The following is a 72,089-nucleotide window of genomic DNA, read 5'->3' as shown; positions in this document are numbered from 1 at the left end:
GGCATCGGCCATCGTAGGAGGGAGTGCGATAGAGGCACAGAATTTTATGTAAGCACAGTGGTGCTGTGAACCAGTGGAGCAGACCAAAGGCCTAAGGTGTCCTTTTATGAAACAGATCAGTGGTGATCCTGAGGATTGTTGCTAATCTCAGGTCATTAGTGGTTTAGGAAACAGAGATGATCAGCGGAGAACATGTGTGGGCTCAATAAACTACGGACACGCTGATTACGTGATGTGGTAAAAGGCCAATCACAGCGGCCTTTTACCACGTGATCAGCTGTGTCCAATAACACAGCAGATCACCGATAAATAGAGTTGCCATTTATCGGCTGTACTTTCCTGCCTGGGCAGGAAGGGGGTATAAGTGCCCGATAGGCAAGTGGTCAAACTGCTTCTATCTTTTTGATATAAATGTATTTTTTTTAAGTATAGCTACACATATAAAAATGTAAAACTATCACTGCAGCTACTCATTTGATACTCTGGGGTGGTGCATCTATTTTCTCTATGGGCACCATTATAAATCCTACAAGGTACATTGATTATGTATTAGTTATTGAAAGGTCAGGAATTATGATTAGAGTTTACACTGATTTTTTTAGTATTGTAAGGGGGAATTTACAATTCGGGTCCCCTGGCTAGGCAATTTTCCCCACGTTGATAGGGACAGGGATCTCATCCTGGTTTGGTAAATATCAAAATAAATACATAAAAATGAAATAAACATATAAACACCATAGAAAAAGCATTTTAGCAAAAAAAAAGAAAACCCACAATGTAATTCAAATGTCAGTTATGTTGTTCAGCAAAGTATATCCATTATCAGTCATGATGAGTGATGCTCCAGTGCCCAGTGACACAACTATGATGACCCATACTGATGGTCCTCTCCCACTAGACTCTTGCCCCAAATGACATCTCCCAGGCCAGCAGCTGAATGTCAGAAAACTGGCTGGCTGTCTGACAGGCAGAGCAGGGATGTCACTTTTGCTGAAGTACATCCTACAGGTGCACCACTTCTTGTTCAAGTTTAATGCATCCCCCTAAGCCTGTTATTTAAAGGAGTTGCATATTTTTAATCTTTTATTAAAAGCCTGATCTCCGCCGAACAGCATTTTTTAAACATTTGTTTTCTATGAGTACATGTCTCATAGTAGGACTTAGCTTATCCATGCCATTATGCCATTTTTACCAAAAATTAGTCAATTGGTCATGAAAAAGGCCAAAAACAAAATTTTACAAAATGTGACTTTCATAGACCTCAGTGGGATTAGGGCGCTATGTTCAAGATTTGCAAATATTTTAAATTGTTCAGCAAACACCCAGTGAACTGAACTTTACTTGCATCAAAACCAAGCAACGTTTTGCACTATTCCACACACAGATCATGTTGAGAAGCAGACAAAGGTTTGTCATAATCACAAATCTGACAGAAAACTATTGATGGACCAGTTACCAACATGCAAAACAATTATCGATGACAACGGCTGTAACCAAAACCATATTTGGTGTTGTTTTAATTAAATATACCTTACAAATATGAATTGAAAGAAATTGATCACTGCCTTAAAATTCATACAGAGCTATAAAAATACTACACTTAGCACAGAACAGCTTCATTTTTAAATTTATTGTCCGCAAGCTACTGGCTTGCTGACATTAGAGTTATGATTTTTTGCACATTCCATTTGGAGTTTTAAACATCTTAAATAACTAAAACTGTCTTCTCTGCTTTAAAAAAAAGTTTTTTTGATTAAATGATTACTTGGGAAAATAGAAGGATCTACAGTATGTTTCTAATATGAAAATGTAACAAGTGATACATGTATAGTTTGAATTCAATGTATGACATGGTGAACAGTAAATTAATTTTCAAATAAAATAGAATCTCTAGTAAAATAAATCTCTAAATTGATAAAGATTAGACTTTGAAGGCTCACAAATTCACAGTAAACAAATGCTTAAACAACACATTTACCAATAATAAAGGTAATATAAAAAAAGCCAATATCCTTGTTTAGCATGAGGCAATCTCTGAAACAGCATATGAGAAGATGAAAGTATATTTTAAAGAATATTGCTAAATCTTGAAATATCTGTGTCATCGAGGATTTTTCTTAGGGGTCAAGTTTGTGATCTTTAGCCTGCATTTAAGATGCATTTCTTCTCCATACATATGAATAAAAATACAAAGGTAATTTAATGCAGCTAAAATCAAAAGTTCTACTTTCATGTTTAAAGTAAAATCCCACACTATCATACATAGACTTACATGCCAAAGGATCTGTCATATTTTTCAGACAATCAAGATAGGCCCAGAACTAAAGAAAAGAGAACAAAATATGTTTGGGGCCTACATGACAGGGCGAGAGGGGTTATTGGGTAATTGAAAGAATCAATAGATAACAAGTAACAATAATTATCACTTACCTGATTTATATTTGTGTCTGGCTTGAAGTGTTCCCAAGTGTGGTCCAGTTGATGATTCAGAGCATCAAAGAGTGGTTTGGGGATTTTTGAAGGCAGTCAGTTTGATTGTAATGTTAAATAGTCAAGGGATCCATCTTTGGCATGGAATCCTCTATTCAGAGTGTTCAATTTGTAGTGATCAGGTATTCTATGAAGCAGGATATGTCTGTGGGTAACTTTATTTTAGGGCCTATATTTGAGGGCCTAACATATCTAATTGGTTCTGCAGACACAGGTATTGCATTTTGTGACTTAAGTGCCTCAAAATACCTACAACCCTATACTATTTTAGTGTTTTATTGGTATAAAAATATTTTTTGCAGTTATTTATAATAAAAGGCTGTTATAGCCATGTATTCCCACTCAAATGTCCTAATTTCTGGGGAGTTTTACTGGGTAGAAATGAGTATTGGCCAAGCAGATTAACCTAGTTATCTCTGAACTACTTTAGTAAAGTGATTCACATATTTGCCACACTGCCAATACAGTCTAGCATCCAACACACTTGTTTTTTTCTGATTCAACTTTGTATTTTAAAAATGTCATATGCATCAGCATCATCACCTCTGACCAATGGCAGGAAGGTGAACCAGAAAGCAGTAGAGTGAATGTCCTTGGTGTGTAGTGCTGTAAGGCTGTGGGAATTGAAAGAGTAGCTGAGCAGAAATTACAATTCTTTGGCAGGTAAAACAGAAATTCTGATTTTTTTCTAAAGTTCCAGTATAACCAATGACCTTGATTTAAGAGTGCATGGGGTAAAAGACAAACATTGCTATTTCATACATAAATTAATTTTAAGTGTACAGTTAGTAACATCAGATGGCTCTGGCGATAAAAGGAGATCAAATGATATAAGAAAAATGTGGAAACCGCTTTAAGGTAGTATTAATATAGATTTGAATCCAGGGTTTTGATTAAGAGCTTGACTACTACCAATCAAAAGATATGGTTTACAGGCAGCTGTAGCTTTAGCAGCACCATATTGTGACCCACAAGAGTTACCATCTGTGGAATGACGGGAACCTCTTTGGTCATTGCTAGGGCAGGTCAGCATGGGAGCTTCTAAAAATCTCCATGAGACAGGCATGTTTTGAACACATTTCTGTTTGTGTTTTCTTGCCCTCATGAACTAGACAGGGTTAAACTGTATCACATTAGAGATGTTTATCATCCCAGCAAATTCCTTGGGGTTTGGCTGCTATCCCGAGGCTGTTCCTCTTGGACGGAGAGGAGTCCTGCAAGCCATTGGACAATAATGTTTGTTAGGAAACACAAGAGTATCTCAAGACAGCAGCATAACCCTTTCTTTTTATAAACATTTTTTTTAAGAAATTGATATCAGTACACAAATGTATACATAAGAAATGTATTTTTAAAAGGATGTGTGGACTAAGGAGAAGGTAAAAACAGAACAAATTAAAACAAATTAAAGGAATCTAGATGTATAAAGCTGTAGGACGCATTTTCCTAATGCATAACACAGCCCCATATTGCTTTTACCAGCATATTCAAAGTTTTTCTGCCCTTTGTAAAACTTTGTACACTTTGAAATGTGACTAATTGTTTAGGCTAACACTTAACAAAACATAAAAAACACATGCTAAAGAAGCATTATTAGCTTTCATTATCCCTTTCATTAGTGACTTACTTACAAAGAAAAAACCCCCCAAAAACAATGATTGATCTAAGGCAACAAGATTACATTTTAAAATTAATTTGTATTTAAAATAAATGTTTGTAAATGGAAATAAAAATAAAGATAAAATACTTAAAAAAGAAAAAAAAAAGATTAAATTTTAAAAGGGTAAGGCAAGCCATAAATGATTACATTTTCTTCTTCAACCATGCATTGCAGGAAAGAAAACTGCTTCAGTGTTGATGGGGGTAATCCCTCCCACAGTGCTATTGTGTTCCTGGCCAGCAGAACACAATAATTACTGCAAACGGCTATAGACTCTGGTAGTAATCGCATGTACAAAAATCCTACAGGCTGGTTGTACCCAAGTCGATTGATGGATCGACTTGGGTTCAGCCAGCCTGCCCATGGATTAATCAAATCTCAGCCAGTCCTGCTGAACTGGCTGAGATTCAACGGTCTATGGCCAGCTTAAGCCATCCACAGTGTTGTATCATTTATGGGTGGAAGGAGAAAAAAATAAAAAAAAATAAAACACCTTTCTTTTAAAAAATTATTCCATCGCCCCCAGGAGCCATTGATTCACTAAAATATAAAATAGAAGGCTCTCAATTTCACTCATCCCTAATAATATTAAATAAAATATAACTTTCATCAGGAAATTGTAATTGATGTAGTGGGTATGTATACCTGAAAAGACAGGCATCGAATCCCGGCAGATATAAATGCAACGTAAATCTAAGGTATGTGCTAAAACCTGCAATATCAGTTTGTGGTGGGCTTGGACATGCCTTGGACAGGCATAGGACTAAAGTTGGCCTTATACTGTATGACTTTTTGCTGGTTCCTGAGGAAACAGATGAAAACTTGCTTTGTGGGTGGCCTGTCAACATCTCTCAATTAAAATATTGAAGAAGGAGTATGGTGAAAAATTGTTAACTGAACTGCTCAGGTAGTTTGACAGCCAGTGGGGGCGGTTGTCAAAATGCAATAGATGCAGTGGTAGATTACTCCATCCATGCTGTATAGCATCAATGGAGGAACCAGTACCTTTTTTTGTTCAGCCTGCAGGCTGAACGAAGAAAGTGTATATGTGTATGGCCAACTAATTTTGACAATTGAAAAACAACATCTTAGAGGTTTCAGTATATACCAATAAATACATCAGATGAAGAGAAGTAAATTACTTGAATTATGTAAAGAATATCTATATATATCTTATATTGTAAAGCGCTGAGCAAACTGTTGGTGCTATATAAATCTTGCTTAATAATAATAATAATAATAATAATACATAATCATTCAGACTTGCTTGTTGAAAACTGAATAGCATATATCAAACTCATCATTCATTGGCAAACAGTTTTTGTTTTGCACTCTCTACAGTGTTTTGAAGTAGCCAAACATTGGAAGCTTTATAATACAAACACATCAACACTAGAGATAAGTTTAAAGTATATGTGAAACCTTACCTTATAAAACAACCCATTCAGCTAAAAACAGAAATGAAAGGAAATCTCTCTCTCTCCCTCTCCATCTGACTTTTAACAAAAGTACATGGTACAGCAGACAGATGTCAGGAATATGAAATGTTGGGGTAAAATATTCTTTACAGACGTAAACATTTTATCCCTATCTTGAGTGTACCACACAGTCAAAGAGACCATCAGGAATCCAACAGCAAGAAGGATGCAAGCTTCTAGTCAGGGCCTGGACTGAGCAAAGCTAAAAGGGAGGGCCAGCATGGTGTTCCCTGTCACAAGATGGGGCTTCGGCTACTGGGAGTTCTTCTGCCTCCCACCAAGCCCAGCGAGGGAGCTCTGCGGTGATGGCTGACCTCCTCTCTGTGAGCCGCCCGGATTCAGGAGCTGCTGCGGGGGTGGCCCACCGGGTGGTTACGGTAGCTGTGCCACAGTTCTCTGGAGGCTCTTCTGCCATTAGGTCGGCAGTGGGTGGTTCTTCCAGTGCTGCCTCTGAGGCTATGGGGGGGGGGGGGTGCCGCTGTTGATGGTCCTGGGGCCGACGGTGGGGAAAAGGAAGTGCTGGGGTTTGATGGGGTGAGTTTGGCAGACGCGGCCAAATGCAAAGTTTATGTGTACTTTGAGGGGCCCTTGGGGGCTCACCTGAAGCCGGAGGTGAAGGAGCGCATTTGGAAGGGTGAATATGTGGAGATATTTTCTTTGTTGCTGTTGGAGAAATTCAACTTGGACAAAGTTCGGCCAGACGAGAGTAAGAGGGAGGAGGAGGAAAAACGGCAGTTAATTGGCTTCAGGCGTTTGCCATTCTGGCGAGCGTTATTGGAGAGAGGATGCCGGAACATTGTCCGCCCCTCTTTTTTTACTTGGATGCTATCGGCGAAACTCAGAGGGTTTATGGGGGCATCGCGTAGGTACATTATGACGAGCAGCTTAGTTGACGTATGGCGGTTCGGCCAACTTTGCGGTGGGACCACAAGGAAATTGGGTTGTGGATGAAGCTGATGAAGCCAGTGCGGACCAGAGCTCATCCCTTTCCGGGGGGGGGGGGGGGGCGGAGGTGCAGCCAGTTGCACTTAGAAAAGGATACTGCTGGCAATTCAACAAGGGATCGTGCAAGTTTGGATCTGGCTGCCGATTCCGTCACAAGTGTTCGGGTTGTGGGGGATCCCATCCATTGTCCCGGTGTTTTAAACAGGGAAGGGGGAGAGGTGGTGACGCTGGAAAAAGGGATGACGCTGGTGAGAGTAGGAGGGATGTTGCCGTTTTTAAAGCGGTACCCTGATCAGGCGGTAGCTTGCCTGTTGCGGCAGGGTTTTGCGGAGGGTGTTTTGATCCCATGTGCGTTGGCAGTTGTTCCTCCTGCAGCGGATAATTTAGAATCACTGTGGCTGCATCCGGAAGTTGTCCTTGCTAAATTTGACAAGGAGGTGTCTTTGGGTCACATGGCTGGCCCGTTTGTTGACCTGCTAATGCCTGATCTGATAATTTCGCCGTTGGGTGTTGTTCCTAAAAAAGAGCCCAATAAAAAAAAAAATCTTGCGATGTGGGTGAGGCGGTATGGTTGGGGTTCCTTGTTAGCAAAAACGTATATTGAGGCGGCGTTTCGCCTCTTGCCGGTTCATCCTAGTTGTCACCGTCTGCTTGGTTGCAAATGGGACGGGCGCATTTTTGTCGATCGTTGTTTGCCTATGGATTGCGCCATTTCTTGTTCCCTATTTGAGACATTTAGTTCTTTTCTGGAATGGGCGGTTAGGGATGTTTCTGGGATCGCATTATTTGGATGATTTCTTGCCCCCTTAGGAAGTTCCATCTGTGCGTCGCTACTAAGCACGGTGGAGAATGTGTTCGAGTATTTTGGCGTTCCCTTGGCTCCTGATAATACGGTGGGTCCGCACACAGAATTGTGTTTTTTGGGCATTGTTATCGATACGGAGGCCATGAAATGTCGTTTGCCTATGGATAAATTGGAGGAACTTCAGGGGTTGGTGACTGCGGTGGGTCAGTGCAGAAAAATTTGACTTTGTGAATTACAGTTGTTATTAGGTAAGTTGAATTTTGCTTGTCACATGATGCCCATGGGCGGCCCCGCATCACAGGGCTCAGCCGACTAGTGAGCTACGGGACAACTTGGGGGTGTGGAGGACGTTTCTCGATTCCTACAATGGCAGATCACTTTGGCTGGATGGGGCCATGTCTAACTTTTATCTGGAACTGTTTACGGATGCGGTGGGCTCTGCCGGTTTTAGGGCCTATTTTCGGGGTCAGTGGTGCTCGGGTCCGTGGCTATTGCAATGGAGGGAGGTGGGTTTGTTGTGCAATCTGACCTTATTGGGGCTTTTTCCTATCGTTTTGTCCATTTCTTTGTGGGGTGCCATTTTTCGGAATAAACAAATTAGTTTTCGTTGTGACAATCTGAGTGTGGTCCATGCCATCAACAGTGTTTCGGCCTCCTCTAGGCTGGTGGTTCGTTTGCTTCAGCGTTTGGTTCTAGACTGTTTACGTCTTAACCAGGGGCGGACTGACAACTCATGGGGCCGGGCAATAGGGGATCATGGGACCCCTGTGTCCTTGTCCAAACTCAAAAAAGCCTATGAAAAAGGTACCAGGGGCATCTCATGGGGCCACCTACTGACCCCGGGCCCTCGGGCAGTGCCCAAATTTCCAAATGGTCAGTCCGCCCCTGGTCTTAACTGTTTTGTTTCAGCTGTTCATGTTCCGGGTGTGGATAACTCAGTTGCTGATGCTCTGTCTTGTTTTCAGTGGGACAGATTCCGTCAGCTGGTGCCGGACGCAGAGCAGCGCGGTCTCTCTTGCCCGGATCATTTGTGGAGCATCGCCTTGCCTCTTCTGTGGTCTTGATTCAAACATCGGTTTGTGCATCCACTTCAGCCTTCTATGAAAAGGTTTGGCGGGAATGGCTGGAGCTGGTGAGTGAGGTAGGGGGCGGGTTCGGGGTGGATGATGCCCTATGCCTCCTGCTTTATTTCATCGGTAGGAATTTTGAAACTGGTGTTTTAGCAACTTTGATGTCCCGGAAGCTGGTGGGGTTGGCTTTCCGCTTGAAATTGGCGGGGCACTGTGATGTGACAAAACATTTCCTTGTTCGGCAGGCTATGCAGGGATACCAAAAAGGCAGATCAATTCCCGATTCTAGGCAGCCAGTTTCTTTTGAGGTTCTCCATGCGGTGGTGGGCCAGTTGGCTGGTCTTTGTTCCTCGTTGTATGAGGCGACTTTGTTCCGGGCGGCATTTGTGCTAGCATTTTTTTGGTGCTTATCGAGTTGGGGAGTTGGAGTCAGAACAAGTGGGGTGAGAGTGGTTTGGCAGTGGATGAGGTGGTCTTGTGGAGTAGTGGGTTGCATATTTTTCTGCGCATGTCGAAAACGGATCGTTTTGGTCGGGGCACTTGGGTAGAGCTGTCCGAGATTCCAATGTCCCTGATTTGTCCTGTTCAGGCTGTTGGGGATTTTCTTGAGTTGAGACCCGATCTTCCTGGGGTTTTCCTGTGATTGACCCGGATTGTCCCTGACTACGCTGCCTTCTCCTGTGATTGACCCGGATTGTCCCTGACTACGCTGCCTTCTCCTGTGATTGACCCGGATTGTCCCTGACTACACTGCCTTCTCCTGTCCCGACCCCCGGCTTGTTTGACCATTCCGCGGACTGACTCCGGTAACTGACCCTGCGTGTGACCTGACCACTCTCTGCCTGCCATCTCGGTACCACGCCATTTCCCACGGTGACAACCGCCTGTTTATCCTGCCAGGTCCTGCCGGCCTCCTCACATCTGGCTCTATTCTGTCCTACTCTTATCCCTGGAGGCTCCCTCTGCCACGGGTGGTATTGCTCGGAGGTCGTGACCTGGTCCTGGTTCTGCTCCAAGTCCATCCCCACCATCAGGGGCCCTGGTGAAAACGCAGACCGGGACTTAGACTCCACGCTCCGGGTGATTCCGCCTAGTGGGCTGCCAGAGGTGCCACCTGGCGGATCCGTAACAGGGGCAGAGCACTACTCGTCCCATTCTTTTTGCATTGGGGCAGCTACGGAGGCCGCCCGGTGGGGTTTGGGTGATCACGTCGTGCGACGTATTGGGCGTTGGGATTCGGCTAGGTTCCGATTATACGTGCGTCCTCAGCTCTTGTGAAGGGTAGGTGATCTTTTGGTGGTGTTGGCCTTGTCTACATGGTACCTGTCACTTTCCATTCTTGTGTTTTGTTTTGTGTTGTGGGGGCGTTGTTCAGAGTGTTCTACCTCCTCCCTCCCTTCTTTGTTTTTCTTTGCAGCTTCTGATGTCTGTTTGGTGTGGATGCTGGGCCATTCTTATGTCTTTTTGGGGGCTAAGCGGGCAGATGTTCGGCCAGAGGGTCGGCAATTGGGTTTTGATAGGGGGGAAGCCAGGATTCATTGGCTTGGTGTGCCGGGGATGTTGTGGTCCAGGGTAGAACCTGAGATTCATTGTTATTCCCGCTTAGACCAGCCTCCGGACGTTTTGGTGTTGCATGTGGGTGGCAATGATCTTGGGTTGCGCTTTATGCGGGAGGTGATCCGAGACATTAAATTAGATTTTTTGCGCCTTCTGTCCTTTTTCCCACAGACTGTTATGGTCTGGTCTGACATGGTGGCCTGTGCTTCTTGGCACCTGGCCCGTTCGGTCAACAAACTTAACTGGGCTCGGATAAAGGTGAATAAGAAGGTGCCACGTTTTTTTGTGCGGAATGGTGGCCTAGTAGTCCGTCATCGTAAGTTGGAGGAGGAGTCCTGGTGGTATTTGCGTGCCGATGGCGTGCATCTCAATGCTGTTGGCATTGACTTGTGGTCATTGGGCCTCCAGGATGGTATACAGCGGGCATTACGGGTTTGGCGGGCTACAAGAATATAAAGGTTCACACTCGTGTGCTGTGGCAGGGGTCGATGGGTCTTTGAAGGCGGTGATGGAGTGACAATTTGGTGGATTATGGGTTGGGCCTATCGTAGGTATGGGTTGTTCCTTCCCAATTATAAGGTCACGTTGGTAATGTGGGAGTTCATTGGCTGTATCAGGGACTACGTAACTGTAGTATTGTCCCCGAGGCGGAGTAGTAGAGGCTGGGGGCCTTTTCATTGGGTGTCAGATACAGCCGTGTTTTGGATGTGATTAACGGTGCCTTCGAAGACCTTGGACCCAGTTCAGATTATTACTGTCAGTTATTATTTGAGTGTACTGTAAGAAGTGTTATGTTAGAGTTATGTTAAATAAATGGCTGCTATGGCCGGTTTTACACCAAAAGAGAGTCGCGTGTTTATTTAGGTGGGGAAGGCAGAAGGGGGTGGTGGTTTTTATAGATTAGGGGTAAGTATTAGCCTCGATATTCTGCATGTCCAACAATCATGTATCTCAGTTAAGGTAGCTTGTACCCCTCTGGGTGGAATGACCTCTGGTCACCTGGCTAGATACAGTAGTTAATATCACTGTGGTTAGGATGGATTTATGAAGTTGTACAAAAATTTGTTTATATGTAACGCCTGTTGCCATTTAGCTGAGCAGCAAATTGATTTGTTGAAAAAGGGCAAGTTTTGCTTTATCCATAAGAAGCTTAAAGTGATCCTAAAGCAGTCTATTCATTAACCACTTGCCTACCAGGCACTTATACCCCCTTATTTACCAGGCCAATTTTCAGCTTTCAGCGCTGCTGCACTTTGATTGACAATTGCGCGGTCATGCAACATTGTACCCATATGAAATTTTGATCATTTTTTTCTCACAAATAGAGCTTTCTTTTGGTGGTATTTAATTGCCACTGGGCGCTTTACTTTTTGCGCTATAAATAAAAAATTGCCAAAAATTTGAAAAAAAAAAAAGTTTCTTTGTTTCTATTATAAAATTTTTCAAACAGGTAATTTTTCTCCTTCACTGATGTGCGTTGATGAGGCGGCACTGATGGACACTGATAGGCGGCACTGATGGGCACTGATAGGCAGCACTAAAGGGCACTGATAGACAGTACTAATGAGGTGGCATGGATAGGCGGCACTGATAGACAGCACTAATGAGGTGTCACGGATAGGCAGCACTAATATGCAGCACTGATAGGCGGCACTGATAGGTGACACTGATGATGGGTACTGATAGACGGCACTGACTGGCATCACTGCTGGGCACTGACTGGCGACACTGACTGGCACAACCGCTGGGCACTGACTGGTGGCACTGACTGGCAGCACTGCTGGGCTGCACTGGTGGGTGGCACTGGTGGGCAGCACTGGTGGGTGGGCACAGGTGGGTGGGCACAGGTGGGTGGGCACAGGTGGGTGGCACTGCTGGGCACAGGTAGGTGGCACTTCTGGGCACAGGTGTGTGACATTGCAGAGTGGCACAGGTGGGTGCACTGATGGGCACAGGTGGGTGCACTGCTGGGCACAGGTGGGTGATCTGCTGGGCACAGGTGGGCGGAGCTAGTGGGCGCACTGCTGGGCACAGGTGGGCGGAACTTGCGGGTGGCACTGCTGGGCACCGATCATCAGGGCACTGATCATCAGTGCCCTGATGATCGGTGCCGATCCCCACTCTGACAACTGCCGGTTCTCAGCAGTACTTTCCTCACGATCTGACAGTGTGAGGAAAGTGCAGCCGAGAACCGGCACTTGCATTTCCCTCTGATCAGCGTGTCATTGGACACCGCTGATCAGGTGGTAAAAGGCCGCTGTGATTGGCCTTTTACCACATCACGTGATCAGCTGTGTCCGTAGGACACAGCGATCACGGAGATCGCCGGGTGCGCGCCCCCTGGGGCGCGCAGGAGAGCGCGTTCTGGGGGGACGTTATATGACGTCCACTCAGAACTGGCCAGCCGCAGTGCAGACGTCATTCGGCTATCTGCGGTCGGCAACAAGTTAAGGTAAAAAAAACATCTAGGTGCACCCCCCCAGCCTACCTTAGGCCCCATTCACACCTGAGCATTTTGTAGAGCGAAGCTTGAAGCACCAAAATGCTCAGGGAGAAAAAAAAATCAATATTACTCTATGGAGATGGTTCACAACTCCACTCCAAGTCACCTGAAGCTCAAAAATGTTTGAGCTACTTTTGTAGCTCCATTCAGGCAGATTGATGCGTTTTTGGCACTTTTTTTCCCATAGAATTACATGGAAATTCTCAAAATGCGTGTTGCATAGTAAGTTCATGAGTTTTGTCATAGACTTCTATGAAGGATTTAAAGATGCTTTGAAGCAACAAGCTTACCGTTATATTTAGTGACAGGTGCTTTGATTGGCATTTAAAAAAGTGTGTCCAATGCCACATTTTTAAGCAAGTGCAAACGAGCCCTAAGAGTGCCTCCACTCTGGATGAAGGAGCACAGGTGGTAGATTTGGACAGCAGCATTGTCAGTCTGGGGGAGGGGAGTGTTAGATGTACTAGCAGATTTAAATACACTAACATCTTGAAGCCACACTCCGGCTATTACTTTATTATCTTTATAATCAGTACTTTATAATCAGTTACTGCAAACAGTGTTTTTTTTTCCTTTTGGAAAAAAGTTTTACATAAATAAATAAAAACTGATCATTGTAAGCACCCTGGTCAGTGTTAACTGGTTTGTCTAATCTCTGTAACTGCAAGAGAGCTTTTCTTTTGACAAACAACAGACTTACTGACTGGATCATCAGATGAAAATAGAAATAGAAAAGATAGAAATAGAAAGAAAACGAAAAAGAGAAACTAATACAGACATCACATCCAAGAATTGGTAAACAGCAATATAATACATGTTTGCTTTTACGTGTAATACTGCTTTAAAGTCCACTACAAAGGTACAATAAAATTCCAAAGTGCAACACTTTTGATATCAAAAGAGAAAGAGTATGGTTACGGAAAATGTGTTCATCTGAGTTAAAGGCTGAGAAAATGCTAATTTCTTCCTCACGAACCCAAAAGTTTGCATCTGTTGTTCTGGATGCACAGCAGAACACAAACAAAAACACTAAAAGGACACTAAAAAATGAACCGTTTTCATGTCTAAACTTGCTATCCTAATACTCTTAGCATTAAGATGCCATTAAAATGAAATCAGTATACATTTTAATAATAATTTAATATAACATTCAGAGGCATATTGTGACATTCACTCAATTATTTACTGCAGGTGAATCACCTAAAACACATACACCAGGAATATTTACCTGCAGTGAATGACTGATGCCACATTCACTGCTTTAGAACATTGAACATTGTGGCACTAAGGTAAATAAGAGTCTGCAAATAGAAATAAACCACAATAACATGGCCATCAATACCAGAAAGATTGTTAGATGCCTTTCTAAAGTTTATAAAGAGTGTACAGCAAAATAAATGTACCATATAAAATATCAAGAAAAATGTGTCAGTTTAAAAAAAATTTAATAAAAATGAATATAAGATAATAATGATGTAAAGTACAGAACTGAAAGACTCTGGTGAAGCATCACACCAAATGCTGGAGTGATTTTCAAAAACAATCATTTTTATTCATATAGGACCAGACAAACCTGATCAAAACCATCAAGCTGCATTAAGTGGACTTACCTTGGCAGGTTCAACTTGTATTTGTGGGACTTTGCCTGGGGAACTAAAGAAAAGCTGCAAGTGCAGATGCAATTATAATTAAAGTGATGCTAAAGGACATCCTTATTCTCCTAAAGAAATTCATACACATCTACTACCAAATAGCCCTGTAATCCGTTTTTTCATGAAATTGTTTTTTTTAATTTTTGTAATGTGTCCTTGTGTCCTTTGTGAGCTCCTGAACCTCTCCTTTCCCCCTCTCACTTCTGTTTGGAACAAGCAGTGCACAATACTTGCAATCATAGAAACTTCTCTATGTACACTATATATCCCATAGTCCTTATGCAGACCATACATGGGTCGAATTCCAAACAAGTTTTCATACGAAAATTGAAAACGTTGTTCGCTTGGTAATCCGATGGTGCCATCAATGATTTCGAAAATCGGTCATCCAAGTCATAAAGTTCACCCCATACAACAGGTAAAACTTCTGTTCCTTCCAGGTCACGGCTCATGCGCATATTCTTTTCGGAAAAACGATTGTATGATTTGACCATCATTGAGTCGAAAATCAGTAGTTTTTCACAAATTTTCCAACATGCCCAATCACCGAAAAGGGGAGGAAGCACAAAAATTGGCTGGTGCCATTAACCCACTAACAGAGGGAAAATCGATTATTCTTACCGTATTTGTCGGCGTATAAGACGACTTTTCAACCCGTGAAAATCTTTTGAAAAGTCGGGGGTCGTCTTATACGCCGGATACGGCGAGCCGGTGTCAGGGCGGCACTTTTTCGAGGGGTGGCGCCGCCCCCCTCCTCCTCCAACGGACACCAAGTACAGGGGTGGGCAGAGGGGCTGCTGTACCTTACCTGGCTCCGGTCCCGGTCCCACGACGATCCGGTCCAGGAAGCGCGGCTGCTCCTTCTTTCAGTTCGGCCGCTCGATGGTCCCGCCGCCCGCTCGGCTCCGTCTCCTCACCGGTGATTGGGCGCCAGCACTGGAAAGGCACACAGGCGACCAATCACCGGCGAGGAGGCGGAGCCAAACCGCCCCGCGAAAATCAAGCGGCCGAACTGAAAGAAGGAGCAGCCGCTCCTCTCCCTCACTGACACTAACGATGGGGCACTATTCCTCCTCCACACTGACACCAACGATGAGGTACTGTTCCTCCCCCACTGACACCAACGATGGGGCACTATTCCTCCCCCACTGACACCAACGATGGGGCACTATTCCTCTCCCACTGACACCAACGATGGGGCACTATTCCTCCTCCCCACTGACACCAATGATGGGGCACTTTTCTCCCCACTGATACCAATGATGGGGCACTATTCCTCCCCCACTGACACCAATGATGGGGCCCTATTCCTCCTCCCCACTGACACCAACGATGGGGCACTATTCCTCCCCCACTGACACCAATGATGGGGCACTTTTCTCCCCACTGACACCAATGATGGGGCACTATTCCTCCCCCACTGACACCAACGATGGGGCACTATTCCTCCTCCCCACTGACACCAACGATGGGGCACTATTCCTCCTCCCCACTGACACCAATGATGGGGCACTATTCCTCCTCCCCACTGACACCAATGATGGGGCGTGTTGGAAGAGGGGTAGTCTTATACGGCGAGTATAGCTCAAACTCTATATTTTAACAGGAAAAGTAGGGGGTCGTCTTATACGCCCAGTCGTCTTATACGCCGGCAAATACGGTAGGTCCGATTTTTGGACAAAAAATTTCGACCCTTGTTTGGCCAGCATTAGTCTCTATTCCATCTTGGGAGGTAGTGAGAGAGTGGTTACCTTCCTATATACAGCAGGACCATGGAGAATGAATGTAGCTAGCCTCCAAAAGGAAGTAGGATCACAGCTGAAAAAAAGCAATTTGAAGATGCCTGAGAACAACACAAGGCACTTTTTTGAGTTAGGAATACATACTTGAATAGACTTCTCTTTTTTTTAATCCAGAGATTAATGTCACTTTAAGTACTACAGTTCATACTGTTTTTTAACAAGGAGATAGTTCTACTTTGGGTTCAGTCTTGTATATCATTCTATGACTATACACTGTGATTCATGACAGCTTTGCTTCCTTTACCAGTGAGCTCTAGGTAGCCCACAGCTATCACATGGTACCTGGGCTAATCACAGCACCCTATGCCATGTTATGAGCTGTAGCCAATCACATATCACTAGTATTCACAGATGTCATGAACTTAACCCATTCATAACAGTTCAAAGCATTGCTGGTACAATGATCTTCAATGTATCAGCAAAGTGTAAATAAAATAAATAAAAAATAATATTAAAAAGAAAAATATTTAAAATATTGAATAAAAAAAAAATGACCATGCTGTCACTAGTCAATGTCCCTGATCAAAGCCACACCAGTCATATCATGACACTGTACTGCGCTGGTGACGGTATGTAAAAAAATAAAAATATGAAAAAAATGTTTATTTCATTTCTTCATTTTCCAAAAAAAGGGACCAAAAAAATTACAATGTGAAAAAAAAACATTCCTGCATTCCTCTTATTAAATACCTCAGACTGTCTACTTTCCAAAAAGAGCTCAGTTGTGGGAAATTTGTACTATCCTTGTATTTTAATGGACTCAAGAAATGAGACAGGCCATCAATACATCAGAATTGATCAATATTCAAATATACTATATATCCCATAGTTTGTAGACTCTATAACTTTCCTACAGACTAAATAATATACACTTAATGGGATTTTTTAACAAAGACATGTGGCAGAATACATTTTGGCCTAAATTTATGAAGAAATTAGATTTTTTTTTTGGATATGTTTTATAGCAGAAAATAGAAAATATTGTTTTTATTCAAAATTTTAAGTCTTTTTTTCAATTACATAATAAAAAACCCAGTGGTAAAGCACTGTGCAAACTGTTGACGCTATATAAATCCTGTTTAATAATAATAAAAATAGAAAATAATAATAATCAAATATCACCAAAAGAAAGCTTTATTTTTGTGAAACAATTATATAACTTTCATTTGTATACAGCTTAGCATGACCGTGCATTTGCCAGTTAAAGTAGTGCTGTGCTGAATAGCAAAAAAATGTCCTGGTTGTGAAGGGAGTAAAATCTTCTGCAGCTGAAGTGGTTAAGGTGGCATATTTATAAAGAGTTCAATCTGACATTCACCAAACATTATATATACTCTATCTTTTATACAGCGCTATTGGTTTTTGATTAAACATGTGCAATAAACAAGCATATTCTCTGCAATTCTCATATACTCAAATAACAATTAAACAAGATTCAATAAAGTGTCCTCTGTGCTTCAATAAAGTTACATAGTTACATAGTTAGTCTGGCTGAAAAAAGACAAAAGTCCATCCAGTTCAACCGTAAAAAAAAAAGGTTATACATTCTACACCCGCAGTTGATACAGAGGAAGGCAAAAAAAACAGCAAAGCATGATCCAAATTGCTGCTGCAGGGAAAAAATTCCTTCCTGATCCCCTGAGAGGATATTCCCTGGAACAACGTTACCTATAAATGTTAGTAACCAGTTATATTCTGTGTATCCAAAGAATCCAGACCTTTTTTAAAGCAATCCACTGACCTGGCCAGAGCCAACTCTTCAGGGAGTCTATTCTGCGTTTTCACAGCTCTTACATTAAAGTTTCACAGTTTCTTACTGTGAAGAAACCTTTCCGTATTTGGAGTCTCTCTGTGTATATAAAGTGGCCTCTAAAGAACATCAGGAAGATGAAACGCCGCATTGGGGCTGTAACGGAAGCGTAGGCAGGACAGAGCACACAGAGAAGATGGGGAACACACAAAGCTTTATTGAAACAACGAAATGACAGACACTCAATGGGGAAATGGCAGGGAGGGTGATGTGTGCGCAAACCAGGGACGATTCCAGGCACGGGGGGTCTTCTCCGGCCGGGTGGCTTGTGCGGTCTTCCCCCCTTTGGACGCGTCAGCTGAGCTTCCTCTGTGACTGGACAGCGGATTGGAGACTCGGGCAACAGGCGGGCAACCTACCCCTGGGCAGGGGTCTCGGGGACTCAATGGGACTCCAGCTGTGGAGTCTGGCCTAGCACAGCTCCCACCCAGCTTTCTAGGGACATCGGGGTCACGGGGACTCAACAGGACTCCAGCTGTGGAGTCTGGCCTAGCACAGCTCCCACCCAGCTTTCTAGGGACATCTGGGTCATGGGGACTCAACGGGACTCCAGCTGTGGAGTCTTGCCTAGCACAGCTCCCACCCAGCTTTCTAGGGACATCGGGGTCACGGGGACTCAACGGGACTCCAGCTGTGGAGTCTGGCCTAGCACCGCTCCCACCCAGCTTTCCAGGGACATCGGTGTGCACAACAGGGACAGTTCAGGACACGGGTAGTCTGTGCGCGGAACAGGGACAGTTTGAGACACGGGTAGTCTGCGTGCGCAACAGGGACAGTTCAGGACATGGGTGGTCGGTGCACACAGCGGGGACAGTTCAGAACATGGGTGGTCGGTGCACACAGCGGGGACAGTTCAGAACACGGGTGGTCGGGGCACACAGCGGGGACAGTTCAGAACACGGGTGGTCGGTGCACACAGCGGGAACCGTTCAGAACACGGGTGGTCGGTGCACACAGCGGGGACAGTTCAGAACACAGGTGGTCAATGCACACAACAGGGACAGTTCAGGACACGGGTGGTCAGTGCGCACAACAGGGACAGTTCAGGACACTCACGGTAAGCAGCTTGCAGACCCTCAGCGGCAGGCGGCTCCAGACAGGGACGACCAGCGGTTGGCGTTCCAGGGACAACCAGCGATTAGCAGACAGCAGCAGCTCCCCGGGCACTCAGCAGCGGACGGCTTCCAGGGACACGCAGCCATGGACAGTGTGCAGGGTCCCTCAGCAGCAGCTCCCAGGGTACTCAGCAGCGGATAGGGTGCAAGGGTGCCCAGTAGACAGGCTTACAGACTTGCAGGGTCTGGCAGGGTCTCAGCTGTGGGGTCTGACCTTTGAGGAGAAGGCTCATGCAGAGCTGTGGAGACTCCCAACCCTGGGGTATTGCAGAGGGCTACAGTCCTGACCTTTTGGGGGTCTGCAGAGTACGCAGCGGGGATGGCTGGGGAGGCTCAGGCCTCCCAGCATCTTTCCGAGAGCAAGATGATTCCAGCAGCATGGACAGGAACAAAGAGAGGAGGGCTGCTTCCTGTGCGATTCTTTTGAAAACCATGTAGGACTCGGCTAGGTTGCCTCGGCAACGGCTGGCCCAGCACTGTCCATGGAAACTACACCTTCATCGGAATGTGCAAGGGGGAAGGGAGGGGTGGAGGGATATGACGGGGGATGGGATGGGAGAGGCACTGGAAGTCTGTGACAGGGGCGTAGTAGGGAAGGGACATCATCCCACACAGTGATACCAGAAATGGTTAATACAGGAGAAGGTGGTGGTGAGAGAGCCTAGAGCCAGATCCGTGTTATCCCTATGTTGTAACATGTGTTTTTATCCTGGTGCAAGAGTATGCACCTAACAATGTGAGTGGGCATTGTGGAAGTGGTTTTTAATAAATAAAAGGTTTTAAAGATTTCACACTATGGTAGTCTCCCTTCATGTTGTGTGAAACATTTAAAAAGGAGTACAGCTGGCCCAAGAAGGAGAAGGCTGATGGTGGTTATCCATAATACTAAGAGTTGTATGACTCCCCTGTGATAGGTAGTCATATAAATCTGGTGAGTGTTCTGTGTTGATGGTGGAGGATTTCGGGAACATTATGGCACTGATTGTTGGAAATGGAACACTTTCATGAGCACGGACACTTTAATAAATGTAAAAGCATTGTGCATTATACTGTGAATAAAAGGAAGCACGTGGACACTTTATATGCACAGAGAGACTGTATTGAAGCACAAAGGACACTTTATTGAATCATGTTTGGTTTCTATTTGAGTATGTAAGCGTTGCAGAGAATATGCTTGTTTATTGCATGTTTAAACAAAAACCAATAGCGCGGTATGAAAGACAGAATATGTATAAGGGCTGATACGATTAGTGTAGCACTTGGTACAGCAGCTGTGGTTAATTAAGGGGTCAAATCCAAAGCGCTGGTTCACTTTATTTAAATTCACCAAACATTCACTGTAGGTGAATCTTCCTAGTGCATGTGTTTTAAATGACAGTGATTGATTCACCACCAGTGAATGTATGGAGAAAGTCACATTCACTGATTTACAAATATACCCTTTAGTATAGCTATAGCCTAAAAGAATTGTCAACACAGTCTACAAACCCCTTCCTTGACAGCAAATTAGGAGCAAATGTTTAGTTTTGGCAAAACAATATAGAAATTTCATTGTTGAATAATGGCTCTTTTACAGATGAATCCAAACTTTGATATTATGTTTGCAACCAAAGCACGCATGTGAAATGTGCATTACCTAGTAAATATAGTGTTGGAAATATCAGCTGTATGCATACAAGCTCATACAGTATCAGATACACTTTGACTAAAGAGCACCTCTCTATTTAAGGACGTCTATAATTCTCTGTGGTTTAAAGCCACCTGAACTTCCATTTGAAATCTGTTAAATAAATTTAAGGAGCATCACAAAGAGCACGTAAAGTATTACAGCTTGTTAACCACTTGCCCTCCAGAGGATTTACCCCCCCCCCCCCTCCTGACCAGGCCATTTTTTGCGATACAGCGTTACTTTAACTGACAATTGCACGGTCATGCAAAGATGTACATAAATAAACTTATGTCCTTTTCCTACCACAAACAGAGTTTTCTTTTGGTGGTATTTGATCACCTCTGTGTTTTTTTATTTTTTGCGCTAAAAACAAAAAAAGACTGCCAATTTTGAAATAAATTATACATTTTTGACTTTTTGCTATAAAACATACCAAGCCAAAAAATTTACAAAATGTTTTCTGCTACATCTTTGCTAAAAAAAATACATGTAAATTAATTGGTTTATAGCATTTACAAATGGCGGTATATTTTTATTTGATTTTATTTTTATTATTTTATTATTTTATAATTTTTATTTTTTAATAAATGTAATGGTGGTGATCAGTGACTTATAGCGAGACTGCGAGACTGCGGCCAGCATTCTGACACTGGGTAGCAACTAACTGCCACTGACATCCCAATGACACTAACACAGTGATCAGTGCTAACAAAAACCCCACTGACGCTGTATTAATGACACTGAGCAGGAAGGAGTTAACATCCGGGGCAGTCAAATGGTTAACTGTCTGCTGTTTTACATTATGTGCTGTGTGTGGTTTTACTAGGGAGACATGCTGCTTTGTATTTCTCTGCTGTGCAGAGTTGTTTGCACACAGGTCTCTCCCCTGTCAGCTTTGCCCACCAATCACCGGGTGTAGCAATAGTACGTACAGAGATGGACACAGTCATCCATCTTGCTGAAGACCCTCCATCTTGTATCTCTCTCTCCCTCCAATCCCCCTCCCCAGGAATGTGGTCTGTGTGTGTATGCTAAGTTCAAAAGGCATCAGGCCCCAGCTGGAAAGCTTCATCGTTATAAACCCAAATTAGCTGGTGCCCCGATGTCTGTTAGCTTCTCAATCTGAGATAATCATAAAACCATAAACCAGTCCTTCACTGGGCTTCAAAGACATTCCAGCTAGCCGTAAAACAGACCACACATTTAAAACCCACTTTTCCATATAATTTTATATCTTAAGGTAGGAAATAATTACATAAACATAAAGCATATATTCGGATAGCTCAGTTTAATGCGAGTCGTCTGATATCTTACACCCTTAGTGGAAGTCTACAGGAGAGCAGAAAGCCATATAGTTCTAGCTGGAATAGTCAAATATGGCATGTTTGATATCTAGACGTTCAGCAGATGATTCTGAATATTAATCTACCCGTGGATAGAATGTTACATGTACCTAGGGAAGGTTATTGCTCTGGTATAACTTGTGAGGGATTTTGGTTCTAGCCTGAGTCCCCTGCCTACAACACCCCTCCCCAAATGAGGCGATTGGTTCTCTGATGTAAGGAAACACCCTGCTGAGTTCCTAGAAAAAGGCTGTTATGCTTGGAACAGTGAGTTGAATTGAAGAAATCTCCCTTTTAAGATCGGAACCAACTTGGAAGAACGGCACCCTTTTGCTGTGAAACTTGATCTGCTTAGCGCAGGACTTTTGGCAAGTACTCTACCTCTCTAAAACTTCTTTATGTTATCTCTTTGCTGTGTTATTGCTCTCTGTATTTATATATATATATATATATATATATATATATATATATATATATATGTATATATATATATATATTGGCTACATATTTTTCTGTAAATATTGTTATTGCACCCTTTTGACCTTTTTAGTAATAAATCCTATTATCTGAAAAGTGTTGAACTGTTTCTAAAGCTCTTTAATGCAAACTAAGAATCCCTGTCTCTGAAGAGCGCTATTGTGTGTTGTAAACCTCTATATACCTCTGCCTGCGGTGACAGTGGTATACAGACGATTATTCAAACTTCATAGAATTATTGCTAATATTGGCAAGTTTCCTCCTTTTCTCTACAAAAAGGCGGTGGTGGCAGTGTGAAGGATTAATTGCATAATTACCCTGACCCAGTAACAATCGCTCTCAGGCTGCAGGTACATAGATTGTGGTCCATTAGCTGGAAAATGTTTGTGCAGGGTGCAGCTGAGCATGGCATTGTTACGCACGTGACAGCGCGGTTTTAGATTGGCTAGTCCTTCGGTCACGAGCTGGTGAGAAGGGCTGGGGGTCTGACGCCACGATCGTCACACCGGGTGCTGGCGGGGAATGTCCGGCTGGGACCCGGTGATTCACATCTCTAGTTGCCAATGGCGGAAATGCAAATCACGTATATATACGTGATTTTGCGCAGCCCCGCCACCCTGTAGCAGTACTTCTACTATAGGGTGGCAGGCAAGCGGTTAAAAAAACAGCCACAGTAAAGATAACCTGTCCCCTACCAGTATGCTGCAGAGAAGGCCCATTGCTATCTGTGTGGAAGCAGTAGTCCTTCTAAGAGCTCTTGCACATAGCTGACTGAGCCCGTTCAGCATAATAAGTGTCTTTCCTCATCCTGTGTGCAGTATACCGCCTGTCATTAACATGAATGGCTGCTCTGCTTTTCTCATATGTGCGATCATAAATATAAGTACAAGCTCAGCTGGCATGTGTGTAGGAGCCCTAAAGGAGCAGACGCAGCCTATACTAAGTCAGAGCTTGAGCTCTCTAATATGCAGAAAGCATGATCTTTACTTTATGCAGGTCCAACTTGGAGGGGGGTGGTTAAGGGAGATATGTTGCAGAGATACTAATGCTTCCACACAGAACCCAAAGGTCCTTCTCTGCCGTATGCTTGAAACTACTCTACTACTACTACTCTATCAGCAGAGGCACAGTCACTTGTTGGAGCTCCTTCCCCCAGAAGAAGCCATCACAGTCCTTCCAGTATTACAGGGACCAAGGAAGACACCAAGGAAGAACCCATGTGTGTAAAATACAGCACTCACATTTACCATTTTCTAGGACAGGGCAGGTAATGGGCACACCCCCACACTGTACAAACACATTTGACTTTTCATTCCCCAGTCCAAAAGAACAACATCCAGTTGGATTCAGGTGCAAGAAACTTTAAGCTTTACTCCAGCAGAAGATTAACCTAACAGTTATTCCAGTGACAAACAAAAACCTTCCTGGAAAAATTCCTGGAAAAAACAGCTGAATTCCCAACAAAGGGGGTTATGAACGTAACCCCTGCAACACTGTTTTGGAACTCCTGACTCCTATACAGTCTTTTTTTAAATGGCTTGTTGATTTACTACCCAGTTGGTCAAAATGTTCCTCAAGACTATAAGGGACCTTGAGTCCATATTCCAGTTTTAGTTGTTGGTCCAAATAACATTGAAGCCAGGAAAATCGGGTAAAATGAATGCTATGCCTTTTAATCCGAGGATTTTATCCCAAAAGGGTACTCATAGAGCATTGTGTAGTCTTTTCTTCTAGCTTATCTTGACAGGGAATCCTTCTACTCTAATTCCACAGCCAAACTCTCCTGCCCTTACTCCACCCATCTGTCTATTTAGAACCTTTTATAAAGGGCCTTAAGTCATAAGCCCTTTACCAGACAACCAAAATGCAGGACCTCCCAAAAATGGTCATTCATGCTGGCACGGGACAAATTTTCCTATCCAGGTTGTAGCTACCTTCAAAAGAATACAAATTGTAAGATTTGTCAAGTCATCTGTTTTGATGCACCCAGAATGTATTGAGCAGATTTAAACTGCATCTTCAGTTGGGCGTTAAAGTTCCTTTCTATGCTTTCTAGCAGGACAACGATCCTAAAAATAAAGCATATTGGTGTCATGTCATTTTGAAGTCCAAGGAAGATCAAAACATGTATGTCTTCATCTCTATTGAACATCTGTGGGAACATTTATAAAAAGAAAAAGATTAAACATATTATAACATCATAAGGAATTTTTTGGGAGCAGTGCTCCGGTACTGATGCAGCTGGAATAATATTACAAAATTGCTGCTTCACACTTTGACAAATAATATTAATAAAGGAGATCAATGGTGTCAAGTGAATCTCATTAACTCTGAACATCTGTTCTCTTGGTTCTGAATAATCCTGCTTGCTTGCTGCATCTTCCCTGAACTGTGTGAGACTGACAGGCAAGTTTTTCCCACTATGTTTACCCCCAATAGCTGTGCAGTATCCTCTGAATATTTTAGATGACCACCTATACTGCTCAACCAATAAATCCCCCAGATGTATTCTTCCTATATTTATGTAAATGCATTAATTTTTTAGCCCCAAGAGCATAAGTTTGAATTTATAAACATTCAACCTCATTTGCCACATAGTTGCCCAATTAAACAGTGCTTTAATTAAAGTCTGTTTGTAAGTTTGAGACATCCTGTATGGATGTTAATTGTGAACCCAGGAAAGCAACAAATGGCCACAAATAATTATACAATGCAGCTAGTCATTTTCCTTTGTATTTTTGTGGTAGAATTTACATTATAATACTATAACAAAGTCCAAAGCCTTAGATTTTTTTCACTGAGCATGTAGCCAGTCTTATTTTTTGGAAGAGCAAATAATTATGATGAAAAAGCTTTTAGATTAGTGCCCGAAGCCTATTGTTAAAACCCAATGTAATGTTTTGGCTTATATTTTTGGTTTTATGATGAAAACTGTTTTACGGATTTAGACATTTCTTAAAAAGTGGTTCAGAAGACCTCCTTTCCACACGGCCAGTGCTGGCTCAGTATTACAAAGCAGTGAAATAAAGGTATTCTTTTCTGTGGATATATGGATGATCATGCACACAGTCCAAGGTTCCAAAAAATTACTTACCCATACAGAGACATAGAGCTAAAAGCCTGTGTTTGCTACGTTTTTAATACCCTAAAAAAGGATCTTAAAGCAGAACATGTCCTTGTTGCTTATTTCCTACCTTCATTGAATATCTTCTGGCTGCTCTGAAATAGCCTATTCATTTTCAAATCAAACTGTAAAAGTGGCTCTAAAGGCTGAAGGTTTTTTACCTTCAAGTATTCTATTGAAGGTAAAAAACCTTCTTTGTGCAGAATCTCCCCCAGCCCCCCTAATACTCACATAAGCCCCCTTCAATCCAGCAGAGTCTCGGGGGACTCCCTCTTCTCATTGGGTGAGACAGAAGTGGGAGCCATTAGCTCCAGCTGCTGTCACTCACAGCCAGTGAGCCAATGAGAAGGGAGAGGGGGCAGGGTTGAGCCACAGCTCCGTGATGCATGGATACAAGGAGCAGCGGGTGCCCCCATAGCAAGCTGCTTTGCTGTGGGAGCACCCAACAGGAGGAGGATCCACAGTCTCTGTGCAAAACCAATGCACCCAACAGGTAAGTATAGACATGTTTGTTATTTTTCTTAAAAAAAAAAACCTTTAGAATCACTTTAATTCTCTTTGGTTTCATGTTTGTAAGACCAGTGGCTGCTATGCCTCCTATTCCCCCAGTCACTGGTCCTGGCACATCCCTTCTGTAGTTCTTTCTCCAGGAAGCTGTGATGTAATTCAGGCGGATCAAGACTTTCAGACACATTCAACATGTACAGGCCCAGTGTACATTTCCACTATAATTCCCTGTGGTTGATGGGAACTGTAGTTTCCTTTTACTGCAGACAGCGAGGAGAGGATATGATGTAAATCCTGCTGTTACACCTCCTCCTTGCCAGAACAGATGCTGTTATCGTTTGAATTACAGAGATTAGGTAATGAAAATTCAATTAGAATTTTCTCCTACATGGTAAGGATTTTCAAAAGTTTATTAACTGTTTAATTTTTTTTTGTAGGAGGGTGTACTAATGAGTGATTTTTTTTTGCCTATCCTAGAGTTTTTCTTTAACTCCTTTACGACTGAGGGTAAACAAATCCTAACACTTGAACACAATTTTGCAACTTTGACATGTGTTAGTAAAACTGTACATATCATCACAACTACTTAGTGTATCCAGATAGCTTATACCTCGCTTTTTTCAGAACAAATTGGGTTTTCATTTGGTGGTAAATGCTATTGGGTTTCTCCTGATTTTTTTTTCATTATCAAAGAAAAACTGGCACAAAACAGAATGCCTTGCTATTACCATTACTTAGCACCAAAGAACAGCCCATAATAAATTTACCTGCTCCTGATGTTTGCAGCGATACCATATATGTGTATGTTATTTGATGTTTGTACCCGTAGTAGGGCCCAGAAAAATTGTGTGCATTTTGCTATTTGTATCCCACTTAAAAACACACTAACACTGATACTAAATTAAAAATTGCCTTTTTTTTAAATCCTGCCTAAAATACACTGACCTTGACCTTTGACCCTGTGCTTCACCTTAACCCTGACACTGACCTAGATCAAACCTTGAACTGGCTACTTTTTTTCTTTATTTTTTAATTCTTTCTTTTTTTTTACTCACACTGTTATTAACATATTTCTTCCCTGGCAAGGAGAAAAAGAAACAAAAAGGTACAATGGATCTTTCTCTCTATTCAGAGAAGATGAGAAAAAAACACAGAGGCAGGCTGACTCATCACTGTGATAGCCAATCAGAGGCTATCACAGTGATTAGGTGATCGAGAACCATGAATCCCAGTTCCTGTTCATTAGTATGAGACCTGGAGCTCTTGGCGAGAGTCTGGTCTCTGTGCTGGGAGCGTGCTGTGCGGAGTCACTAAAGAAGGAATTTCTAATCAGCAATATTGATGGGCTGAACATATCTGAGTTTGGTTCAGCAAACATTATTGAAGTTCAGATTCGGAATCTGAACACCATTGAAATCAATGGAAGCCAAACTTTTTTTTTCAGTTGTTTCTAAGTTAACCAGTTGCCGACCGCAGATAGCCGAATGACGGCTAAACTGCGGCTGGCCAGTTCTGAGTGGACGTCATATGACGTCCCCCCAGAACGCGCTCTCCTGCGCGACACAGCTGATCACGAGATGTGGTAAAAGGCCGATCATACCGGCCTTTTACCACGTGATCAGTGGTGTCCAATGACACGCTGATCACAGGGAAATGCAAGTGCCGGTTCTCGGCTGCACTTTCCTCACGCTGTCAGATCGTGAGGAAAGTACTGCCGAGAACCGGCAGTTGTCAGAGCGAGGATCGGCACCGATCATCAGGGCCACTGATGATCAGTGCCCTGATGATCGGTGCCCAGCAGTGCCACCCACAAGTTCCGCCCACCTGTGCCCAGCAGTGCGCCCACTAGCTCCGCCCACCTGTGCCCAGCAGTGCACCCACCTGTGCCCAGCAGTGCACCCACCTGTGCCACTCTGCAGTGTCACACACCTGTGCCCAGAAGTGCCACCTACCTGTGCCCAGCAGTGCCACCCACCTGTGCCCACCCACCTGTGCCCACCAGTGCCACCCCCCTGTGCCCACCAGTGCCACCCACCTGTGCCCACCAGTGCCACCCACCTGTGCCCACCCACCAGTGCTGCCCACCAGTGCCACCCACCAGTGCAGCCCAGCAGTGCTGCCAGTCAGTGCCACCAGGCAGTGCCCAGCGGTTGTGCCAGTCAGTGCCGCCAGTCAGTGCCCAGCAGTGATGCCAGTCAGTGCCATCTATCAGTACCCATCATCAATGTCACCTATCAGTGCTGCCTATCAGTGCTGCATATTAGTGCCGCCTATCCGTGACACCTCATTAGTGCTGCCTATCAGTGCCGCCTATCCGTGCCACCTCATTAGTACTGCCTATCAGTGCCCTTTAGTGCTGCCTATCAGTGCCCATCAGTGCCGCCTATCAGTGCCCATCAGTGCTGCCTCATCAAAGCACATCAGTGAAGGAGAAAAAATACCTGTTTGAAAAATTTTATAATAGAAACAAAGAAACTTTTTTTTTTTTTTCAAATTTTTTGCACTTTTTTAATTTATAGTGCAAAAAGTAAAGTGCCCAGTGGCGATTAAATGCCACCAAAAGAAAGCTCTATTTGTGAGAAAAAAATGATCAAAATTTCATATGGGTACAATGTTGCATGACCGCGCAATTGTCAATCAAAGTGCAGCAGCGCTGAAAGCTGAAAATTGGCCTGGTAAGGAAGGGGGTATAAGTGCCTGGTAGGCAAGTGGTTAAAAGCCAAAGATTGACAAAGAAGGGGCACAGGGGGGCAGGCACTGATCTAGGGGACATGTACCAAAGAGAAAAACATTTTTAAAGTTATCTTTAACAAGGAAATCTATTTTTGGGCAGCTCAAAAGGCAAAAAAATTAAATTCCCTTAAGTAATATTATTGAGGGTACCATATTTGGGCATCACATATACATTTCATGCCTATTCATTTACTCTACTTTTACATACATTCTTGACTTACGTACAGTAGAATCAGCAACCCAGCACGATTGAATTCCACCCAAAAATTTGTAATAGGTAAGTTTTGCCCCTCCCCCCCAAAATAAAAACAACAACAATTTTTTGTGTAGAAGTAATAGAACAATGGATGTAAAATATATATAATATATATATATATATATATATATATATATATTTATTAAGCTGTATGCTTGTGCTCCTCTAATCAGTAATACACTTTATTGTGTGCCAACCACAGTCCACAAGCCCACACTGAAACATGGTATTGTTGTTATTTGTTTTGTTTGGAGAGACTATGCTGTGGTGATCAAAAGCTTTTGAACTACAGTCCTCAGAAAGAAGATTGTCAGGAATAGGAAAAAAGTATTGCCTTTTAACAGGCTTTACAGGACATAACTTTCTCTTGCCATGAAGGGGGCCAGAGAGTGCATATCGCTGTCCAGTATGCACCATCACTGTTGCAGACCAGAGCCATGAGTAGGATCTGGAGTGCTGAGTTCGGGGGTGTCGATAATTATCTGGGTGCAGATCAGAGAGTGGACTAATCGCTGCAATATTGCTAGGACAGGTGAGCTGCTGCTGTGGGGATTTACTATGTTGCTAGAGAGAGACTGAGCCCTTTAGCAACTGACCATAAAGCCATATTGCAACCTTATTTGTTGCCAGCAGGTGTGATTAGGACTGTAGTTATGTACACCAACTGTACAACTGGGCCCCAACGCTAGCTGTGTGGAGAGCTAGGACTAAGGATTGCCCTTTACAGCTGCTCCACAGAGACCTTTACTTAATACCTATGCTAACAAGTACTTCTCAGGGAAAATTGTACTATATCCTAGCCATTCTCTTAGAGTTCACTCTAAACTAGTCATAGTGCTATTATTTACTTTGCAGTTATGGCTTAAAGGCACGGTTTATTGCTGACGTTGCTAATTCATGACTTAATTCCAATTTAGTGATATAGAACTCAATTCTTAGCTACCTTGGCATAGTGATTATACTGTTTCTGAACCTACCCTTCTGTGTGCTCAAACCACCATTTATTCTAACCTGTAACAATACAGTGGGGTTGATTTACTAACAGCAAGTACACTGTGAACTGCAAGTGCAGTTGCTCTAGATTTGAGGGGAAGCTCTGAAATGAGAGAAAACTCTGCTGATTTCTATCATCCAATCATGTGCAAGCAAAAATGCAGTTTTTTCTTATTTTCCTTGCGTGTGATTGGGTATTCTTTTCAAAGTGAAGCTTTACCTCATTCACTAAGCTCTGTAGCAACTGCACTTGTAGTATTTGCCTTTAGTAAATCAACCCCATTGAGTTAATTTACCACTAAACGGTCTTGTGTCTAGTTCCTGGTATTAATTCACAGCCACGATAAAGGTATCTATACTCATGTTCTTGCAGTGACTTTCATTCAACCAGGTGTGTCAGAGGGGATGAGGTTTTTCCTATAGTCAAGGTGCAGAAAGGAGAAGCCAAATTTCCAAGCAGCTCCTCGCTACATATATTTCCTTGGCCACTGTGTCAGATGAACAGATGAAGCATATTTTATTTCGATTAAAAAAAGTTTATTATGTCCAGTCAAGTGTCAGAAATATTGTACAGATCCGCAACACTCCATGGAAGTGTTTTTAGTAGGCTACGGTGTAATACAGAGAGACTAGGCAGGTTTGAGTGTGCTTTTGTAGAGCAACAAGCCAGGAAAATGGAACTAATTAGTAACTGGACAGCATGTACTCCCCATTTGGTAGATGCTATGTCACAGGGACATTCATCAGACATGATCTGGGAAAATAAATCATGTCTTATTTACCTCAGACCATATGCTATACATAAACAATTGTAAACATTTGATACAGACTTTTTGAAGCCTTGTAGCCATTTCACTATTGCAGAGAGAATGAACAGGCAGATTGCATATAAAAAAATAAATACATTTAGCACTCTTTTCTAAGCCTGAAGACTAAAAAATGGATCAGTTTTAAGCCTTTCTCGTACAGACAGGAATATTAGAAAGATAAAAAGAAATCACCATGTACCTTGAAATCTAAAATTGGTATTTTCTTTGAAGACTAAACAAGGAAAAATGTGACACTTTTGCAGCTATTAAGCCTGTATGGAATAATTGAACAGGCATTAATCATTTGGAAAAAATTCAAATGATGTAATATTAATTATTGGTAATAATGTTTTTTTGGACACTGAGGATGGAAATAGCATACATACTTGCTGGTGCAAGTATGTATGCTATTTCCATCCTCAGTGTCCAAAAAAACATTATTACCAATAATTAATATTACATTATTTGAATTTTTTCCCAACAAAGCCTGTTTGAACAGGCCACAATTTCTGAGAGACTGAACAGACATTTAGCATTTGTTTAGCTTGTTGGAATACAATGTTATGTTATACCAGTGCCTTTGTTTTGAGCACTGAAGGTAGAGACAGCATACATATTTGCCTCACACCTTTAAAGCCTTCACTGTTAAAGCAGCATTAAACCAAAAAAGTAAACATTTATTATATTGCAACTTACTAATTCTTAGATATGATGGCTGTATTAGTTTCCTTGTTTAGGATTTCTTTATTTTATTTTCATTTGGTGATCCAGCCAGCAAGTCTGCTGTTTTTCAGAAGCTCAAGCTCTCCAGCAGAATGTATCCATTTACATGAATGGGACAATCCATTTACTACTGGAAGGGGCAGTAAAAATGATCAGCTTTTATTTATTCATATAAAACCTTTATCCTAAAAGGAAAAAAAAAACAGTTTGCTGTAACTGTTTACAAAGTGTGAGCTGGAGTTTGGCTTCAATTTGTTATTGTATTAAAATCTGCTAATACATTTAATACTCCCCTTCCCCCTCCAGACTGGCAATGCTGCTGTCTGCTGTGTTCTGGCTCATTTCTCCAGAGTTTTTCTAATAGAGGAGGTGTGTTACTGGCCAAATCTCCTGGTGAAAACAGATGGAAAAAGTCAAAGAAAAGAAAACTGATGCAGCCACCACATCTAGTGACTGGTAAGCTGCAATGTAATACATTTTTGTTTTGGGGTTAAATACTGCTTTAAGGTCACAATTTATGAGTAACCAGATTGGAAGTTGCCTTAACAAAATTGACTTCTTTTTATATAGATTGAGAAAGGACAAATTTTACAGATTGAACACACACCTTTTGACCATTTTCAGAATGTCTACTATTTTGGAGAGTGAGAAAACAAGCATATTGTATCTTACATTTTTTTTTTCCATGCAGCAGTTGGAAAAATTAAAGTACTTGGCAGCATGCCTTTTTTTACCCTATTTAGAGAGGCCACTATCTCTGAGGGACAGAGCTTGCAGATTTAAATAATCAAATTTATATAATATATCTGAAAACATAGTCTATTTTGTTTATTATTTTGATTTCAGACAGAAAATTTTATCCTTATTAACCTCCCTGGCGGTATTCCCGAGTGTAGCTCGGGGTTAACTTTCAGTATCAGAAGCGGTAACCCCGAGCTACACTCAGGAACACACTGCAGCGCTTCTCCAGTGATCCCGGTTTCACTTACCTTGTCCTGCGCTCCCGTGATGTCCCCCCTGAAGCATCCCCGGCCATGTCCTCTGGCCGATGCCGGCATCCATCTTCTGGGTTCCGTTCCCTGCGAGCGTCAGGATGTAAGGGACGCACGGGGGACGGAACCGGTGGGAAATTCAAAAATGTCAAAATGGTATATTCACTCAATACACTAAAATTTGATAGTATTACATTACTGTATCAAACCATTTCACATACATTTTGTCCCTAGTGCTTTGTCCTGTGCCCTGCCTGCATTTTTACTGTTCTTTCTGCCTGGAAACATCCATGGCATCCAAAAAACGTCCCTTTAGGTCAAAAGCAGTTTTAGACCAACTAGAGAACAGCGATAGTAAATTAGAACCACTTGCAGAATTGAGTGATAATGATTTGTGGGGAAATTCGTCATTAGACACTGAAAATGATTTTGCGACTGAACTCAGTGATGTGCGAACTTGGCGCTCTATTTCAAATTTCAGTGTTTTTGGTTTGATTACATTATTGAATTAAATTTATTATTATTAGATTATTTTTTATGATTATTTATTATATTATAATTTATGATTTCGTGTTTCAAATTTTATCATACCCGGGATGTTTACTAGACTCTTGTTCGGTCAGATTTCAGTGAGTTATTCCTAAGAATTACATGCCTACAATTAAAAAACAACAAATTTTCATTGAAAATAATGCACCGTTTTGAGCACAGAAATACTGACATAATCAGACAGCTAGGGAGGTTGACGGGAGGCAGACTAACATATAATCTACAAAACATATCAATTTTCTGCACAGAGCAAAAATAGTGCTCAGCAGAGACAATCCGAAAGGGAGGAATCAAGCAAGCTCCATCTACACACCCAAAAATTTTATTTTATTCTTCTTGAGACAAAGGAGAAAATTGTTTTAAGGAATTATCAAAGAGTGGGACCAGATGATTTTCATGTAAGGTGGCACTGTTAAGACACACTGTTTTAAAACAAACATTCATGTATGGGCCACTGATACACTTTGCCACTGTGAAAAAATTGGGCTTTAGGTGTTGTCGATGGTGCCAAAACATCATGAGCCTACAGAAAAACTCCTAAAGATTACAGGATGAACCCTGCTTTAACAAACATTCATGTATGTGCAACTGTTAAATAGCAAAAATTGGATTTGAGGTGTTGGTGATGCCCAGACAAAATCCTTCAGAGCACAGAATGGATCCTTTTAACCAAAATTCACAATATTTTCAACTGTAAAACTGCCACTAAAAATTGTGGGTACTAAAATAAAAGCTGCTGTTTCAAAGAACAGCAACTTTTACTCTATTTTTAGATTGTATTGGTAGCAGGCCTACAACAGTGGCAGGGGATTGGGTTTGCTCACAGAAATCGGACATGGAAATGGTTGCAGTATGTGAAATATTTTAAGGCCTGGCAATGGTGAAAGGAGCACCTTTGGATGAAGCCAAAAAAATGGAAGGTGTAGGACCATCCAAATATTTATTCAAAGTCATAAGCAGCATGAGTTTGATAGCTGCTGCAGATCCAAGACTAGTTCATTTTTATAACTGTCAGCCAGTCAACAGTGTCTGTGGACAGACACACTCTTTTTTCTGTCTCAAAGCTTCTGCTGAACTGAATGCATATTTAGAGAGAGCGCTGCGCCCAGGCAGTCCCAGCAGCTCAGTTGTATACTGGGCAAACTCTGGCCAGTGGTCTATCCTCATGACCCAGTAGTAAAAGGAGTCGTCTATTCAGATGATCTCTATATCTGTGCTTCCCCCAGATAATTGGCCACCATATGAAACAAGCTAAAACCAATGTATAGGAAGTACTGCACTGTTATTTATTGACACCATGGGATACAGCCACTGCCGATAGGTACTGGCAGCAAACAGCCTTTGGTACTGAAAAGTGAAATATTTTTTTAAAGCCATCACTTAGACAACCACCTCTTTCTTTCATCAATAGGAGGCTTTGAGGCACCTTGTCCATAAGACTTTATCCTACCAATCCCATGTTTGACACAGGTTCCTCCATAGTGCATCCTCCAAATGTTTTTTCCTCTGCTCTCTCTGCCAGGGTAGAGTGAGCTCTACAACTATGGGTACTCACATGAGGAAAAATGAAATACAGCATGTATTCACGCTGTCCGCCAGCATGTATGAAAGTGTCAGCCACTCATTCACAACGCAACATGTTTTGTTGCTTTAAGGACCAGTTTTCTCATGTGAGTACCCATTGATGCCTTTTATAATAAAACTGTATGACAGTATTGCACTATGAGTCTGTCCTTTTTATGATGTTTTGAGGAGTTGTGATGCCTGCCTGAGGGGATTCATCTGACAGTTACCCTGGATAGTCCCTCATGCGTTTATGACCTTTATGTTAGAGGTCTGATACCTCTAGTAAGTGGCTGAGTTTGGTGTTGGAGCTCAGGAATGTTCACAAGTGATTTCCAATCAGTGCTCCTTCACCTATGAATGGACTTTGTTTTCTATTTTAGAGTTTCTTCATTTATAGTAATATATTTGTATGAGATTGTGGGGCATTATTTTATATGAAAGCATCTTTATATAAATACATCACCAATGTTTTATTTATTAAGGCATTATATATTGAGTTATGGTATATTTTGGTTGGTTTTTGTTGGTGCATACAGTGAAGGAATTATGTATTTGATCCCCTGCTGATTTTGAATGTTTGCCCACTCACAAAGAAACGATTAGTTTAAAAATCGATGGTAGGTGTATTGTAACACTGAAAGACAGAATAGCAACAAAAAAATTCAAAAGAAATGCATGTCTAACAAATTATGCACTGATTTGCATGTTCATGAGGGGAATAAGTATTTGATCCCCTTCACAAAACATGACTTAGTACTTGGTGGCAAATCCCTTTCTGGCAATCACAGAGATCAGACGTTTCCTGTAGTTGGCCACCAGGTTTGCACACATCTCAGGAGGGATTTTGGCCCACTCCTCCTGGCAGATCCTGTCCAAGTCATTAAAGTTTGGTGGCTGACGTTTGGCAACTCGAACTTTCAGCTCCCTCCACAGATTTTCTTTTACAATAGATTTTATTATAGAGAGCACAACAACAAAAACATTTAGAGTCAAGCTCATTGACACCAAAAAAAAAGGTGTACAATTCTGTTGATGGACATAACAAATGCACTAAAATATTAACACGGAGAGAAACAGAGTACAAAAACACAATCTCTAAAAGGATGGAATGAAACCCTATAAATTGCGTTAACAGCAAATAGTAGCCAATGAGCTGATGGGCAAAGACCACGGATAGTCACCAATGTCCCATACAGATGATAGGAAAAGCTGAGCAGAAAGTCTCACTGGACCACATCGGAACTCTACACCAGGGACTCTTGAAAAAGTCCGACCGGTGTATAAGACATTACAAGCATAATTCTCTAGTGGTAGCACAATCATCGCATGTAACATAAAAACTGACAGAGACAATAGAAAGAAAGGGAGAAAAAAGAAACAAGAATAGTAAAGACAAAGGGCTCCATGGGATCGCACCAGGAGAATCTTATATCGACAGAAGGGTCTGGTCAAATCTAGGCAGTTGAGCCACATCAGTCCAAGGAGGCCAAATCTGCAAAAACTTAGTGTGGGTGTCTAACAGCATAGCCGTTAGCTTCTCATTAACCATTATAAAATTAATCCAATTTTTAACGGTTTCAAAGCTAAGAAGAGGGATTTTCCAAGCTTTTGCGATCGTCAATTTGGTAGCCATAAATTGGTGCGATGCTAACTGCGGCTCAGGACGGAGTAGGCCAACTAGTGGTTTAAATGCCTCATATGGGTTACGCTTAAATTCTGTGTGTAGCATAGTGCGGAGAAGGGCATAGACCCTAATCCATAGTCTGCATACCTTGGGACAAGTCCACCAAATATGGACCATGGTACCTATTTGTTGACAACCCGAAAGCAAGTCGGAGAGACTATGAGGGAATAAAACGAGCCAGTCAGGCAGGCGTATAATACCATCTATAAAAGGACCTTGTAGGCATTTTCTAGTATAATAACATTCTTCCAGCATTTAGACAATGCTTGAGTCATGATCCGCCAGTCTTGCTATTCTAGACTACCCCCGAGTTCCGATTGCCAATGCTGATGATAAGAGCGAACCAGGGGTGTTCTATAAGAAATGACAGCGGAGTAGACAAGGGAGATCAAGCCTGGCGCATGAGGCCTGTGCCTGCAAAGACTTTCGAAAGGGAGTCAGCCTATAGGGACCCAAATAGGCTCATAATAATGTAGTAAGAAAGTGATGGAGTTGGAGGTAGCTAAAATGTTCCCTCAATGGGATATCATGTGAAGAACACAAAGTCGCAAAAGTGAGTATCTGGGTAGGAGAGAGCATGGAGTGCATGTCATTGAAGCCATGGGCTATCCACCACGCAAACTGCCCGGGATTGTCAAGGCCCGGGGGAAACAATGGGTTGTGGAATAGGTGCATCAAGTGTAAGTGAGAAGAAATAAGGCTATTTAAGAATATTTAATAGAGTCCCAAAGTCGAAGCGTATGTTTTAATGTCGGACTAAAAGGTGAAGAGCGACGAACAGAGGAGAGCCAAAGAAGAATGTGGCGTCGGGTGGGAGTCCATCAGATCCACTGTGGCCCACAAGGGAATATTGAGAGACGTGTGAAGATAGGCTAGTGGAGATATATTCGCCGCTAAATAGTATGCATGAAGTTTCGGGGCAGACATTCCACCTTCGTTCTTACGGGCAAATAAAATTCTTTTATTAATTCTAGGACGTGAGGAGCCCCAGATGAAAGACAGATGAAAGACAGAAGCTTCCGTTGATGAATGTGTAAGATATGCAAAGGGACAGGGAACTGTAAAACCTGAAACACATATAATAATTTTGGGAGATAAGTCATATGGATTAATTCTACCGAACCACGAAAGCGGAAAATAAGCCCAAGAAGACATTTCCGTCAAGTCTTTAACCTCCTCCCGCCCGCCATATAAGGTAATGACGGCCGCAAGGCGATTCTCTTGTTCTGGGAGAACATCATATGACGTCCTGCCATTCTAACCACGCATGCGTGGCTCCGGGAACGCTCAGCGCGGCGATCGGTGGTGCGCTGTGTCCCTTGGACACAGCGGATCACCAATCAACGGAAAGAGCCGAAGGTGTCGGCTCGGTCATGTGATCAGCTGTGTCCAATCACAGCTGATCACATGTAAATAGGGAAATGCCGGTTATCAGCATTTCTCTCCTCACGAGCTGTCACACTGACAGCTGGAGAGGAGTGGAGAGCCGGTAATCGGCATTACTCAGAGGGAACATGTGATGATCAGTGTGCCCTGATGATCTGTGTAGCCTCAGCAGTGCACCTGTCAGTGTCCATTAGCTGTCAGTGCTCATCAGTGCCACCTGCCAGTGCCCACAGGTGCCATATCAATGCCACATATCAGTGCCTACCAGTGCACATCAATGCCACATATCAGTGCCCATCTGAGCTGCCTTTCAGTGTCACCTATCAGTGCCAGTAGGTGCCACCTATCAATGCCAGTCAGTGCTACCTATCAGTGCTGCCAATTCATGCCAGTCAGTGCCGCCTATCAGTGCCAGTCAGTGTCGCCTAACAGTGCCAATCAGTGCCACCTAACAGTGCCAGTCAGCGCTGCCTATCAGTGCCAGTCAGTGCTGCATATCAGTGCCACCTATCAGTGCCATATATGAGTGCTGCCTTTCAGTTCCCATCAGGGATGCCTGTCAATGCCCATCAGTGCCACCTACCAGTGCCTCCTCCTCAGTGCCCATCAGTGCCACCTATCAGTGCAGCCTATCAGTGTCTATCACTGCAGCCTCATTAGCGCACATCAGTGAAGGAAAAAAATCACTTATTTACAAAATTTTATAATAAAAAACTAAGCAAAAACGTTTTTTTTCACAATTTTCAGTTGTTTTTGGTTTGTTTAGCAAAAAATAAAAAATCCAGAGGTGATTAAATACCACCAAAAGAAAGCTCTATCTGTCTAAAAAAAAATGATAAAAATTTTCTTATGGGTACAGTGTAGCATGGGGTTCTGCCCGAGTGTGACAGCGCTGAAAGCTGAAAATTGGCCTGGGCAGGAAGGGGGTATAAGTGCCCTGTAGGCAAGTGGTTAAAGACAAAGGGGAAATTAGCCTGATACAGTCCTTCGTAAGATGGGTTGATCTTAATCCCCAGATATGGCAAGACCGAAAGCCATTGAAAAGAAAACGATTATTTCAGAGTTGCCAGCAGCGTGGGGGAAAAGGTAATACACATGGTTTTAGATTTAGTAGGATTAACATAGAGGCCTCAAAGTGCAGCGAAGGAATCCAGAACCATCAGTAAGTTGGATAGAATAACTCTCGGATTAGTAACAGACAGCAATATGTCGTCCGCAAACAACGAGAGCTTATGCTGGGAACCAGCTACGTACAGCCCCTTAATATCAAGAAGAATATGGATAGTCTTTGCTAGGGGCTCCAAAGCCAAGATAAATAATATGGGAGAGTGGGAAGCCCTGCCTAGTTCCTCTACCAATTGGAAACATCGAGGACTCAAAACCATAGTATTTAAGTTTTGCTTGGGGGCACGTTTATAGCGACGAAATCCAACGCAGGAACGAGTGACCAAAGCCAAAATGGTGAAGGAACGACATGAGGTAAGGCCAGGATAAGGTGTTGAAGGCCTTAATGACATCCAAGGATAAGAGCATCATTTCAATTTTGCGAGTGTAAGCCTAGTGTTCAACTGTAAAATTTGTCGGATTGCGTCCCCTGCTTGCTTATGGGGGACAAAGCCCACCTGGTCTTTTTTGATCAGACGGGAAAGGAAAGAGTTCAAACGTGTAGCTAAAATTTTTGTAAGGATTTTCATATCGACATTGATAAGAGAGATTGGTCTATAATTTGCCCAAGAGGAATGGTCCCGATCCGATTTCAAGATCAAGACCACGTTGGCAGTCAGCAAGTCGGGGGAAAAGGCTAAACCCCCTTTCACCGCATTAAACATGGCTGCAAGGTGAGGGGCCAGAACATCAGCCAGTTTTTTATAGTACAAAGCCGTGTAGCCATCAGGTCCTGGACATTTGCTAGTCTTCAAATAGGCGATACAGCGCAAGACTTCTGATACTTGAATATCACGGTCCATCAAATCTCTATGAGCTTGAGTCAGGGTAGGCAAAGACAGTCGAGATAAAAAGTTGGAGATAGCATGGGGTTCTGCCCGAGTAGGGCCTGTGTAAAGTTTAGCAAGGCGGTACCGAAACTCCTTCAACACCTTTGCAGAATTACTTGTTAGGGCATTATGTCAAGTACGCAAAGAGATCGATTTTGGATTGTGCGTAAAAGAACGCAACCTGCACGCTAGCATTGAGTCCGGCTTATTTGCTTTGCTGTACCACTTCTGACGTGTCTAGCATAAGGAGCACTCGGCATCATCTGTTAAGAAAAGATCCTGTTCCAGGCGGGCCTGGTCCAATAACCTTCAGTTGGACGGAGTCGGTGATTGTTTACATTGAGATGACACAGTAGCTAATTGTGCTTCAACCTTGAGGCTATTCGGATAATATGATCTCAAAGGACTGTCTTGTACGCTTCCCAAAATGTTACTGAAGAAGAGACAGAACCTGAATTGAGCTGAAAATATTCCACAGATTTGCGCAGAAGGTCTGCCTGAAATTCCTACAGTGACAGCAAGGAGTCGTTCATACTCCAAGAAGAATAGGAAGGCTTGCAAAGAAGGGATTGACAGACCAACAAAATGGGGTCTTGATCAGACCACGGTACAGTAAGAATAGAGAAGGAGCACACAAGAGGAAGATGTTTTCGTAAGACTAAAGCATGGTCAATTCTGAAATGAGAGTGATTAGGGTGCGAGTAATAGGTGTAGTCTTTCCCCCCAGGGTGGAGCTCACGCCACAAGTCTAGCAAATCATGAGTCCGTAAGGTCTGAGCGAAAGATTTGGCTGCAGTGGAGGGGTTAGAGTCCTCTGGAGGATAGTTATCAAGGGCAGGATTCAGAACTATATTTGAGTCCCCCGCTACCAGGAGAGTGCCTTGTTGGTGAACCGCCAGAAGGGAGCAGACATGCGATAAGAAAGTCTGACTTTTCAGTACAGTTACAGTGAAATAAACTTTTTAGATCTGACACTTTTTAATGACGGGACTAGAATTTTTACTAAAAGTTATTTTAAAGTCACTGACAGCTTTATTCCTAAGGACAGCTGTCACCATCCACAATGGCTGGATAATATTCCGAAGGGACAGTTTCTGCGTATACGCAGGAACTGTGATAAAATCGAAGACTTCATTATACAATCAGAAACCCTTAAGAAACAGTTTGTAGAAAAAGGCTATAATGCAACCACTCTGGATAAAGAAATGATGGAAGTTAGCAACCTGAATAGGGAAGACCTTGCTCTGAAAAATATGAAAAAGGGTGATAGATTTTGCCCATTCATTACTAATTTTTCAGTGCAATATAAGCAAGTGGCCAAAATGGTTAAGAAAAATTGGTCGATACTCAAAAACGACCCAGTTTTGGGCACTGCTTTACCTGATCGACCTGAGATAACATACCGGAAGGCTGTACCTTTGAGGAATATTCTAGCCCCCAATATCGTCAACCCACCCAACAGCTTTCTTTATACCTTAACCACAAGGGATTTTATCCATGCAACAAATGCATGTTATCTGTCAACAACGGTATCCACAGAAAAAAATAAAAAGTTTCCGTTCTAACAGTACCGGCAAGGTGTATGATATCCAAACGATTATCACATGCAATAGCACACACGTTATATACCTCCTGGAGTGTTCATGTGGAAAACAATATATAGGTAGAACTACCAGGAAACTACGCGATAGACTTAGAGAACATCTGAGCAACATCAAAAAGGGTTTTAAGGAGCATTCAGTATCCTTACATTTTCGAGAGTCTCACAAGAGAAATCAGCATTGCCTCAAGTTTTTAGGCATAGATGTTGTGAAGAAACATTGGAGAGGCACCTTTAAGCGCCGAGCAGTTTCGAGGCTCGAAACCAAATGGATTTATCTATTATGAACCCATACACCTTTGGGCCTCAACATCGACCTCGATATAAACTGCTTTATTGACACTAGTTAGATTTACATATGTCCTATGGAAGTTGATTTTATGCTCACACCCTGGATACCTTATCTAATTTAAATATACCCATGTTATATCTCAACTCAGATCTGTAGCATTTTATATTTTATTTTATTTTACTTTTATGTGACAGTATTAACATTTTATATTTCTTACCATTTTTTATCCATATATATAATTGTCATATTTATTTATACATCCATATCCTTATCAGTTTCTTCACCTATTTACATTTTAGCATTTGTTTATGATATCGCTGTATTTTTTAAATTCATATTGGAGTTTTTAACATCAATTTGACCATAACTCTATTAGACTGAGAATACCTTTTATCTCAGCTCTATGAGTAATATTTTATTAATCAGTATTTAATGATTAATCTTTAGATACTAATACTCTATATATGATTCAATTTGCATTTTATGCCATTATCCTTACGATTTTATAATTATCTGAACAGCTATATACCATTATCATTTGATGAGCATTATTTATATACCACTACGATCATATGTTATTATTTGTGTTATCATAACACCAATTGTCTACTGTATATAGATTTCATATTGTCTTATGCACTTATTACACACTTTACTGAGACATATATGCACTTTATACCCTAGCAACATTGCTAGAGTGCTTATTAAAATTTCTCTGGTACCTATAGTCCTTTGGATCATATGATAATGATCCCCTCCTGCTTCTTGTTTTGATTTCTTATATTATGAAGCAGTTGAGTAATGTTTTAATTTTTCATTATAATAGTAATCCAATATTTGCTTCTCATTAAGCAATGCACAGTAATGTAATCATTCTGAGTAATATTGAGAACGGAGACTATCACCTCTTCCTGTCTCCTCTCAAAGGGTTTTTCCCCTATGACTTGTTTGGCATGTCTGGTCTTCAGTATAATGGCCGCCACTCAAGCGTTCTGTGCATGCGCGAGCGGTGGTGACAGACGGTACTGCGCATGTGTGCACTTCAGTATATAAGAACTGTCATGAGGAGAGGCACGCTTCCTTTGATAAAGTGCTTGAGCACGAAACATGTAAGGAGGCCTGCCTCATTGACATACACACATGGTGCATTATTCTATGGACAGCTGGCGGTCATTTTTATACCATTTGACAACATTGATTCATTGTGAGTTTTATTTCATCTTCTATTTTTATCCTTTGATTGAATAAAGTTACTACACTATGGGAAGTCTTTTGCTCTGGCTCATTTCTGGTGAGTCTTTTCCATAAGGATACCCATGGTGACCTGGCTATAATTACAAGTGTGATTCCCCTTGGTGGCTCATTAAGTCCAATCCTGGTGCCGAATAAACCCTGATGGTGTGCTGTCAGCCCCACTGATGCCCACCAGATGACCTGATGTTTCAGTAACCTGATGCAGATGACCAGGATTTGGTCCTAATTACTCAAACGCGCATTTATTTGCACTCTCTGGTGAGTACAATCTACAGCCACTTATTATTATTTCACCATCACGGATTTGCACGGAGTAGAGACTAACCGTATTACCACTTCACGTTTGCACCTTGAAACGCCAACTTGGGACGTTTATCACATCTATATTTCACTATACGCCTCAGTGTGTGCATTTATTTACGTCACTATATTTCATATGGATATCACAGTTGGACATCTTTTTATATAATTTTTTATCAGATCTAGTCACGTTTGATATATGCATTTTATGATTTCATGCCTTTTTATTATACTCTTAATGCTGCATGTTTATTATTTATGATTGTTTTAGAGGGTTTTGAGGTTTTTACCTTTCATGCTAGCAGCTCCATTTTATGTTTATCCAGCGCTCGTTTTGTCTTATTGGATGTGTATGTGATAAGAAAGGTCCAGGATTAAAGTTGGGAGCATAATATGTCAAAAGTATGATGTGTGAGACGATCGCTGTGTCAGACCCCAGCCCTTCTCACCAAACTCGCGACCGATGGACTAGCTAGTCTAAAACTGCACTGTCACGTGCGTAACAATGCCACGCCCAACTGCACCCTGCACAAAGATTTTCCAGCTAATGGACCACAATCTGTGTACTGGCAGCCTGGGAGCGATTGTTACTGGGTCAGGTTAATTACGCAATTAACCCTTCACACTATCATCACCTCCTTTTTGTACAGAGAAAGAGGAAACTCGGCAATATCAGCAATAACACTATGATGTTTGCATAAGCATCGGTATACCACTGTCACCGCAGGCAGAGATATACCGAAGTTTAAAACACACACACAGTATCGCTCTTCAGAGGCAGGGGTTCTTAGTTTATATTAAAGAGCTTTAGAAACAGTTCAACACTTTCAGAAAGTAAGATTTATTACTTAAAGGTCAAAAGGGTGCAATAAAAATATTTACAGAAAAGATGTAGCCAATATATATATATATATATATATATATATATATAAAAATACAGAGAGCAATAACACAGCAAAGAGATAACAGAAAGGAATTTAGATAAAGTACTTGCCAAAAGTCTTGGGTTAAGCAGCTTCCAGTTTTCTGAGCAAAAGGGCCTTATCTCCCAAAGTTAGTTCCGTGGTTAAAAGGGAGCTTCTTCAACTTCAACTCAACTCAGCTTCTCTTAGCTCCAAACATAACAGCCTTTTTCTAGGAACTCGGCAGGGTGTCTCCTTAAAGCAGAGAACCAATCACCTCATTTGGGGAGCAAGTTGTGGGCGGAGGCCCCAGATAGAACCTAAATCCCTTGCAGCTTATATCATGACCCATAACTTACCCTCGGTGCGTTTAGCAGCCTTGCCACTAGTAAATTAATATACAGACGCATCCGCTAAAGGTCTAGATATGAAATATGACATACCTGGGGGGATGGTTGAGGAGATATCATTTTCGGCTCTCCTGTAGATGTCAGATAGGAGATGTAATATACCAGACGACTTGTATTAAAGTGACCGTTCTGAATATATGCCTGGTTTTTCTGTAAGTCTCTCATATTCCAAGATATGTGATCATAGGGGAAAAGTGGATTTTTGAATGTGAGTCTACTTTATGGCTTATCTGGAATGTCTTTGAACTAAGTGAAGGGCTTGGTTTATGGCTTTACGATCCTTCTCCAGCAAGAGTCTCGCAGACATAGGGGGGCCAGGCTAATTGGGGTTTCTAATCATGACGCCCTCCCAATGAGTTTGCTGCCTTTGATCTCTGCATCAAACAGACCACATGTCACTCAACAGAGAGGGAGGGGGGATGAGGAAAGAGGAAGAGAGAGATACAAGATGGAGGGTTTGGAGCAAAATGGATGACCGCGTCCATCTCTGTGTGCAGGATTGCTACAACGTCTACATTATTATTATTATTATTATTATTATACAGTATTTATATAGTGCCAAAGGGTATGCTCAGCACTATACAGTAGCAAGGGGGACAGAACATGAGACAAGACAGTAACAAATCAGTACACGAGGGGTTCGAGGGCCCTGCTCTTTCAAGCTTACAATCTAGGAGGGAGGGGAAGGTGATACAGGAGGAGATGGCTGTGGGGATGGAGTGGTGGGAGGAGTGGAGGAGGTTGTTAGGTGAGGTCAGGTGTTAGGTGAGGTTGGGGTAGGCTTCCCTGAAGAGGAGGGTTTTCAGGGTGCGCCTGAAGGTGAGGAGGGTGGGTGACAGTCTGATGGATTGGGGTAGGGAGTTCCAGAGGATGGAGGAAGTCCTAGAGAAGTCCTGCAATCGGGCGTGGGAGGAGGAGACCAGGAGCTAGAGAGTAGGAGGTCCTATGAGGAGCGGAGGGCACGGGAAGGGTAGTATTTGGGTATCAGGTCAGTTATGTAGTTTGTGGCGGCATTGTGAATGGCTTTGTAGGTCAGGGTTAGCAGTTTGAATTTGATGCATTGGGCAATCGGGAGCCAGTGAAGGGATTGGCAGAGGGGGGAGGCAGATGTGGAGCGGTTGGTGAGGTGGATGAGTCTAGCTGCTGAGTTTAGGATCGACTGGAGTGGGGATAGCGTTCGTTTAGGTAGGCCAGTGTTCTCATTGCAATAGTTTTAGCAATAGGGAATTGCAATAGTCCAGGCGTGAGATGATGAGGGAGTGCACGAGTTGTTTGGTGGTGTCTGGGGTGAGGAATGTGCGTATCTTGGAGATGTTGCGGAGGTGGAGCCTGCAAGATCTAGATAGCAGTTGGATGTGGGGTAGGAAGGAGAGGTGGGAGTCCAGGGTGACACCCAGGACTTTGGCGTGTGGGGTGGGAGAGATGGTGGCGTTGTTAGTAGTGATGGAGAGGATGGGGGGGGGGGCACGGGGTGGGGGGAAGACCAGGAGCTTGGTTTTGGATAGGTCAAGTTTGAGGAAATGGAGCGACATCCAGTCTGATATGTCATTTAGGAGGTGGGCGATGCGGGCAGAGAGTGAGGGGGTGAGGTGGGGGGTGGAGAGGTAAATTTGGGTGTCGTCAGCATAGAGGTGGTAATTGAAGCCATGAAAGTGAATAAGTTTGCCAAGGGAGGAGGTATAGATGGAGAAGAGGAGGGGCCCAAAGACAGAGCCTTGGGGGACCCCAACAGAGAGGGGGAGGGAGGGGGAGGTGGTAGTGTTGTAGGTGACGCTGAAGGAGCGTTGGGAAAGGTAGGAGGAGAACCAGGAGAGAGCAGCGTCCCTGATGCCAAGGGAGTGCAGTTTGGCAAGAAGGAGAGGGTGGTCAACAGTGTTGAAGGCCGCGGAGAGGTCGAGGAGCAGGAGGATAGAATAGTGGCCATTGGCTTTGGCGGTTAGCAGGTCATTGGTGATTTTAAGTAGGGCGGTTTCGGTGGAGTGCAGGGGACGGAAGCCAGACTGTAGGGGGTCAAGGAGGTTGTTATCAGTGAGGTGGACGCTTAGGCGATTGTAGGCCAGGCGCTCAAGGAGCTTGGAGGTGAAAGGCAGCAGGGAGATGGGTCTAAGGTTGTTAAGGTTAGTGGGGTCGAGGGAGGGTTTTTTGAGTATGGGGGTGATTTGTGCGTGCTTTAGAGGGGAGGGGAAGGTGCCGGTGGAGAGGGAGAGATTGAAGATGTGGGTGAGGGAGCGAATGATGGAGGGGGGGTTGACTGGAGGAGCTGTGAGGGGATAGGGTCCAGGGGGCAGGTGGTGAGGCGGGCTTCATGAAGACCTTAGAGACCTCCTCAAGGGTAGTTGGGCTGAAGGAGCGGAGTGTAGGGGAGGTTATGGTGTGTGGGGCATTAGGTATAGTGGGGGGTAGTGCGGCTATGAGGTCGGGGGAGGGGAGGGTTGAGGGGTTGGAGGAGGGCGGGAGGCTGGGTGGAGAGGTGGATTGTGAGTTGACAATGTCCGTACGGATTGCGTCAATCTTGTTTTGGAAGTGATTGGCAATCTCGTGGGCGGTGAGTGAGGTGCTGGGTGGAGGTGGGGGGGGAGAGAGCAGGGATTTGAAAGTGGAGAAGAGCCAGCGAGGACAGGTGGAGAGGGTGTTGATAAGGGTTATGAAATAGGCTTGTTTGGCGGCATGGAGGGATGTGGTGTAGGCAAGGTAGGCTCCTTTATAGAGGGAGAACGCGTAAGGGGATCTGGTTTTGCGCCATAAGCGTTCCAGCGCGCGACTGTGTCGTTTGAGGCATTTCGTGTGGTCGTTTTGCCAGGGTTGAAGCGGTCGGGGTCTAATGCTACGTGCGGTTAGGGGTGCCAGGGAGTCAAGGGCAGCTGACAGTGAGTCGTTGTATGCAGTGGTGGCCAGGTCAGGGCATGACAGAGGGAGGATACTGTCATACAGACGGTCAGCTGCCGGGTGGAGATGGGTCGGGTTCAAATTGCGGAGGTTGCGGGTGATGGTTAGACGCTTCGGGGGGGGAGTTAAGGGAAGGGGAGATGGAGAATGTGAAGAGGTGGTGGTCAGAGAGGGGGAAGGGGGTGTTAGTGAAGTCGTGGGGGGTGCAGAGGTGGGAGAAAACGAGGTTCAGGGTATTTCCATTGGAGTGGGTGGAGGACTGTGTGTGCTGTGTGAGCGCGAAGGAGGAGGTTAGAAGGAGGAGTTGGAAAGTCGCCGGGCTGTTGGCGTTGACCGGGATATTGAAGTCGACTAGGATGATGGTTGGTAGCTCGGAGGAGAGGAAGAAGGGAAGCCAGGCGGCAAAGTCGTCTAGGAAGGGGGATGCGGAACCAGGAGGCTGATAGATTACCGCAATCCTTAGGGGGGTGGGAGAGAAGAGCCGGATGCAGTGGGCCTCGAAGGAGGAGGAATGAGCAAGGGCAGAGTCAAACAAGCCGTGTCGGTAGCCGGGGGGTTGGTGCGGTACAAAACAGTAGGCAAAGAATGGTCGGGTCACACGCTGGGTCAATAACAGGAGATCAAATCTAAAGGGGAACATCCAGGAGCAGAGTTAGGCAAGCCAAGGGGTCAGGACAGGTGAAGGCAGCTAGGTCAGACAATCCGGATCAAAGTACTCACAACACAGGTAACAGGATATGCAGAAAGACCATTCAGCAACAGGTGTCTGTGCAGGGCTGGTTTAAGTTGCCCGCCCTGCACCTGACAGGCGCAGCCTAGGTCCTAGCACTGTCATAGATGACGGGTGCGCCTGGGTCCTAGTGCCCTGCTGCCTGCATTTCTTGACAGACACCTACGCATGTGCAGACCCATGCGTCGCGATGGTCCCTGACAGAGGGGGACAGATATGAGATTGAGGGGGTTGCGGTGGTTGGCGTGAGTAGGGGGGTGCCAGGAGGGGGAGTGGGGAGATTGGGGGCCAGGGTTTGGGGAGATGTCACCGGCAGTTAGCAGAAGAAGGAGGGTGAGGAAGGTGGCATGGGAACGGGAGGTGCAGGAGCACGGGGGAGTGGAGTATCAGGAGGAGGTGGTGAGAGCCGTAGAGGGAGGAAGGAAGAAGTGAGGGTGCAATGTAGAGCTGTTTTGGGGGAGTAGGGGGGTAGAGGGAGGCAAGTTTGGGGATGGAGGAGAGGAGAACGAGGAGGAGGAGTGCAGGTGGCATGCTAGGGTGGGCAGAATGCTGATCGGGTCGGAGAGGAGGGAGGTTCAGTCAGGACGTGAGGATTTGGAGAGTCCGTTATGCCATGTCGGAGTTCAACAGTGTCCAATCGTAGGAGGGGAGTGGGAGTGGTGGGCGGCTGGGGCTGCAGCTGGCTGGTTGCAATCTGTGGGTGCTGTAGGCCGGCATCCATGGGTGTTGTGGCACAGCGTCGGTGGGCACAGTGGTGTGGCGGCTGGACGAGCCGTGGGACGCGGTGATTGGAGGTGTTGTAGGCCCGTCGTTGGGGGTGTTGGAGGCCCGGCGTCGGGAGGCGTTGAGTGCACAGCTTCGGGAGGTGTTGAGGGCCCGGCGTCAGGAGGTGGTGTAGGCCGGCGTCCGGAGGTGGTGTAGGCTGGCGTCGATGTCCGGAATGGGCTAGGTGTTGGTGGGCGCCTCCGTCAGATGGAGTGGGGCTCAGGGCTGTGTGGGGCAGGGGCACGGTTGAGTGGAGCACGGTGGGGAGGAGATGTGGCAGCGGTGGCTTCCCCAGTCGGGCGGCTTACCCTCTTTGTGCCAGCGGGGGTGGTTGCTGCTTCCTTCGATCTGCGGGACCCGGAGCGGGGCGTCGCGGTAACTATCCTCAGCCCTTCGCGGTTTGCGCTCCTCCGTGGTCTGCTGCGGCTGATAGGAGAGGCCGCGGCTTCAGGGGTCGTGGTAGGCCAGGAGTCGCCAGAGTTTTGCCAGCGGGACAGCGCGCCAGAGGCCGGGGTGGTGGGCTGGTGGTCCCTGGTGGGGTGGTGGGCTTGCGATCCTAGGTGGGATAGTAGCCTAGGGTCCTTGGTGGTTTGTAAAAGATAGATTTAGAGGTTCTAAATTACTGTATCACCCAATATATGGCTTCCATCCAGTAGCCAAAAAATATGAAGACCAAAAAAGAGATTTGTGAAAAGAGATTCACAAGAAAGCGGCTACATTATGGACAGAATGCGATACTCAGAAAAATTTCCAAAAATTATGCTTTATTACACATTAATAATTGACACTCGGGCAATCACCCTGGTTAACCATCAGCTCAGTATGAGACAATACACACAGACCTAAAACCATTAAAATCACACCAAGACCGGTCTGGATATACTGTATGTGCTGCAAAGGCTATGACCACCATAGTCTAAAGCATTTGCAGCACCTGCACATAGGTTACACTCCCTGTAGGAAGTATTTTCAAAGAATTATACCATGGGTATATAATATCACGTGCTATGCATATAAGCACATATAGTTACCACATAGGTTACACTCCCTGAAGGAGGTGTTTTCAAAAATTGTACCATAGGTATATAATATCACATGCAAGCATAAAGACAAATACAGTTACCACCTGGGGAGAGGCATAACCCTAGGCCTATATAAGGCAATGTGGGTAAAAAATTGAATGAAAAAAAGGGGGGGATAAACCCCAATGATATGATGATGGATTCATGCAGTACAACCCTATAGATGCGCATGTGGTTGGGGCCCATCTATTTGTAATATACGTAAATAATTGCAAAGATTCTTATAGATGAAAGAGTCCCTGTTGATGTCTTGATGGAGAGATGAATGCAAATAGCAGAGGCCTGCTTTATATGGTTTCTTCACCACAACATGTGGACTACAAACCACTTTAATATTTGAAATAAGATGAGGCCCAGTAGGTCTTCCGCCTGTTGCAATATATGTAGTATGCCTTGCATCTAGATAAAGCATCATAATGTCCCCATCCTGTAATAAGACAAACGATATTGGAATAGTCACTCTGGCTACTCTCACTCTAATGTATATATAGTATAAGTAGCAAGGAATCTTCTTCGTTAATCCTGTAACAGTCCACTCACCACCTGTGCAATGGGTAGTAGAAAATAGAAATATTCTTCATAGGTACTGCCGTGTTGATCCAGGGAACAACCGCTTACATCAGCCGACATTTCGCGGGTTCCAACCTCTCCATGGCGCCTGTACAGCTTTTGCATGACTCATGGCATGTGAAAATGGCTGCCTCCTTGTAGGTCGGCGTGCATGTCGCCAACGCGCATGACCGGAAGTGATGTATGATGTCAACGCGTTTCGCCGATGGGCGTATCTCACTCAGCTTCACCAGGACCTGGTGGGTAGTGGGTGCCCCTGTTTGAGTCCCTGGTGGGATGGTGGGCTTGCGATCCCCGGAGGGGTAGTGGCGGTCCCAGGTGGGATGGTGGGCTTGCGGTCCCCGGTGGGACAGCCTGGGGTCCCTAGTGGCTTGCAGTCCCTGGTGGGTAGTGGGTGCTCCTGATTGTGGCCCTGGTGGCTTGCGGTGTGATGGCGGCTGGGCCCCCTGGTGGGTAGTGGGTGCCCCTGTTTGAGTCCCGGGTGGGATAGTGGCGGTCCCAGGTGGTATGGTGGGCTTGCGGTCCCTGGTGGGATAGTAGCCTAGGGTCCCTAGTGGGTGCCCCTGTTTGTGACCCTGGTGGCTGGTGGTGTGATGGCGGCTGGGCCCCTGGTGGGTAGTGGGTGCCCCTGATGGAGTACCTGGTGTCCTGGGACGTTGAAGCGGACCCCTCCCGGGTGTCAGCAGGACCGGTGGGGATGGTGGCAGCTTCCCCGAGGACATTCAGATGTTCAGTGGCAAACTTCAGATAGGGCTGGACATGTGCTTTCTTGAGCAGAGGGACCTTGCAGGCACTGCAGGATTTTAATCCTTGTCAGCACTGTGTGTTATCAATTGTTTTCATGGTGAATGTGGTCCCAGCTGCTGTTTTTGATCATTGACAAGATCCTCATGTGTAGTTCTGGGATGATTCCTCACTCTTCTCATGATCATTGACACTCCACAAGGTGAGATCTTGCATGGTGCACCAGACCTAGGGAGACTGACAGTTGTTTTGTGTTTCTTCCCACTGTTGTCACCTTCTCACCAAGCTGCTTGGCGATAGTTTGGTAGCCCAGTCCAGCCTTGTGTAGGTCTACAATCTTTTCCCTGCCATCCTTGGACAGCTCTTTGGTCTTTGCCATGGTGGAGAGTTTGGAATCTGATTGTTTGATTGCTCCTGTGGACAGATTTCTTTTATACAGGTGGCAAAATGAGATTAGCAGCACTCCCTTTAAGAGACTGCTTCTAATCTCAACTTGTTACCTGTATGAAAGACACCTGGTAGCCAGAAATGCTGCTGAATGATAGGGGATGAAATACTTATTTCCCTCATGAACATGCAAATCAGTGCATAATTTGTTAGACATGCATTTCTTTTGAATTTTTTGTTGATATTCTGTCTCTTGGTGTTACAACACACCTACCATTCGATTTTTAGACTGATCATTTCTTTGTGAGTGGGCAGACATTCAAAATCAGCACGGGATCAAATACTTATTTCTTTCACTGTATATATTTAAAGGGGAAGAGAAACAGGTTTTATATAGATACAGTTTATGCATCCTTCATAAGCGGCCCTGGTATGAGGAAAAAAAAAGCCTAGCTTCCCCAAGCCTGTCCTCATGCCAAACTATTATGGGTACCTAGATAATATGAGAAATAGAGAAAAAAAAAGCACCACAAACTAAATAGAACAAAAGCTGCACTCCTAACCAAAAAAAAGTAAAAATGTGAATAAATCAAAGAGTGCGCTAGATTTAAGTGGATTTTAATATCCGTTTAATATATCCATTTATAGGTTTTATTACCTTATAATATCTGGTTGTTTGTTACTATCGCATTCTTTTTAAATTACGACAAGTTTGGGATGTTAAATTGAGATTTGCGATAGATTATTGGCCCTTCAATGAATTCTATGCCATTTTAGATGGATTTAATATCCGTTTATAATATCCGTTTATAGGTTGTTTTAACTTTATAATATCTTACTATATCTGACTAATCGCATCGCATATGTATTTGACATTCTTATTATGGTATTATATATATAGATGGATTTTAATATCCGTTTAATATATCCGTTTATAGGTTTAATTACCTTATAATATCTGGTTGTTTGTTACTATAGCATTCTTTTTAAATTACGACTAGTTTGGGATGTTAAATTGAGATTTGTGATAGATTATTGGCCCTTCAATGAATTCTATGCCATTTTTGGTCTTTTAATGTATTCGATGCTATTACTATAGGTATATTATAGTGATTTTTATATATACATCATTATTACACGCATTTATTACTATATAAGGCTTGGCAGATGTATTTTATTATTTAAGCTGCATATTAATATAGTTTATAAATTACATATTAATTATTTATGATTATGTTTACCATTTCATTATTGCTGTATATTATTTGTGGGTAATGGCTATTTAACATCTATGCAAATTTTTTTTATTGTTTTGCGATCACTTGCTTGCTTATATTGAATTAGCATCTTTGCTGACTTATAATCTGGTCAGCATGGAGCTCTGGTGAGTGTACCCATTTCATTCAGTGGTGGATTTTTTTTGCACGATGTTTGATTTATACAAGATTTCAGAACTGTTTAATTACTTTGTTATGGTGGATGCACTTTTATATAAAAATTTTTCTATCACGGACATCATTATTTTAAACTAATAATTTTTGTATTTACTTATATCTAGTGCACTCTTTGATTTATTCATATTGTGGGTACTTATTTATGGCCCTCTATGAATGTTAAACTGCTAAAGCATGGCCAAAGTTGTTTAGCATCTGGTGGGCATGTCAAAGATCAGGCTGTTTGTGGGAAGATGCAATTTTCACTGAATTTCACCCAGCCAAAAACACTGGCTGAGTAGGACCACCTGAAGTGGCTACAACCTCTGGACTGCTTCAGAAGACCTTGTAACCCTGAGTACCTATCCAGGAACTGCTGCACCATCAGATTGAGGATCTGTGCCAGGCAAAGCTTGTGTGTCAACATTCCCTGTTGGAGGGTGGTCAGCAGGTTGGTGCTGTTGTTGCACATCACCATTTCTATGGGGTTAACTAACTCTGGATCTACCCCTGAAAAGCTGGAAGAATCCCTTCCCCAGTGTGGTTCCTGTCCCCTAGGCATACCACCTGCAGCACTGTGTGGCATCTATCAGCCTGAACCATAGCATAGTCTCTTAAATTTGAAGAGGAACTGGTGGATTGGAGGACAACTTGGAGAACAAGGGAATGGAGGAGGAGGTGGAGGTGGAGGGGACAGCTCTGCACTGTCCCCAACAGATGTAAGGGCGCTGGGTGGCTGAATAAGTTCCAGCGGTGTGCCCTGTCATGCATCCTACCTGGCTGCCAACAGAGTCCCCCAGTGGGCCATAAATTATATATAGTACCCCTGCCCAAACTTGCTGAGCCATGGGTCTGTGACCATGTGGATCATTCTGCTGACCATGTGGTCCAACAATGTGGAAACATTGCATTCCACAAGATGGCTAAGGGCAGAGATGGCCTTACATGCTAGGAAATGGTGACTGGGAACCTACAACTACTAAATACAGCACAAGCTTCAAATTCACCATGCTTCAAGGGAGCATAATTAACCAGCTGGAAAGGTAGCAATTTGATCAATCTGGCATTACATGCTGGGCATGGGGGTGGCTGGGGATGCACTTTTTTCCAGCAGCTGGGGCAGCAAAACTTGTCTGTTAAGTGCTACAGCTGGTGGAGTAGGGATGGAAGAATCAGAACAATATTGAAGTCTATGCTTGTCCCTACTATGTGAGGTCCCATTAAGATGATGTTTCCCATTGGATGGGCCATAAGGCAGACACCCCTTGATATACCGCCATCCCTCTTGCTGGAGGCTGCTGGGAGGGAATTGTGTATACTGGGGGTGGGAAGGGGGGGGGGAGGGGTGTGCTGCTTTTCCTGATGAAGAGCATTCTGCCACTGTTCCAAATGAGCTGCATGGTGAGTGATCAGATGTGTCTTCATACATGTTACCCAAATGATACCTAAATGGCTAATGCCACCCTTTATGCTCTGGAGGCAGAGATGGTGTGGTCTGCTGAACACGTTTAAAAAGGCCCACACAGGTACATTTTGGGAAGCAGACCAGGGAAATGCAGTACTTTGCACCTGTGCAGCTCTGCTATCCGATATAATCTGATACAACAAGTTGGCCTCACTTCTCTGCAAACTGCCTCTGAATGACATCCTGCCTCATTTGGGTTGTGCTTTTCCCTCTCTTTTCTCCCCTGCTCTATTGGATACCCAGGTACAGTCAGAGACCTCTTCTCCTCAACCATGGAGCCCAGTAATTGCTGTGCATTCTTTTGCAGCAAGTGGCTCATATTGTGCTTATATAAGAAGACTTCCCCGCAACATTTGGCAGGGCAATGGCAGGAGTAACTGTGGATGAGGCAGCAGAATAGGGTGTTTTGGCAGCTTCAGTGGCCTGTGAGCTAGTCTGCACCTGGGTGACCGAGGACAAGGACAATAAAGGCTTGGTTAACCACTCCACCATCTCCTTCTATACAGCCAGTGAGCTCTGGCTGTATAGCACACTCAGTGCCCTCAAAAAATGGCACCATTTGGTCTGTGTAACAGAGACTACTCATCCCCTTATAGCTGCATGGAAACATCTGCTTCTCCCTGTATGCTTGCTAGACACGAAGATCATGTGAAGCTTATGCTCTACTTTTATTTGGAGCTATTAGAAGAGCTATATAGGTGGGGGTGTTGCTTGGGTGAACTATAAACATTGGTGTATGGTGGACTAAAAAAAAAAATCACCTCTATAATCTCCAGTGCTCCAAATAAAGATCACCTGTTGTGGTAACACCAACAGACACAAGCTGCTATTGCTGCCTCTGACCCCTAAAAAAGAAATAAATGAATAAAAGATCCTAACAAAATCCTTGCCGAACAACCAAAAAATATGCAATTTATCCAAATGCCCAAACAGTGAATGTTCTGTCCAAACTTAGATTTGGAGCAAACACTCAACTCATCCTTAATTAGCAATAGACACATGGATATAATTACCATATGTCTGTACAAAAATAAAAACACTGCATAAACATTTAAAAAGAGCATACTACGTACCATTAAATGTCTTCCTACTATTGCAGCAAGATCACAGCTAATTGTTTCTAATGATGTATTTACATTGAAATGAACCAAAATAACAAATATATAATTTCAGTGACATGCTTATACAGACTGTTAAATAATGATTAGATACACAAATATATTGTTATGGTATACTAAAATATACAAATTCACAATTAAGTAGACCAAAAAAAGGAACATAAAAAATATGCTCTACACCAATTTTTAATTAAGAAATCATTAAGAACTCTTATTTCTATTCCATGAATCCAGAACACTTCACAGCCTAATAATTTTTCTGCTTTATAATTTTTTTAATTCTCTGTCAGAGAGATTAACCTTTTCTATTCCAAAAAATATAAAAGAGCTCACATCAGTCTTTTGTACCACTCAAAAAATGTTTTGAAACATTGGATGGGTTGAGAGTGTCTGAATTGCAGCTTGCACAAAAATTCTCCATGATTCTTAGTCTGAGAAAGTGGATAGTCCAAACTTCCCTGGGTTCAGTTTGAATGCTGTCCTGTGAACTTCATAGAAGTTCATATTTTGAACCCAAACCTTATTGGGAGCTGAATCTTTCAAATTAAAAATGTCCATTTTCTGAGCCAATAGGTAAGAGTGTGTAAAATAATAAAAAAAATAGTACGGGAGGTGGGCACTGTTCAGGGGAACATGGACTAATGCAAAAAAAATAAAATAAAAATTCCAGTCAACCAAGAGCAGTGATTTCTAAATGCCTAAAGTGACACCTTAAAAATGTCCTTTAAATAACATACCTGCGGGTATCCTAATTCTGGCTGTGAAGGGGCACATCTCTGTGATTTACAGGAAGTGCTGCAGCAGTACTGACATTTAAAAAGGAAAACAATTGTTAAAATTGACAGCAAAATTAATTTCATTCCCAAGCATACGGATCCCAGTCTGCTATGTATGTTGGGAGGCCTTTGGAAAGGTTTGTGCACTGTTTTTTTTTATAAATCTGTGGTTGCAGCAAGAATGAAAAACCCTTCAGGTGTGGTATAGATTTTCTAGGGAACTTCACACTTTTTTTTGGTGCTAAGGTACCCCTTTACTGACTTCTGGCATATATTTTGGGAAGGAGCACTGCACAAACTTTTTTTCCATTCTTGCTGTAGGATGTGCTACAGCAAAAATGGATTTTAAGGGAGATCCCCACATGAAAAAAACAGCAAAAAAATAAGCATGATGTCACCCAGGAACTCCATAGTAGATCTTAAATCTAAGCATGTAGACACACGTGACCAATCCTGATGGTCCCACTAGCTGAATGACTGCTCCTTGAGCTGTCATCAGTTATATAAGGGAAGGGGAGGTGATATTGGTGACATATTTGCCCAAATACAGCCATGTGGCCATTTTTAGGCAATGATGTAACCCCTCCGATCCCCACCTAGGGATTCCAGGTCATGTATGTGAATGGGCCAGATGATGACAGAGATTGAAAAGCATGTGGCAGGTGCAAACATCCACTGCTTCCTTAGCGATCATTGACAACCAGAAGCTATCACGTTCAGCCATACCAAATGCCCTAAATGTTTGGCTTTCAGATGAATGTCCAAACTTACTTTCAGGTCCAAACACTGAACTCATCCCTAATTGTAATGAACATGAACTACATATAACTGAATATATAACAAAATGTGATGGTTGTTTTATAGAAAATTCTTCTCCGGTGGTTATAGACTACTACTTTGATGTATTTGTGGGCCATGCAATGGTAGCCTGTTTTACTCCACACATAAAAGAGCCTACTTTAGAAAGCCATGCTTTCCTTCTTTCATTTTTATATATGTATTATTTTTAATTCTTTTCTGTGGATGTGTTCTCTTTGATTTCACAGGTCATAAAATAAAGAGGATGAAACTAGAATTTATAGTTATTATTATTATTAACATTGTTGTTGTTATTGGTTGAATCCACTCAAAACTGATATTTCCATTTTTGATGGATGATGAGGTGAGTATTCTAGTGCAAAGATCTTCTGTCGATTCCCTACTCTACCACCTCTGTTTTAGAGTCTTGTTTTACAAACTGCAACATTGGACATTTCTGAAATGTTAGTGTCATTCATAGTAATTTGCTTGCCAAATTTAAGGCTGAATTTCCAAACACTAAATACATAGATGAGGTACACATACAAAAGCTGTATTACCTGCCAAAGGATCGATCCTTAGATTTGGATAGCTCTCCCACATAGAAAAGATAGAGATCTGATTTTTATCTGCTCTAGGTTTTTCATTAACTTACAGATCTTTTCCTAACCCTCACTCTGTGACTGAATATGGAAATAAGAAGCAGTAAAAAGCCCACCTCATTGACTCTGCTCTCTACTCCTATTAGTATGATTCTTGCACTGCACTACACCTGATTGGCTTCTTGTTTTTCTTTTCCTGCTCCAGCTCTGAGCCATGCTGTACAGACTGTAACTATGACAAGAGGCTAATACCAAGTCAAATTCAGAAGCTTGCATTTAATTATGTATTAATGATTATAGAGCTGCATTATTTTTTGTATTTTTTATTTGCCTGAATTTTATCTTTAAAGTGTATGTAAAGGCATATATGTTTACCACTGCTCAAGGTAGAGAGACTCCCAATCTCGAAGTGGGGTCTGAGAGCAGTAGCTTATTTTTTGGAGGCACAATTCCCAGAAATGGGAGCTCGGAATGAACGGATTCTTGATTTTTTAGAATTTTTGTTAACACACAACTGTTTTCAATTTTTGGGTACTTTTTACCAACAAATCTGTGGCACATCCATGGGAGCCCCATGGGCCCCAGCTTATGCCTGTCTTCATCTAGGATTATGGGAGGAAGACCTAGTATATACATCACCTATGTTTAAGAATCATGTTATTCATTGGTTTGGATATATTGATGATATTCTCGTGGTTTGGGAGGGAGAAATTGAACAATTGCAAAATATCTTAACTAGTTTGAATCTAAACAATAGAAATATTAAATTAACCTATATTTTTGATTATGATGAAGTTTCCTTTTTGGATTTATCCATCTCAATCCGCGAGAATACATTGATAACAAAAACTTTTAGAAAAGAGACAGCAGCGAATACACTCCTACATGCCACTAGCCATCATCCTGAAACACTGATACAAGATATTCCAGTAAATCAATTCCTTAGGATTAAAAGAAATTGTACAGATGAAATTCAATTTTAAACGGAAGCTGTACAACTCTATCAAAGATTTAGAGAAAGGGGCTATTCTCATAGAACTTCCAATCTAAATGACATTTTGGTACAATCAGAATTTAAAAAGATTCCTAGAGGAAATTGGTTAACTAAAATGAGCAAGACAACAGGAATGTATCCATATGGTCATTGTCAGATCTGTCCTTATGTGCATAAAACTAATAAATTTCACAATGTAGATGATTCTCAAACCTATGAAATTAAAAATGTTATAAATTGCTCTAGTAGTAGAGTAATTTATATGTTTGAATGCCCATGTAAAAAAATTGATATTGGAAAAACTAAAAGACCATTAAGAACACGCATTGGTGAACATATAAGGGATATTAAAAATGAACATAAAAATAAAAATGAAAAAGAGAGAGAAAATCCCTTGGCTCAACATTTTAAGGAAGTACATCAAGGTAAAACCGATGGTCTAAAAGTAAAAGGTATTTTCCTTTTAAATATCTCTTCTAGGAGAGGAGATTTTGATAAAATACTTCTACAGAAGGAAAAGTTTTGGATATATACATTGGGAACTCTAATACCATATGGTTTAAATACTGAATTAAATTTTTAAATATTTTTGAAATAAATCCCTATATGATTATACCACAGTGAAGAGAATGATTTAAACAATTTTTGGAAAAAGAATAATTGTTTTGAAAATATTAATAAATAAAAATATTTTATTTTATTGTCATCTGATGTAATTCATCTATTAAGAACATTATCTGCATTCCAATTTACTATAATGGCCATTTTCTGATATTCAATGCCAATGATATTTATTTTAGTTCAATTTGGACTAACAATGTAGTGATGACATTTCAACACAAGAGGGCGATATAATGATGTAAATATGCAAATATCGCACTATAAAAGGAAATAGATGAGCTATCCTCTCCCAGTTCTAAGGAGAGGAAGTCCGTGATGATTGCCAGACGAAACGCGTCAATGTAGTGACATCATCACACTCTGCTTCCTTCCATGCTGCGGCGTCCATGAGGGGAAAGAAACAAGCCATGCGTCTCCATCTTGGATAAACATGAGGCAAGACGGAAAACCACAAATACATATTACTCCCGGGAGTTTATTGCAAATTTAAGTGGCTTAGTTCACTTCCACCGGTGGCAAGTACCCCTGAATAGAGCTAAGTCATATCTTGCTATTTACAGTGTTATCCAGGATTATTATACCTCATGCTTTAATTGGAAATTTCAGTACTCTTATATATAGAGAAATTTTTGGGCCTTTCATAGGTGAATATTGAGTATTATCTCACAAGTATTTTTTCTTATTAAACAGGACGATAGTCCTAATAATCCCTATAAGGAACTGCACTTGCTCTTACATAGAAGAGACATTTTTGGTGCCCTTTTTAGGCAAATCACTTGAATGTTTCAGTGCTCTTATGCACAATCAAGATTTTTCAACTATATCCAACAATCTTTTGATATAAAGGAGAATACACCTCTCATCGATTTAAGAATCTATACAGATTAATATTTCATCAGTGGAAACATCATGGTTTCTATTATGGTAATTATTCATTCCAAATTGGCAATTCCATGATTTTTATGATACAATAACATTTGTTTGTCCATTGATTAGAAACCTAATAATTGTTATCTTATGAAAACATTTCATTTAAGGAATATCGGCCGATTGAATTTGGCCATACACTGTGAATCATCTACAATTTATCTATATGATGCTGATGAGTCGCCAAGATAGTAATAAACCAATATATCATTCATAATATGCCTTTCAGTGGCCATATGGTTCAATTCAGAAGTTATCTTGATATAGCAAGCTAATGACAGACCTTTAGCAAACTCAAGAGCTTCATGTATTCATGATTTATTTATTCTCCAGGATCTTTGACGCATATGCTTCCATCACCATAATAGGACTGGAAAAAATGTTTGATACCCTAAGGATAAAAGATACAGATTGAGAATATGGAAGATTTGCATATACCTGGATTTCTTATATGGACTTTCCGTAATGAATACAGAAGTAGTATTTACCTATTTCATGTGGCTCATTTGTCACTTATGCAGCTAAGTGGAAAACGCAGAATTGTTTTTGTTTTTACTTTTTTGATTTTATTTTCATGATTGACACTGTGTTCACCATGATATAATGTCTACCTTTTCATGATCCATGTGATCTTAATAAATACTATTTCATCCACTAATATAGTGATTATTACTCCGTATGGGATTCGTAATATACCGCTTTGTGGCAGGTCTGCTCTTGTCAGCTGCTAATATCCATTTATATGCTTTTTTGGTTTGAGAATCTACACCCCAATAGTGGTGAGTCGGAGATATATTTATAAAGGGGTGATCACACCCAATTTTTATGGCATTTGTTTTCTTTTGTGCATTTACCCAGAGTTAGCAGAAGTCTATGCGTTGCAGAAATTACAGTTTAAGGTTGAGATGAGAGCAGCATTTACCTGTGAAAAAGCAGAGAAGACATAATCAGGGGGCTGCGTTCAACTGCAGCTTCACACTCCAGCATCAAACATACTCACACAGAAAACTGCACCCCATCTGTGACTGTGCCCCCCGTCTGAATAAACCAAAGTTCTAGTTCAAGCAACTTCTCTTCATATATTTAATAGTCCACAGTGCAAAAGGAAAAAGAGGAGTAAATGGAACCTAAAGGTGCCTTTTAAGCATCTGTGTCTCAGTTAATTTGCTCTTTAGACAGGCTGGCTGCTGTTTTGGGTACCGGCGAAGAGAGAGGTGATATTTTTTTGTGTGGTAATGTGCCTTATTTTCTTTTAATTTTGATTGTTTTTTCAGATATACATAGTAACCATTTTTGCATCTGAGGGGAGAGTGTGAACTCCCTTTGCAATAATTTTTTTGTGAGTATGCAAATTGAAGTATTGATTGCAGTTATACTGAACCCCTCTATACTTAGGTTACTGTATGCATTGGGAATACTATGTAATTATATGCATTTTACACATCCTGTACGTGACACTGTATAGATCTTGGGCGGTATGGTTTATGCCCCCCTCCCCTCCTTTTTCATCTCCATGTCCTTTGACAGGTATAGCTGGGAGGTCCCCCTATCTCGTTTGTTTCTGCTCTCTCCTCTGTGTGCTTTGTTGATAAGTTTTCGCCTGTACATGCAATAACTTTCATGTTTTAGAAATATATACATTGTTGTGAGTAAATCATTATCTTATTGTAGCTATATTATATAAATATATATCTCTATTATCTTTTGTTTTTAGTGCATTTAGTTACACTGCTTCATTCTTTTTTAACTGCATCCCCTGAACCCCTGAAGAAGTTCAACTTGTGAAACGTGTTGAGATACTGTACCTCCCTAGGATTCACTGTCAACATCACAGTGTGTTTCAGTGCAATTTACATGAGGATTACTATACTTAAAAAGGATGGCGCATGGGGTTTGCATGGGGTTTGCTGACTATGTATGAATGACGGTTCATCCAGACCTGTTTTTGATCTTTTATGGGTGCTGTATAACTCGCCCCTTATTTAACACATGACTTTGTAATAAAACTTGGTTTTTATATATATATATATATATATATATGGTTTTGTGTACTGAGGGTTATTAGCAACTTAAAAGTCCCTTTTTACTCCTCTTTTATTATTAGTATACAGGATTTATACAGTTTACGCATCGCTTTACAAAATGAAGGTAGACATACGAGTTACAATACAATTTGGTACAAGAGGAAGCAGAGGGCCCTGCTCGTTGGAGATTACAATCTCCTCTTTTTCCTTTTGCACTGGTTATAATTGGGATGCAGTGATGGATGTTATCAATTATACCTTTTTGCTATAGATCTAATAGTCCACTAATATTTCTAATATGAAATGATTCCAGTTTACTCTGAGGGTGAACAAATGAAAGAAGATGTTATTATGAAATATTGAGACATTTGAAAGTGCATTAATAAAACATTTACAAAATATTACTAGCAAATGAAACAAGTCATGGGATAGTCCGATGTTTTCATAAAGCAATGGATTGTTGAAAGAAGTGCTATGATGACAGAAAGTGTGGGATTGCAAATATAGTAGATTTTATAAGATGGATATGTACCATGGATTCCTATACCATCTTAATGGATTTTAAAAGGCAGCCACCATGCATTCAAGTAAAAATAAAAGACTGCAATTCTTCTTACTTTTTAATCATTGTAATTCTCCTCATCCGTTTATGATTATTCTTTGGGTTATTAAATTTTTTGAGAGCGTGAGGGCAACAGAAAGTCCCCATGTTTGTTCTTCACTATTTTTCAGCTTCCTGACAGCTGGCAGTGAGCTGGAAAACACCAAAAATAAAGTGGGCCCATCTGGAACTAATCCTCACAAGGACTTCCAGCTGCAATGTTAATTAGCTGAGATTAATCTAGGTGCAAATCTGTAGTTTTACAAAGTGCTTCCAAGACGATATTATTTGGTCTAAATGCACACTATGAAAAACAACTGTAAACATTAGCTTTTACTTGAAGGTATCTGCAGTATGTTGCAAGAGAAGGAAAATAAACTGTGTGCTGTAATGTGATGCACTGAAAATAAATAATAGATATTTACCTACTACATTTACTGACTACCAGACAGGTTGGCATGTATGGGCTGAGTTCTGTAAAATTAGTGAAAGCCTTGTTTTCATTTGCCGTTATTAGTGCTTTAGTCCATTCCAGTAATGTCTTCAGTTATAAAGTTGAGGAGCACCTCGCATCTGTGTGTACTTAACTTATCTATACTTAAATTGCACATATAATGAATTTCCTAAACTGGTTTTAAATGAGCTGATATCAATCGGTATGTAACTGCTGTATAAATCTATGAATACACTTCACAAAAATTCAAGAGCCAAAAGAATTTAAAACCCCCAAATGGAAAGAAAACCTGCAGAATTCCTTTGCAAGATGCAGTCCTGTGAATTGGTCCCCATATAAGCTGTACATACCCCTAGGCCTACTTATCAGGTCTTTCCAATGGCCACATATCTTTGCAGCTACAAACATCTCTAAAAACTGCACAGAACAAAAGGGTAAATATGTGTATTTAAAAGGACGTTTTTTATGTGTTCCTACATGCCTTAGTAGCAGGAATTTATTTCAAGAAGATAAAATAGGAAACAGCTGCTGCATCTGAACTTTGGATTAGGTCTTGGCTTCTGATTTTTCACCAGGCGTGTCTATATCTTTGTATTGGAATTGTGTTGCATAACATCTAAGATTATTGCACATTATTGGTCCACAGTTTTCAATTTATGTTATGTCTTTCTGTTTGTGGTTGGCTTTAGACTAATCACACAGAGTGAATTGTCAGAGACATGACCTAATATTAACAGACCAGGCAGACTACACTGCTGTTTTGGGCTCCATATGGCTCTCTTTCTCCTTCTTTGCAAACCTCAGTGATGTAAAGCTGAACTCCAGGCCAACAGCTAAATATGCAGATACAATTCACACATTAGAGAGATTTTAGCTGCCAAAGGATTGATGTCTATTTAATTTTAGAGCTTACTCACTTCATTCACACAGCACAGCCCTGTCTGGCTTGGGAGGAAATCTGACTTTTCTCTGCAGCAGTACAGTTATGCAGGTCTCCACCCACTCTGTGACTGGACATTGAAAGGAGAAGCAGCAGGTTGATGAGCTCTTTCCTCTTAGGCCCCATTCATTCGGGGAAGATCCCGTTTGCTCAGCAGAGGATCTGTCCGCTGAGCAAAGTGGGTGGATAACAGGTCCATGTCCACTCAGGTTATGCAGAGCAGACACAGACTGAGCCCACTCTGCTCTATGGGTGGTCTGATCCGATCCACCTAAATGGAAGAGGATGGATCTTCTTATGTTTGTTTTTAGTGGACCGGATAGTATTGGAGGTAGGTGGGTGTAAAAAGAAACAAGTTTGTTTACACCCACTGGTCCATAGAGATGAATGGACCATTAGGTCAGATCCGCCTGAAAAACTGACCGGTGGACCTCATTGGAAAGGTCATGTGCTAGGGGCCCTATACTCCTCTCGTGTGAATCAACATCAATGTCCTAATATATCGGGATCTTTCTATTTTGGATGGTATATCTATTTGATTTAATATATCTTTAATAATCAAAGATACATTAAATAATATTGAAAACTTGTACGCACATCATGTACAAACATCTAAAACCTTTAAAAACTCTTCCTGTGCAGCACAGTTCTGAGATGCTATTAGACTCTTGTATGGTATTGTCAGGAACACGCTGGCCATAGCACAGCTAAAATTTCTAGGTGCACACAAATGCGCGGTCCTGTGGGTGCCCTTCCAGCTGTGCAGAGGCGTGCACATGCTTATGTGCAGGCATGCACACATTCACCATTGATGCTAGTGTCAAGTGGCATATATAATTGCAGCAGTTGCACTAGCTCATTGCTGTCAGATCTGCAGCTCCCCTTGTATTTCTGTGCTTGTTCCTGTGTTTGATACCTGTGACTGACCTGGCTTGGTTTGACCTTGCTTGAACGCTCCCTCCACTGACCTTGGCTTGTCTCCTGGATTCTGCCCCTGCCTCCTGTCTTTGTCTGATCTGCCTCTTCCATTGTTGACATTGGCCTGTGACCTGACTCGCTTCTGCCTGCTGTCTACCTGATCTGTCCATCTGTTATGGTCTGGCTCGCCTGATCCTGCATCCTGCTTTGCTGTACTACTGCCTGCTACCTGCCTGCTCTGCTTTGCCGCCTGCCTGCTCTGTTTTGCCACTTTGCCACCTGCCTGCTCTGCTGTGCCACCTGCCTACTGCACATCAGGCTCACCAACGAGGTATGTGACAGGTATGTCCAAATAGTATATCTAGCACATTGTAGCATGTAAAAAATAAAAGCGTGTTACTTTATAACAGCTTATCCAAAGACAAAGACCCTATGAGAACATTAATCAAGTGGTGTGCATTGGTGATTAAAGAGTATGATGGGTCCAGGTGATACTGTATCTGCATTAAATATACAAATATTATAATCTAGAAGAACGCATATAATTCAAGGTTTTTTTTTGTAGATATTGTATAGTGGCTACAGGATGGTACCTTATTTCATATGTATAACCTAGTACTGTACCATCTTAATTTTTTCACTGTGGTTTCTTACAGTATACTCCTTATATTTTGAACTTTCCTTGCTGCTGGGAGGGCAGGTGTGTGAAAGGAGATACGGCTAGATTTCCTCAGTCCAGGAACAAGTGATATTCTCCTGTGCTATTTTAGTACCAAAAAATAAACAGGATTCACATTTCTGTAGTTATTTCATTATATGTCACAGAATAAGATCCCACAACTATTTGTATGGTACATAGGTTTTAATGAGTAATATGTTAATTTATGTTTCTTCACTTGTGAAGTACATGCTTCTATATTCTTCATAATAAACAGCTTATTTATCATAGGAGTATCCCTCCATTTGTTTATTCCCAGCTCATGTGACATATTCTGTAATTTCCCAACCGTTTGTATCAGTGCATGTATTCACAATATGGTCCTCGTTTATAAAGTGCACACTTCTGATATAATTCACATTCACCATACCTCCCCATACCACCCACCATGACTTACCACCATGGCGTACTGATGGCAGTAACTGTGCAGTCCATGCCATAAATTCATATTCTTGACTGCTCTCTCCTCTAACCAGCATGCTCTCTTTAGAAAATACAAATAATGATGTACTAGTTAATACTTGCTCCATTAACATGTGTCTTTTATAGCTGTCTGGATTTTCAATTATAAATGTAAACTTAATGAGGCCCCAGCTGTTCTCTAGTTGATAAAAACTACATATTCCTATGTAATTTTACAGCTCATTACTTCAGGAAATGTTGGCCTTTTACTTGCAAGACAATGACACCTGTTTGGGGACCCCGCATACCAAGGTAGTGGATATTAGGAATGACACTTTTTGAGAGGTTGTTGGCAATGGGAATCTCTCCAATATCCTGGTAAGAGGCTTTTTGCAAGGCTGACAATGCTAGGTTAAAGTGGTTCTAAAGGCAGAAGGTTTTTTTATGCATTATATGCATGAAGGTAAAAAACCTTTTGTGTGCTGCTCCCCCCACAGTCCCTCCTAATATTCACCCAACCCTCCTCTCAATCCAGTGATGTGCACGAGAGGCTCGGAACTCCCTCTCCTCTTTAGCTGAGACAACAGCGGGACCTCCAGAAGTGCGACTCGCTCCATGTTTCTTGGGCTCTGCTGTCCATCTGCAAGCTCGGGGCCCACATGGCAGGTGTCACAGGGTGGAGGCAAGGAAGGCCAATGAATATCCATTCACTAATCTCTCTTAGTTGCAAAGAATCCAGAAGCAATGTGCATACAGTCACTTCTAGTTTCAGGTGTCACTTTCCCTGGCCACTGTTGCCAGGGAAGAACCTAATAGAGCCTGATCTGCCTGTTTTCAAGTTTTACCTTGGGTGTGTCATTCATCCTTAAAATGCACTCCTGGGCAAAGAACCTTGTGCAATGCTAAACTACAGGTGAAACTCGAAAAATTAGAATATCATGCAAAAGTTCATTTATTTCAGTATTGCAACTTAAAAGGTGAAACTAATATATGAGATAGACTCATTACATGCTAAGCAAGATAGTTCAAGCCATGATTTGTCATAATTGTGATGATTATGGCTTACAGCTAATGAAACCCCCAAATCCACAATCTCAGAAAATTAGAATATTATATGCAATCAATAAAACAAGGATTGTACATAGAACAATATCGGACCTCTGAAAAGTATAAGCATGCACCAGTACTTGGTTTGGGCCCCTTTTGCAGCAATTACTGCCTCAATGCGGCATGGCATGGAAGCTATCAGTCTGTGACACTGCTGAGGTGTTATGGAAGACCAGGATGCTTCAATAGCAACCTTCAGCTCTTCTGCATTGTTGGTCTCATGTCTCTCATCTTTCTCTTGGCAATGCCCCATAGATTCTCTATGGGGTCCAGGTCAGGTGAGTTTGCTGGCCAATCAAGCACAGTAATCCCACGGTCATTGAACCAGGTTTTGGTGCTTTTGGCAGTGTGGGCAGGTGCCAAGTCCTGCTGGAAAATGAAGTCAGCATCCCCATAAAGCTCATCTGCAGAAGGAAGCATGAAGTGCTCCAAAATCTCCTGGTAGACGGCTGCGTTGACCCTGGACTTAATGAAGTGCAGTGGACCAACACCAGCAGATGACATGACTCCCCAAATTGAAACAGACTGTGGAAACATCACACTGGACTTCAAGCATCTTGCATCTTTTACTTCCACACTTTTCCCTTCCACATAACTTTCTATTAATGTGCTTTGATACAGCACTTTGGGAACATCCAACTTCTTGCAGCTCCAATTTCCTGTTGGACGGAGTTACAGCAAGGTGTGTGTGGTGAGAGAGTGCTCTCTAGAGCTCCAGCAGGCCTCATTTGGGGCCTGGGGCTCAATTTTGGGTTTTAGCTCGCTTTACCATGATCTGTGTGGTGGACCCCTGCGTAGGGAGCCTAATACCGGTCCTAGGACATCCGTGGAGGACCTGGGAAACCTATGCCGACTACCAGGGGAGAGTGGTTAACCACGTGAAGAAAATTGAGAGAGAGGGGGAAAAGCTAGTTCAGATGAGGATGAAAGAGAAATACGCAAACGAGGAGAGGTTCAAGCAAGCAAGAGATAAGTCAGTAGCAGTGATGAGGGGCCATGATGGTAGTGTTATTTCTTCAGAAGATTCGTCTGATCCTGCTGGAGGGGGCTCTGCAGCAGAGAGCAAGCAATATGGTGGAGCTATGGCCATGGGAAATGTGGTAGGAGAGTCTGCACCCATTCCTCCCAGGCAGCCTGAGCAGGACTGGGCGGCTCGGGTGGTGCAAGGTAAGGAGGAGGGGGCTATGGAGTTCATTACTGAACTGGAGTCTCCACTACAGGGAAGGAAGTTTGCATTTACCTCAGATGACACTGACTCAGAAATGGATGCGTATCCCAAACCCATGAGGCCAAAAAAGAGGGAGAAAGCGGTGTATGTCCGGCTGGAGAGGATGTCCAGTGAAATGGAAAGGGCTGCTGGCTTGGGGACTGTGAAAGGAGTTGCGGTAAAGCCGCAGAACTTACACAAACCTGGGACTGTGAGTAACATGGACAGTTCTGGGGGAATGATTGTCAGTATGTCTGATAGTGCAGCTGCTGTCATGGCGGTGTCTGCAGTCTCTGACCCTGTGTGTGTGTCCAGCTTGGCTGAAGCTGAGCTCATGGCTGCCTCTGTGTCCATCCCTGCTCCTTCCATTCCAGGTCACGTCTCTATTCCAATCAGTGGTCCCACCTCTATACCTGTCTCTGCACCGGCCCTTGGTCCCGCCCCTAGTCCCGTCCCAGCTCCCTGCTCTGCACCCCTTCCCTGTTTCCACCTCTAATCTCGTTTCAGCTCCTGGTTAATGGCCCTGCCCCACCCCCTGGCTTGGTAACCGGTCTGGGTGTAGGCTTTGCTCCCGTGTCGGGTGCCATCTCTGCACCCCCTCACGATCGCGTCACTATCTCTGTCCCGCCCCTTGGTGCAGTGTCCGTGCTTAGTGCGGTCTCTACTCCTGTTTTGGGTGTCGTTTCTGCACCTGCCCATGGCCGCGTCATTGCCCCGCCTCCTAGCTCAGTGTCTGGTTCCAAGGCAGTCTCGGATCCCGTCTCGGGTACCGCCCATGCACTTTCCCACAGTCACATCATTTTCCCGCCCCCTGGCTCTGTGTCTGACTCCAAAGCAGTCTCGGATTTTGTCTCAGATGCTGCCCCTGCACTCGCCCGTGGTCACGTCATTGCCCCACCTCCCGGCCCTGTGTATGGCCTGAATACAATGTCTGGGGGATACCTCCCAAGCAGCCACCCATAGTAATGTTAATACTTCTGCTCCGCCTCCTGTTTCAGCGTCCGTCCTTAATGTAATCTCTCCTTCTGCCTTGGGTGCCGCCCCTACAACTGCCATTGGTCCAGGCCCTGAGACTGCTCAGGGTCCTGCCTCCACTCCAGTCCCGTCTCAGAAGCCAGTGCTCAGCTATTCAGCTGCCCTGAGGGGCGGTCAGAGTATGACAAGACCATCTGAAGTGCTGGCTGGAGGGTTAAGGACCGTGGTAAAATGTAGGAACGTGGTTCAAATCAGGTGGAGAGGGGGAAGCTTGCCCCCCAGTAGGCGAGAAGTTATTGATAGGTTACTAGAGATGGGCTTTAAAGCCCAAGACATATTTGCCTTCATAGCGCCTGTTGGTAACCGGTCTGGGTGTAGGCTTTGCTCCCGTGTCGGGTGCCATCTCTGCACCCCCTCACGATCGCGTCACTATCTCTGTCCCGCCCCTTGGTGCAGTGTCCGTGCTTAGTGCGGTCTCTACTCCTGTTTTGGGTGTCGTTTCTGCACCTGCCCATGGCCGCGTCATTGCCCCGCCTCCTAGCTCAGTGTCTGGTTCCAAGGCAGTCTCGGATCCCGTCTCGGGTACCGCCCATGCACTTGCCCACAGTCACATCATTTTCCCGCCCCCTGGCTCTGTGTCTGACTCCAAAGCAGTCTCGGATTTTGTCTCAGATGCTGCCCCTGCACTCGCCCGTGGTCACGTCATTGCCCCACCTCCCGGCCCTGTGTATGGCCTGAATACAATGTCTGGGGGATACCTCCCAAGCAGCCACCCATAGTAATGTTAATACTTCTGCTCCGCCTCCTGTTTCAGCGTCCGTCCTTAATGTAATCTCTCCTTCTGCCTTGGGTGCCGTCCCTACAACTGCCATTGGTCCAGGCCCTGAGACTGCTCAGGGTCCTGCCTCCACTCCAGTCCCGTCTCAGAAGCCAGTGCTCAGCTATTCAGCTGCCCTGAGGGGCGGTCAGAGTATGACAAGACCATCTGAAGTGCTGGCTGGAGGGTTAAGGACCGTGGTAAAATGTAGGAACGTGGTTCAAATCAGGTGGAGAGGGGGAAGCTTGCCCCCCAGTAGGCGAGAAGTTATTGATAGGTTACTAGAGATGGGCTTTAAAGCCCAAGACATATTTGCCTTCATAGCGCCTGTTGGTACAGGGGAATTCGATGTTTCTTTTGTGAAGCCAGAGAGCCTGGATCTCTTCTAGCAGAGATATGAGGGTGGAAGGATACTCCCAGGTAGGAGGGGTTGGAGCCCAAGGTGGTCTCCAGGCAGTCCCTGATTAAAAATATAACTATCCTTGTCATAAATGAGTCTATACCCACTGATGTCCTGATGATTTGGCTGAGCCGGTTTGGGGATGTGATGGTTCCCATGAGGAAGCAGCTAGATGACAGGGGAATATGGACGGGTGGGTGGTCCACAACGGTGAGGCTGAAAGTGGTGGGGAATGTCATCAGCCATATCCCATCATCAGCCTTCCTAGGTAAGGATAGGCTGGTGATATTTTATGCTGGCCAGCCCAAGCTGTGTCACAAGTGTGGCAGCAAAGGGCATGTTGCATCAGGTTGTAGTGTTTTAAAATGCTCATTGTGTCAGAAGATTGGTCATGTGGCCAGAGACTGCAACCAAATCAGATGCAATCTCTGCCAGGAGCTGGGCCATTCTTACACTAGTTGTTCAGAGGCCCTGCACAACATGCCTGGGATAGTGGAAGAATTGGCCAGAATGGAGGCTGAGGATGTCAGTGAGGCAATTGCAAGGCAAGTTTCCGTTGAGTCGGTGGCTGCTCCAGTTTCAGCGGCACCTAGTGCGTCCCCTGATGTGTCTGTCTCTCCTCCTGTTGTAGTGTCTCACCCTGTTTCTGTACCTTCCCAGGTGTTGTCTGCCCCCCCTCGTGTATCCCCCTCTTCAGGTCAGTCAAAAATCCGGGAGGCAGCTAAGGGTGCTGGTGTTGGAGAGCCCTTGGTGCCTGCACCCCCGGTGTTGCTCTCCCGTCGTCGTTTGAGTTGGGAGAGGGACTCTGTGGTTACGGGTGGTAATCAGGAGGATCTGGGTTCAGGCCCAGGGGTTGAGGGGGTAGGGGGGAAGGACTAGGGAGATGGGTGGTCTGTGGTGCGGAAGAGGGGTAGGAACAAGCCTGTGCTCTCCCCTGCCTCATCTTCCTCCTCATTGGAGGAGGAGGTTCCTTTATCTAACAAGTTTGGGACCTTGTCGGGGGAAGATGGGGACATAGGTGAGTCCCTTTCCCCGATGGAGGATGAGGAACAAGGGGGCTCTCTCAAGAGGGCGAGGCCCCCTTCTAAGGTTGGGAAAACAAAGGTTAAGAAACGACCATCTCGAGCATCTTAATGGCAGTTCCCGCTCCGGTAAAGGTGGCAACCATTAATGTTGCC

The 72,089-nt window shown here is 43.1% G+C and overlaps 1 long non-coding RNA gene across 1 annotated transcript; it reads left to right on the top strand.

Moving 5' to 3' along the window:
* The first annotated feature begins 42,648 nt into the window (after positions 1–42,648).
* Positions 42,649–61,002, top strand: LOC149460146 (uncharacterized). Its single transcript, XR_016313129.1, has 2 exons — positions 42,649–42,788; positions 60,682–61,002. It is a non-coding gene; the product is annotated as an uncharacterized LOC149460146 (long non-coding RNA).
* The last annotated feature ends 11,087 nt before the right edge of the window (positions 61,003–72,089 follow it).

The sequence above is a fragment of the Staurois parvus genome, unplaced genomic scaffold (assembly GCF_062004578.1).
Source record: "Staurois parvus isolate SC_StPar_1 unplaced genomic scaffold, SC_StPar_1.0 ptg000234l, whole genome shotgun sequence".
NCBI lineage: Eukaryota > Metazoa > Chordata > Amphibia > Anura > Ranidae > Staurois > Staurois parvus.
The sequence above is the reverse complement of the archived record's forward strand: the minus strand, read 5'-3'. Positions and strand labels throughout refer to the sequence as shown.